The 72,089-nt window shown below is 37.2% G+C and overlaps 1 non-coding gene across 1 annotated transcript; it reads left to right on the forward strand.

The window, feature by feature from the left end:
- The first annotated feature begins 1,875 nt into the window (after positions 1–1,875).
- LOC131163182 (small nucleolar RNA R71) lies at positions 1,876–1,981 on the forward strand. The gene has a single exon (XR_009138959.1). It is a non-coding gene; the product is annotated as a small nucleolar RNA R71 (small nucleolar RNA).
- The last annotated feature ends 70,108 nt before the right edge of the window (positions 1,982–72,089 follow it).

Here is a 72,089-nt window from a genome sequence, read left to right on the forward strand (position 1 = left end):
TCAACCAAAGGCCTATCCTCAAGGGGATTTTTCAAAAGAGTCGAAGGGGCATCCTTCCCAACCCCCTCGTCAATAATGTTTATATCTTCATATGAGGCATCATATGATGGGTTCTGGGGGGCATGGAACACATTCAGTCGGAGCTGTATGTTGCTGAAGGATATATCCATAATACTGGTCCTACACTGGATGCATGCATTAGCTGTGGCTAAGAATGGGTGATATAGAAGGACCAGAATCTATTTCTTAGTTGGGTCAGTAGGCTTCATGTCTAAAACAATGAAATCAACAAGATAAAAGAACCTATCGACCTTTAATAGGACATCCTCGACAACACCTCGAGGTTTTCTTACCAATTGGTCAACTAACCTCAAGGTGACCAGGGTTGCTTTCAGATCTCCCAAATTAAATTGTTTGTAGACTGAGTAAGGAACCAGGTTCACACTCGCTCCCAAATCTAAAAGGGCCCTATCGATTGTATAATTTCCAATTACACATGATACGGTGGCAACGCCAGGGTCTGTAAGTTTGGGGAGAGTAGAACCTAAAAGAATTGATTTCACATTCTTGGTCAGTCCGACTCTTTTGTTCAAGTGCACCTTAGATTTGTGCTTTTGGGTGCACAGGTCTTTGAGGAACCTAGCATAAGCAGGCACTGCTTAATGATATCTAAGAGAGGAAGGTTGATATTTACTTGCCTTAATATGTCCATGATGGATTCAGTATTGGTTTGCTTCTTAGATTTAAAAGGTGCTTGAAGGACTACAGGGTATGACACTGGAGGGACATAATGGGGTAGTATTCCTTCAGAAGTGGGAGCGAAAATCTCAGGGTTGCTCATCGATCTAGAGGAGGAGGTGATACAGGGTTCAACATTGGATTCTGCCCTCATTTTCTCCTTACCCTTACCCGTGCTTAACTTCTCCTCAGCTCTATTGGGTACCCTTCTACCACTCTTAAGAGTGGTCACCACCTGGGGTCTACTCATGATGCGATGCAGGTCTAGTGTTCAGTGCATATTCTACCCCATACTAACCCTTAGGGTTCACGAGAGGCTGACTCGACAACTTACCCTTATCTCTCATACTCAAAGAAGTAGCTAGTTTCCCCATTGTGGCTTCTAACTTGGCAATAGATTTGGAATGAGAGTTGAGTAGTTTCCAGTTTGCATGGCAATTAGCCTCTATTCCCTTGAGGGTTTTCAAAACCCTCTCCTAGAAGGGATCATACATATGTTGAGGAGTAGATGGTTGCTTAAAAGATGATGGTCTTGGGGTAGTAATGAGAGGATTTTGACAGTTTCGATACGGGCGAGGGGGTGGAGCATTGGGTGATATTTGAGGTCTTTGGGCTTGGAAACCTGGAGCTTGTGGCCTTCAAGAGAAGTGGGGATGTTGCCACCACCTAGAATTGTACGTATTGGAGTAGGGGTTGTTTGACAGCCTATCATACCAATTATGGGTAGAATTAACTTCTTCCTACACAAGCTCAAGCTAGGAAGGTGCATGTGGGCAATTGTAGCATGTATATGAGGGCTCTGAGCAAATGACACACACCTTTGCACATGCCACAGGTTGCGGTTTTTGTCCTTAAGACAAGACCCGATTTAATTTTTGAACTATAGTGTGCAGGGTGGGTGCTAGGTCATGGCCTGTGACCGACTCATAAACTCCTATAGATTTGGAAGTGGACGGTTTGGAGGGTCTATGAGCAGCAACATTATGTTGCTGAGAATTCTCGACAAGGTTTTTAAAGAGAACCCAGGCCTCATCCTTGTGTTTGGCGAGGAGAGTACCTCCATATGATGCATTTACCATCGACCTATCATGTTTAGCTAACCCTTCATAGAAGGTCAGAACCAATTGCCACTTAGGGATCTGATGGTGTGGGCATTGACGTAGCAGGTCCCTAAAGCACTCCCAAGTCTCGAAAAATAGTTCCCCACCCATCTGTGAGAAACTGGCGATGGCTCTCCTAAGTTGGTTAGTCTTCCCAATTGGGAAGTACTTTTCCAAGAACTTGTGTTGTATGGTGGCCCAGTGGGCCACCGAGTTCAGCTTTAAGGACGTCAGCCAATATTTGGCCTTATCCTTCAAATAGAATAGGAAAAGCCTAAGGTGGAGAGCATCATCACCAAAATTGTGGATGCGGATGGGGGAACAAATCATGAGGAACTCAGCTAGATTCTTATAAGGATTTTCATTTGAATTCCCATAAAAAGTGGGAACCATTGAGATGAAAGAAGTTTTGATCTCAAATTGAGTTGCCCTAACATCTAGATATCGGATGCAAGATGGCGAGGTGTATGCACTAGGTACAAAGTAGTCCCCAAGAGGCCTAAGTGGTTGCTCCGCCACCACAAGTTGGCGGGGAGCTTGGGGTTTCAATATTTGAACAACGGGAACCGGTGGACGTTTCGCCATTACTTTAAGTTCAGACGACTTTGCAAACTCATGATTTGAAGTGGGTTTCTAAAGGGACCTACACCCCACGAGGATTAGAGTGCAGTTATCAACCTTTTTCTAGATTAGTTTATTAAGCTTTGTATAAAAAAAAGTGTAAAGGCGGGATTTTTTTGGTGTTTCTAACAACTAATGGAAAGTATGTAAAATATAAAGTACCCTACTCCTACAAAGCGATGCTTCAACTTGAATCAGACGCTAGACGCCTTGCCTCTGACTACACTCCACTACTATTTATAGAAGTACTAAGCTAAGAATCTTAGGCCAAGCGGAAGAGGGCCATTTGAGGGCACGAGGTAGCAAGAGTGCACCAACTGCCAACTACTTTTATCTGGTAGAGACTGTAGTAGCGCTTGTCCTTATTTGCAATCTTTCATTATAATCGAAGTAGTAAATCGAAAGCAGTAAATGAAAGCAATTAAAAGAAAGCATATAAATAAAAGTAGTAAATTGAAAGCATGTAAAAATGATCCCTTGGTATTCGAGTTATCTCTCACAAACAATTGTCCTTGCAACGGAATGACCATCTACTCTACTTGGAAAATACGAGAGCACCATCGGTTGTCACAGGCTGTCGAACACCTCTTGCACAATCCAAAATTGATATTGAAATCTAATTCAACTAATGTACATTGACTCTTAATGGTGTTCTAGGTTTGTCACTAACCTAAAATCAGCCAAAAAGAACCCTTAAAACATATTCATAGCTAATATTTATACACATTAGGGTTTACAAGGTTTGGAGTTAGAAATAGGAAAGTTTAGCACAAAATCTCACACAGAAGATCATTACTGGAGACCAGGTCGCACCCCTATTTTTTCTAGTCGAACTGTTGGTCGAGATGCTGGTTGAGATCTAGACTTGGTTGCCCCTAAAGGTCTTGCTGGTCGAGCACTCGGTCGAGACTCTTAGTATTTCAATCTTCAGTTCAGCTCAGGAACTTGACCTGGTCGCTCCTTAAGGTCTTCCTGGTCGAGCACTTGGTCGAGACTCTCAGTATTTCTGAGCTTAATAAGCTTCAGTATCTCAACTTGGTCACCCTTGAGGGTCACATGGTCGAACACTTGGTCGAACCTTGTAGCATTTCTTCTTCAGTCCGAACCTTGGAGTCTACAGCTTTTGCCCTGGTCACCCTTTGCGTTAGTTGGTCACGCCACATGATCGAACATAGTCTTTTTCTCTTTTATATGTGTTGAGGCATTAGGACTTTGGCTTGACAGTTGATTTGAGCTTTAAGTATTGCAAATACTCCCTTGGCTTCTCGTATTGCTTAACTCCTCAGTTTTAACCTGTTTTTTCTGAAACACGAACAAACCTTGCATAACTCCAAAATATGATGATGAAGGGCATATACATAATAAAAGACGACAAAACAAAGGTAAATAAGGGCCTAAAATCATGCATTTTAGGGTCTCATCAGAACACAACCATGCACAATGTATTAAAGCAATATAAACAACATAAGGAATTACGTGGTTCGGCAATGCCTACATCCATGGGAGCAATCGACAAAGAATTTTTACTATTTGGTGTCAAAGACACTTACAACACTTGCAACATTACAAATACGTTAAGAATAATGAATATATAAAGTTCTTATAGGGTTTCCCTCCAAACCCCAACCAACTTAATGTCCATTTTTCAAAATTCAAAAATCTGCGCTAGGCACCAAATCGTCGATGGTTTCAGACAGAATCTAAATTATTTGAATTCAGGTGCCAAACCATTGACGGTCAGAGCCAAACTATTGACAATTTCCCTGCTGCTCCTTAGCACTTTGATTTTCCACCATGTTCACTCCTTGTACATGCATCCAATTCACTATATGAGTCACATATCACAACAATATCCACCTTAGTGAGTATACGCCCCTTAAGAGAAACTGAAAACATAGCCCATTGCTCCACCTTGACCTTGGGGTGTTAGGTTGGGATCGTCTCCCTTCTAGCAATTGGAGACATGAAGTAAGTCCAAGCAATGCTTGAACTTTTTAGTGGTAACTGGATTTGTCAAGATATTTGTTGCATTCTTAGATGTGTGAACTTTCTTAAGTACAAGTTCACTTGAAGAAATCAAATCCTGGATCTTGTGGAACCTTACATCAATATGTTTGGTTCTAGCATGATACACTTGATTCTTCACCAAATAGATGGTACTTTGATTGTTATAATGTAGCACAACTCCACCTTACTGTATACCTAGCTCCTTGACTAAATCAATAAGCCATAACGCTTCCTTTGCAGTTTCGGTGACTGTCATATATTCATATTTAGTTGTAGATGATGCCACCATGGATTGTACCATGGACCTCCAACAAATAGGACCTCCTACAAGGGTGAATACATAAACCCGTTATAGACCTTTTGTCATCCATATCCCTTGTATAGTCAGCATGAACAAACCCCACAACTAATGGACTATCATGTTGCTTGCTGAACATGATACCCATAGTTAAAAGTACCTCATAAGTATCTAAAAATCCATTTTACGGCTTCCCAATGCTATTTACCTAGATTAGAAAGAAACTTACTCACCACACTAACTGGATGTGCTAAAATTGGTCTGCACACACCATGACATACATTAAACTCCCCACAACACTAGCATAGGGGACTTTTGACATGTCTCAAATTTCATCATCCGTCCTTGGGCATTCAGTGGTAGACAATTTAAAGTGATTCACTAGATTTGTACATATCAGTTTAGCATCAGCCATGTTGAATCTTTCTAACACCTTCTCCACATAACCACGCCGAGATAACCATAACCACCCTGTAGTTCTATCCCAATGAATCTCCATCTCAAGTATCTTCTTGGCTGCACGAAGATCCTTCATGTCAAACTCTTTATACAACATAATTTTCAATTGATTTACCTCAGTTATATCCTTAGCAGCTATTAGCATGTCATCAACACACAACAATAAGAAAACGAGAGAACCATCATTAAGATCTTTCACATACATGCAACAATTATACTCACATCTCCTATAGTCTATCCGGATCATATAGGAATCAAAATGATTGTACCATTGCCTCGGAGACTATTTCAGCCTATAAAAAGACTTCTTCAGCTTGCTAAACAAGTGCTTTTGCTCAAGTTGATTGAATCCCTTTAGCTGTACCATATAAATTTGCTCCTTCAAGTAACCATAGAGAAATGTTGTCTTCACATCTATTTGTTCCAAATGTAGGTCATAATGAGCTACTAATCCCAACACTACCCTGATGAAAGTGTGTCGGATTACAGGTGAGAAGATTTCATCATAGTCTACTCCCTTCTTCTTCAAGTACCCCTTTGTCACTAACCATGCCTTGAATTTCTCTCCTTCCTTTTATGAAATTGCTTCATTCTTCCTATATACCTATTTGTTGCCTATCTCTCTCTTTTCATCTAGAAGCTCCACTAAATCTCAAGTCTGACTCTTATGCAACGATTCCATTTTCTCAATCAAGTACCCATCCACCTACTTTTCTCCTGGCCATGCACTGCCTCTTGAAAAGTATCTTGATTCTTGCAATTGGTAATAAAAGCATACGATACCAGATTATCAAATCCAAACATGGGCGGTGGTCTAATAGTGCATCTGGATCTCCATAGAGGAACACTGTCAACTTGCGGGTTTCCCAAGTTAGACCTCTTTACAAACGGGAGACCAATATCATTGCCCTTAGTTTCTAAGTCCACCTGCACAACATGCTCATCCCTGCTCCCGTTTTTTGGCTCCTATTTCTCTTCATCATTTGCTTGAGTACGCTTCACCATAGCTTTCTCATAAAAAACTACATCTTTACTAATCACCACCTTATTTTCCATTGGATCCCACAACTTGAACCCCTTCTCATGTTTTTGATACCCTAGAAAATGCGACGTCTAGACTTTGCTTCAAGCTTCAATCTCTCCTCACTAGATATGTGTACATAGGCTGGACAACTGAATACCTTAATTCCGTAGTAGTTTATTGCATTTTTTGTCCATACCTCCTCTCCTACTTTCCCCTTTAGTGATGCCCTTGGAGATTAGTTTACCAAGAAACAAGTCATACTAACTTCCTCGGTCCATACATTCTTCGCTAGCCCTGCATTTAGCCTAAGATATTGAGCTCTCTCAACTAGAGTCCGTTTCATCCTTTCAGCCACGCCATTTTGTTGAGGTGTTCGATGAACAATGAAATTTCTCATAATGCCCTGCTGCTCACAAAAATCCATGAACCTCGAACTAGCATACTCGATCCCATTATCTAACCTAAGGCATTTAATTCTCCTCCTGATCTAGTTTTCCACTTTTGACTTGTGCCGCATGAAGTACCCCTAGACCTTTCGTGAGTAGTCATCAATAAACTCACAAAATACACATGTCCACCCTATGATGCTACTCTCGCCGGCCTCCAAACAGCAGAATATATGTAATCAAGAATACCTTTCATCTTGTATATAGTTGTTTTGAATTGCACCCTATATTGCTTCGCAAGAACACAAAATGTCATGTCCCAAACCCGTAGATGGGTCCTAGGTGTGAATATAGTAACCTAACCTATCTCTGTATCAATTAAACATACATGATACAACATTGAATGAGTGTCCAACCCCGAGGGGTACACGTAAACCCAATACACAGTCACATACATATCCAAACTAAACAAATACGTAGCGAAAAAGTTTTTTCTATACATACATCATACCATATCAAAGTCTATACAGAACTAGAATATACGTTCCCAAAATTATAGTACATACTCCGGGTGTCTACAAAACCCAACAATGACAACCCAGTTATAAAACTCGTACTTACACAGGTACTAAATGCAGCTAATCGACACCCCCACTTCTGGACGCTAGGATGCTAGTTTTGGCTACCCAAAGGACCTGAAAAACATTTGTATATTCAGGGTGAGACACCTCTCAGTAAGGAAGAAAGCATGTTATGTCAGTTTGTGGCATACGAGCGTTATTTCGGTGTAAAACATAACGCAATACAATACAGTTTAATATTGTTCAATACAATTTCAGTATTTTTCATAATCCAGTTCCAGTACATATGATACCCAAACATACGGTAAGTGTCGTCACACTAAGCACCTAATTACCCTGCGATAACCGAAGTCTCATAGCGATAACATTGCCAATACGAGCACTCGATAACTTGCGATAACTGAAGCCTTACAGGGATATCGTTGCCACTACGGTGTAGTTCACACCCGTCGGTGACCAGTCGGAAAGAACAGACGATATTTCACACCCTCGGATATAAAGTCGGACACTCTCGCACATGGTAATTAGCCAGGAGATGGCGTCAGTGTACGGTAATTAGCCGCCCTTAGCTGATTTAGCGTACGATAATTAGCCGCCCCTAGTTGATTTACAAAACCTGGAATAATTTTGGAACTCATATCCCTATACTCATCAGCGTACGGTAATTAGTCGCGCCTAACTATTTTTATAAAACCTGGAACATTTTACATACAACGATTCATTCCACACTTATTTGGTGTACAACAAATCCTATCGTTTTCAGTTCAAGAATACAGTTTAATACAAATATGGGTATGGTCATCTCAATACTACAGTTTTAATACAATATACGGTTTCTCCAACAAAATAGAGATGATACCCAAAACCTCCAAATTTTCTCAAAAATTGTAACCCAAAAATCCCGCATTTTCACTTGATAGATTTTCCTAAATAAGTAGTCAAAACATACATACGATCGTAAACTACAGGTTTATCGATCCCGATTTCAAAAATAAACTGATATAAATAGAATTCCTTTACCTTTTCCCGAAAACAAAAATACGAACTCTACGGTTCCGAAACTATGAATCGAGACACCAAAACCTAAACATCCAAGGACAATACTTCACTACAAACTAAAATCGAACCCTTACCTCGGTTTTGGGTCAAAACCTGAAAATCCCAAAAAACGAATATCTGATCCACTCTTCTCGAAGATATTCCTCCTTTGATCCACGCAGTAACGTTGGATCATCGAATCAGACGACAAATAGTGAAGAATCGAAGAGAGAGAGAGAGAGAGAGAGAGAGAGAGAACTGGCCAACCTCATCGACGAGATGGCGCCTTCGTCGATGAATCATCCATATATTTCATCGATGAACCGACTCCTTCGGCGATGAACCTTATTTTGATATTTTACGACACGTTCGGTATCTTTTCGTCAATGAGGCTCTGAATTTCATCAACGAAGATTATGAAGGCCTTCGTCGACGAGAACAATGGCTTCGTCGACGAAGCCTAAAAAATTTACCTTTTTACCCTTTTTCATTTATTCAATCTACATACCTCGGTCGGGTTCTTATAACCTCCCCTCCTTACAAAAATTTCGTGCTTGAAATTTGCAGTCTCTCATTTACCTAGTCATCTACATACCCATACGTATACCCCACTCTTAGGAAGAGTCGGCGGCCATCCACATAGCAGCCCCGTCCCAGATAAATACACACTGTCACTTATGGCGTAGGAATATCGTGGTTACATATATACGCTGTCTCGGGAGCTCACAATATTACAAAATTGTCCCAGAGACTAACCACTTAATACTACTACGATAACAGAGTATTACATACATACATACATACCCATACCGACCCTGCTATCAAAACTACTACTCAGAACAACTGCAGATATTTCTGGCATATTTCTGTCTCTAACTCCCAAGAAACTTCCTCAACTGCATGATTCCGCCACAGCACCTTCACTAACAGTATCTCCTTAGTACGAAACTTCTGAACTTTATGATCCAGAATCTAAATGGGTATCTCCTCATATGCCAAAGCATCCCCAATCTCTATGGACTTATAACTAATCACATGCGACGGATCCAGAACGTACCTCCTCAATATGGATACGTGAAACACATCATGGATCCTCGAGAGCGTTGGGGGTAGTGTAATCCTGTAGGCCACCAGACCCACTCGTTCTAGTACCTCAAATGGTCCAATATACCTCAGGCTCAACTTGCCCTTCTTCCCGATCTCATCACCCCTTTCATCGGAGCAATTCTCATATATATCTTACCCCCAACCTTGAAGTCTAACTCACGACGGCGAACATCAGTGTAACTCTTCTTCCGACTCTGAGTTGATTTAATCCTATCCCTGATCAATCTGACCTTCTCAGAAGCCTGCTATATGAGTTCGGGACCCAATACCTCTCGTTCACCAATCGCATCCCAATACAAAGGAGACTGACACCTTCGACCATACAATGCCTCGAATGGTGCCATCCAGATACTAGCCTGGAAGCTATTGTTATAGGCAAATTCCACTAACGGTAGAAACTGAATCCAACTACTGCCAAAATCTAATATACAAGCCCGTAACATATCCTTCAAGATCTGTATCATCCTTTTTGACTGTCCATCAGTCTGGGGGTGGAACGCTGTATTGAAAGTAAGCTTCAACCCCAGTGCTTCATGTAAACTCTTTAGAATAGAGAAGTGAACCTCGATTCTCATTCTGAAACAATGGACACTAGTACCTCGTGTATTCTAACTATCTTCTGCACGTAAAAACCGGCTAGCCTACTTAAAGAATAGCTAACCTTCATCGGTATAAGGTGCGCAGATTTTGTCAACCTGTCCACGATTACCCAGATGACATTCTGCCCATGTAGTGCTGGTGGCAATCTAGTGACAAAGTCCATGGAGATATGCTCCCATTTCCACTCTGGGATACTCAATGGCTGCAACGGCCCTACCGGCCTTTGATGTTTAGCCTTTACCTGCTGACACGTCATACATTGCTCCACAAACCAAGCAATCTCCCATTTCATGCCTCTCGACCAGAAAGATTCGGGCAAATCCTGATACATCTTCGTACTACCCAGATGTACCGTATATAAAGAATGATGCGCCTCCTCCAGAATAACCCTCTTTATCCCCTCGTCGTTTGGAACACACAGCCTAGTCCCAAACCTCAGCACACCTCCTTCGAAGATGTTAAAATATGCAACTAACCCTTGCCGCACTTTTTCCACAGTCTCAACTAACTCTGCATCATTAGCCTACGCAGCTGGATCACCAAGCTTGTAGTGACCCTAAGGATAATAGTATTTTAATAATAAAGAGGGAGGAAAATGGAAATAGGAACCGAATGAGGCAGTAGACTTAGCGTTTGTCGATGACATCGCACTTTGGAGGTAATAAAAATTTCAAGAAATTTCTAGGCCTCGTCGACGAATACAGGGGTTTGTCGACGAGGGTTCTTTAGGATCTCGTTGACGAGGTCCCGTTTTATAGACAAGAAAATACCGAGAGAAGAATTTGGGCTACTTTGAATTTTGTCGATGAAGGGTAAGGTTCGTTGACGAAATTATTTAAGGACTCATCGACAAGATGACATGGCTCATCGATGAATCCTGCAGTATAAATAGCCCTAAACTGATTTTTATCGCCGAAATTTGGCCGCAAACCCTCTCATCTCTCTCTCTCTCTCTCTCTCTCTCTCTCTCTCTCCTACGATCCTTCCCCCTTCTCTCTTCAATTTTGGCCCCGTCAGTCGCCGGATAGACGATCTGAGGCTACCACGACACTCCTGGTGGAGTTCTCTACAAGTCTGCCGGAGTAGATCGTCGGTGGGACTAAGTTGGAATTCATCCCAAATCCAGGGTAAGGTCTTTTATTCGGAATTTGACTTTTTAGCAGTTGTAAAAAATGTAATAGACGTAGAAATAGTAATGTTTTGTTATGGGATTTATGATTTTCAGGGTGTTGAGTGGAGAACCCTGCGGGTGTAGGACCCATTAGAGTAGGGGGATTGTAGCAGAAGTCAGATAAGGGAAATATGCTATGCTAGGCAATTTTACTATGTTTCAGTATAAACTATACATTTTTATCAAATGATTACTCACGAAGAAATTTATACAGTTTATCATTTATGTATAATATGTTTAAAATTTTTGTGTGGCTTGAGAATATGAGTATAGTAAAGAAACATGTTTTACAGTATTTTCAGGATATGATTTACAAAATATAGAGCCAGTGGTTATGTTTTATAGTAATTACAGAATGCCATGATTATACAGTTTTCAGTACCATGATTATACACTTTCTAGTACCATGACTTATAGATTATAGTTCAATTCAGAAATACAGTTGAAATAGTTACAGTTTATTTCATTGTCATGGTAAATACAGTTATTTTAGAATCATGGTAAATCAGATAGTTATATATAGAGATGTATTATATAGTATCAGACCTTATTGGACCATACAGTTACAGAGCATGGTACTGTAGCTACATACAGTTTTCAAAGTGCAACCACCTATTCAGATAATACGTGATAGTAGGTCGATCGTATAGTGTCCTGACATGGACAGAGTCCCCATTAGATATGGGTTGAGGAGGGCAGATCAGACCGAGGGAGTATAGTGGTTTACCCTGGTCGGCCAGCCAGGGTAGATCTCGCCTAAGGGCCACACAATCCTGTCATAAGGGGTTAAATCATGACACACAATTATCCATAAGGAAGTTTTGAGTTACTATTATGTATATACAGATTTATAGGGACAGAAAGTGTACTTATTTATATTAGAAGTATTTTGAGTAGAAACTTAAATTACAGATATGTCAAGCAACATGAAAATGGGGGTAGTTTTTATTACTTGTACTATATTTATAAGTTCAGTTATACATGATTTTTATAGCAATAGATTTTCATAGTATTGTAACTCATTTGCCACACACTAACAATAGCATATTTCGTCTTACTGAGCGTTGGCTCATCCCAATTACTTTAACATTTTTCAGGTGATCCACGTAGGCGAGCAGATCGGGCTCACAGATAGAGGGGCCTCGGTATTGCCCTGTCAATAGTGTGAGTATTTTTGGGAGTATTTATGTATAGCCCTAACCAGTTGAGGGTATTCTGGAAAACAGACATATATGTATATTTTTGGAAACACTTTTATACTCTAGTATTGTATATAATTATATATGGTTATGTTTATTTGATTTCTACTTCTCGCTGTTTAGGTTGATGATTAAGTTTAATCCAGTATGATATCAGAGCATGATAAATGTTACAGTATAAAAATAAAAATAAAACCCAGTTAAATAGCAGGTCGTGACAAAGCTAGCAATGAAAGTCTAATGATTACCATTCACCAACTCCACACTAAGACTTTCCAGATCCCATTTGATATGATGCTGACCTACTATTGCAGATACAGATGCATGTTCTGACTTTCGACTCAATGCATCGGCTACCATGTTAGCCTTCCTCGAGTGATAGATAATGGTGCAATCGTATTCCTTCTGTGTGAAAAAGTATTGAAGGCTTCTGTGGTTCGTGAAGATCTCACACTATTCACCGTACAAGTAGTGTCTCCAGATCTTCAACGCATATGCTATTGCCAACAACTCTAATTCGTGCATGGGATAATTGTTCTCATACTCCTTGAGTTTCCGAGAAGCATAAGAAATTACTTTACCCTATTGCATCAGCACACATCCCAACCCCTTCAGCGATGCGTCACTGTAAATCACAAAACCACGGTCCCTAGATGGGATGGTTAAAACCGAAGCAGTGACCAGTCTGTGTTTCAACTCCTGGAAACTCTGCTTGTACTTGTCATTCCAATAAAATCTCACACCCTTCCTTATCAACCGTGTCAGAGGGCTAGAAACTTAGAGAATCCCTCCACGTACCACCGGTAATACCCAGCCAGTCCTAAGAAACTTCAAACATCCTACACACCCTTTGATTTTACCCAGTCAACCATTGCTTCTATCTTACTAGGATCAACTAAGATACCATCCTTCGACACAACATGGCCTAGAAACGAGACCTGATTCAGCCAGAACTCACATTTCTTCAGCTTAGCATACATCTTCTTTTCTCGTAGTACCTGAAGTACCAACCTTAGATGGTTTTCATGCTTTTTCGAACTCCTATTGTATACCAAAATGTCGTCGATGAATAACCCTACAAGCTGATCCAGGTATTCATGGAAAACCTTATTCATTAGGTCCATAAATATCACCGGAGGGCTAGCCAACCCAAATGGCATGACCAGAAACTCGTAGTGATTGTATCTGGTTCGGAAAGCAATTTTCATAACGTCCTCCATCCTAACTCTCACCTAATGATACCTTGACCATAGATCGATCTTTGAAAAGACCTGCGTTCCCTGCAGCTGGTCAAACAGATCATCTATATGAGGCAACGGGTATTGGTTCTTTACTGTTACCTTTTTGATCTTGTGGTAATCAATGCAGATTCGCATTGACCCGTCCTTCTTCTTATAAATAATACTGGAGCTCCCTAGGGTGAAACACTGGGTCAGATAAAGCCCTTGTTAGTAGTTTTTGTAACTGCTCCTTCAACTCTCTAAGTTTCGCTGAAGCCATCCAGTATAGAGCTTTAGAAATCAGCGCCTTACCTGGTAGGAGATCAATAGTGAACTCCACCTCTCGATCAGGAGGTAAACCGGGTAAGTCTTTTGGGAATACATTTGAAAATTTGTTAACCACTTGGATATCTTCAAGTTTCAGATCATCCCGAGGTGGTTCCTTCACACAAGCTAGGTACCCCTGACAACCCTCAAAGAGTAATTTTCTCGCCTGTATAGCTGACGAAATCCGTGGCGTCGAACGCACACATGATCCCATGAACTCATACTCCTGCTTCCAAGGAGGTCTGAATACTACTACCTTCCTATGACAATCAATCACCGCATAACTAGAGAATAGCCAATCCATCCCCAATATGATGTCAAATCCATACATGTCGTACACTACTAAGTTTCCTGGTAGTTGTCTTCATTGAATAACCATTGGGTAGTTTCCCAACATCTTACTACAGATAGTTACACTTCCAGTCGATGTAGCCACAAACAACCATTCTTCCATCATTTGGGATTCAACCCCACATAATTTCACAAAACTAGAAAATATAAACGAATGGGTTGCTCTCGAATCAAATAAAACAATAGGTCTATTCTAAAGCAATAACATGGCACCTGTCACCATGTTCCCAGCATGTTCCGCATATGTTAGAGTAAAAGAGTACACCCTCTCTGAAGCTGTGTTTTCCCGATAGTTTCCTCGAGGCATCTAATTACTCCTACGGTTTTGGCTTTGTGCACATATCACTCCTCTGTGCCTGATAGTTTCGAGATATGTGGCCTGATTTTCCATAGTTGTAGCAGTTACCCCAAAATGGCTGGCATTCACCATCGTGCCATTTAGGCACTTGGCGTATGGTGTGGAGGATGGATCCCCTTGAGAACTCTGTCACTCGGTAATCTGCTGCTAACCCGAACTATAGTTCTTTTTCTTCTTCCACTGTTCCTGTCGAGGACCAGTCTAAGAACCACAAGATACTGGCCTCTTCCTATATTCCTGTACCACCTCATCTCCCTACAGGTCAGCCTCGACTATGGCGGCTTTATCCACCATAAAAGGAAACTCTCAGATCTACAACATCCCCACAAGTCTGCGAATGTCCTTCCTCAGACCCTTCTCGAACCTCCGAGCTTTCTCATACTCATTCAAGACCAAGTACGACGTGAAATGAGATAACTCGATATATCTAGTGGCATATCTCTATACCATCAGGGTTCCCTTCGTCAGGCTCGGAAACTCATCAACCTTTGCATCACAAGTGGAAGCCGGGAAGTATCTCTCAAAAAATACCTCCTTAAAGCGGCTCCACGTCATACCGGATGGACGAACTCTCTACTTCTCAAGCAGATTCACCGCCGTCCACCATCTTTCCGCTTCCACTTCCAGCTGGAAGGTAGAATAAAGAATCTTTTGTTGGTCAGTACAGTGCAAAACTTCCAATATCTTCTCGATCTTCTGCACCCAATTCTCTGCTATTATTGGATCGGGTCCTCCTATAAATGTCAGAGGGTGCAGGCAGGTGAACCTTTCTATAGTACAACCCATAGCCATAGGAGAGTGCTCACGTTTCCTAACACTCCGCCCGATCTCCCGTATAACCTACCTCGTCAAATCCTGAGGCACGGAATGAGACTCATCGCTCACAGTCCCCTCGGAACCACTATCTAAGCTTTTATCCTTGAGCTCCATTATGAAAGTAAGATAGGAATCAATTAGAATTCCTATATCGTACACAGTTAACACAATCATTGAAAACTAATCATGCCAACTACTACTCTCATGGGTCTAGGTCTATCTTATCACACCGACATGAATCCATTAGTGGTTTGCTATGATTTTACTAAAATTGTCATTTCAGAAAAAAACACAAAACACCGCCAATGAGTTCTCGTCTAGTAACAAAACAACCCTCGACCTACTCTACCCATTTCCTACATCCTATGCTCTGGTATGTACACATAAATATGCCTAACCAAGTCTACAAGACCTAACAATCTAGTTTAGCTCTAATACCAAGCTGTCACGTCCCAAACCCACAGATGGGTCCTAGGTGTGAATATAGTAACCTAACCTGTCATTGTATTAATTAAACATACATGATACAACACTAAATGAGAGTCCGACCCTGAGGGGTACACGTAAACCCTATACACATTCACATACATATCCATACTCATCAAATATGCAGCGGAAATGTTCTTTCTATACATACATCATACCATACCAGAGTCTATACAGAACTAGAATATACATTCCCAAAATTACAATACATACTCCGGGTGTCTACAAAACCCAACAATGACAACCCAGTTACAAAACTCGTACTTACACACGTACTAAATGCAGCTAACCGACACCCCCACTTCTGGACACTAAGATGCTAGTTTCAGCTACTCAAAGGACTTGGAAAATATTTGTATATTCGGGATGAGACACCTCTCAGTAAGGAAGAAAGTAGGTTATATCAGTGTGTGGCATATGAGCGTTATTTCGGTGTAAAACATAACACAATACAATATAGTACAATACAGTTCAATAAAATTCTAGTATTTTTCACAATCCAGTTCCAATACATTGAATACCCAAACATACTGTCAGTGTTGTCACACTAAGCACCTAATTACCCTACGATAATCGAAGCTTCACAGTGATAACGTTGCCAATTCGAGCACCCGATAAGCTGCTGTAATTGAAGCCTCACAGCGATATCGTTGCCACTACGGTCTAGTTCACACCCATTGGTGACCAGCCAGAAAGAACAGACGATATTTCACACTCTCGGATATAGAGTCGGACACTCTCGCCCACGGTAATTAGGCGAGACATGGCGTCAGCGTACGGTAATTAACCGCCTCTAGCTGATTTAGTGTACGATAATTAGATGTCCTTAGTTGATTTACAAAACATGGAATAATTTTGGAACTCATGTCCCTATACTCATCAGCGTACGGTGATTAGCCGCCCCTAGTTGTTTTTATAAAACCTGGAACATTTTACATACAACAATTCATTCCACACTTATTTGGTATGCAGAAAATCCTATCATTTTCAGTTCAAGAATACAGTTTAATACAAATATGGGTATGGTCATCTCAATACTTGAGTTTTAATACAACATACAGTTTCTCCAACAAAATAGAGATGATACCTGAAACCCCCAAATTTTTCCAAAAATTGTAACTCGAAAATCCCACATTTTCACCTAATAGATTTTCCCAAATAAGTAGTCAAAACATACATACGATCGTAAACTATAGGTTTACTGATCCCGATTTTATATATAAACTGATATAAATAGAATCTCCTTACCTTTTCCCGAATACCAAAATACGAACTCTACAGTTCCAAAACTACAAACCGAGACACCAAAACCTAAACATCCAAGAACTATACTTCACTACAATTCGTACTACTGCATATATTCCAAAACGAAACTAAAATCGGACCCTTACCTTGGTCTTGGGTCAAAACTCAAAAATCCCCGAAACGAAGATCTAATCCACTATTCGTGAAGAAATTCCTCCTCTGATCCACGCAGTAACGTCGAATCATCGAATCAGATGATGAATAGCGAAGAATTAAAGAGAGAAAGAGAGAGATCCTATTGGTTCTAGAGAGAGAGAGAGAGAGAGAGAGAGAGAGAGAGAGAGAGAGAGAGAGAGGGAGAGAGAGAGGGAGAGAGAGAGTTTTAGCTTACTTAGCCATGAAGCAATGAAATAGGATATTTATAGCCCCTTTGAGCTGGCCAACCTCGTCGACTAGATGGCGCCTTCATCGACGAATCATCCATACATTTCGTCGACGAACTGGCTACTTCGATGACAAATCCTATTCCAATATTTAACAATAAGTTCGATATCTCTTCGTTGACGAGACTCTAAATTTTGGTGACGAAGATTATGAAGACCTTTGTCGATGAGAACAATGGTTTCGTTGACGAAGCCTGCAAAATTTACCTTTTTTTCCTTTTTCATTTATTCAATCTATATACCTCAGGTTGGGTTCTTACACAAAACTTGTAGAAGTTCAACTTATATGTTTTCATACAATTCAAGAATTTTCTATTGTGAAGTTCTTTCATGTCATATTCACCCATATGCCTTAGATGCATACGCCACAATCATCAGCTCCGTCTACAACTGTAGTGCCCATCAATGCATAAATATTTTAATCTAACTTTTTCCCTTTCATCACCATTAGAGCGCCTTTACATACCTTCATAACTCCACTTTCAGACTTGTAACCGAATCCATTACAGTCCAAAGTGCCTAATAAAATTAGACTCTCTAGTAGGTCCGAAATATATCTTACATCAGATAGGGTTCTTATAACACCATCAAACATCTTAATTTGTACATTTCCTATTCCGATGATTTTACATGAAACATCATTACCCATAAGGAATGAACCTGAATTAACCAACTTGTAAGTGCTGAACCACTCCAAGAGTTCGTGAGACGATCCGACCTCAATGAAACTGAAAGAATGTTGCCATCACTGTATTTTGAATTTCTTTCTTCAACTACATTTGCTGATTTTGAAGTGCCTTCTTGATTTTCAGCATCCCCTTTCTCCCATTCCAGACACTCCAATTTTATGTGCCCATTTTTATTGTACTTAAAACACATCGGATATCCGTTTTCTTCTTGGACTGAGATCATAACTTATTTTGACTCTATTCATTTCTGAATTTTCATCTCCCACGTTCATGGTTACCCTTAATCACAAGCCCTTCACAATGTGAAATTTCATCGGTGACTTTCTTTCTTTGATGAAAAGCCCAACAACGCACCTGTTACCTCTTCCAAATTTAGGGTCTCTTTACCCCAAGTAAGAGTTGTAACCAATTTCTCATAAGTGTGAGATGCTAGCAGGGAATTTAGTAGCATCACCACCTTGTCATCTTCCTCAAATTTCACATCAACCCACATTAAATCACTTATGATCTATTTGAATGTGTTGATGTGTTGGTTCAAATCCGAACCTTCCACCATCTTAAGACAATATAACTTTTGCTTAAGAAAGAGTTTATTCGTAAAAGACTTATACATATACTAGCTTTCAAGTTTTTTCCAAACAGGCGCAGGGGAATCCACTTCCATGACGTGATACAACACGTTATCAGCCAGACACAATATGATAGTTGCCACAGTCTTTGCCTCCAATTCCTTCCAATTTGCCTCATCCATGCCTTTCGGTTGAACACCATACAAGGTCTTCACCATCCAATACTGCACAAAAAAATCCTTCACCCTTCTCTACTACAAACCAAAGTTCCCGATTCCATCAAGCTTGACTACGTCAAATTTTACAGAAGAAGTGCCTGAAGCTATTACAACAATGCTTTGATACCAATTTTTTGTATAAATAAAATTTGCGCAATGGAATATTGAATCAATAAACTCATAAATCAATGATAAACTAAGAAAAGAACACAACCACACAACATGTATGAAAGCAATATAAAAGACACAAGGAATTACGCAGTTCGACAAAGAATTTTTACTATCTGGTGTCAAAGACACTTACAACACTTGCAACATTACAAATAAATCAAGAAAAATGTTTTTATAAAGTTCCTAGAGGGTTTCCATCCAATCCCCAACCAACTTAATGTCCCTCTTTCAAAATTAAAAAAATTGCATTGGGTTGCTGAGCCAAACCGTCGATAGATTGAGCCAAACCATTGTCGGTTTCAGACATAATGTAAATTTTTTGAATTAAGGTGCCAAACCATCGATGGTTTCCCTGCTACTCCTCAGCACTTTGATTTTCCACCATATTCTCTCCTTGTACATGCATCCCATTCCGTATATGAGCCACATATCACAACAAAATGAGCAATGAAACACTTCCATCCCCTTAATAAAGACTAAGATTAAATGCTTATAAGTTCACAATAAACCCTAGAATAAAGGCTCATAACTCCTCCTTAGTGAGAGAATTGATGAGAGGAAGTCCTAGAAAACTACAAAAGAGTTCACCTAGGAAGAGGTCAGACATATGAAAACACCCTATTCTTATATTATTGTCATTCCATACATAACCTACCATTTTTATAACTTAGGCATTGAAATGATACCTCAAAGTACACCCCTAGTATCTCTAGCCTTTCCTGTTATCTTTTCTGAGTGGTTGAGGTCGTGATCAAGCAACAAACCTTGATCCAAATTTTAACGACAATTTGACTATCTGTGGAAAAATAAGAAGGGTTTGAATTGATAATGATAAGTTTTACCTCTCATAATTCTAGTTGCGATCATTCTTCTGAAGATCATTCACCTTATCAATTAAATCACCACAACTCTGCTAATCTCATCACAAGAACAAATGGGACCAATATATCAATTTTTTGCCTTCTAGAGAAGGATGAAAGAAATGTTTTGGGGTGTTTTTACAAAAAAAAAGAAAAAAATAAAAAGAAATGATAATCTATAATAGAATCCAAGGATGCTCCCACTAAATATGTTACCAAAAGGAAAAGCACTAATGCATTAAGAACCAACCTTGAAGACTTTAAAGTCGGTAGATAAGAACCATGGTCTCAAGTATGCCAATAACATTGGGATTTGTGAACAATGCTTATTGGTGTTTAAGAAAAAAGTCAAGAAACTTCTATCATCAACTTGAAAAAATGATGAAAGAAGTTCGTGATCAATTGACATAAGACGAACAATCAATTAAAAGTTTAGAACCCTTATTTACAAAAGAAGTAATGGAGGTACCTTCACCTTCAAAGTTCAAGATGCCCAATTTGGATAAGTATAGTGGTTTTATGGATCCAATGGATCATTTAAACACCATCAAGGTGTTAATACAATTGCAAGGAGCACTAGATGCAATTATGTCGTGCATTTGCAACAACCTTGAAAGGGAATACCATATCTTTTTACTAGACATTGAAGCCAATATTGATTGGATCTTTTTTTGACATTGAGCAAAGATTTGTGTGATGTTTCATTAGTAGTTGAAAGAAAGCTAAGACCTCAACTCATCTCTTGAGCTTGGTCTAAGGTGCGAGGGAGTTGTTGAAGAAATTTATGTGCCGATTCAATATTGCAATTGACATCAGGTGAACAATCAATTAAATTTTCAGATCCCCCTTTACAAAAGAAGTAATGGAGGTACCTTCACTTTTAAATTCAAGATTCACAATCTGGATAAGTATGATGATACTATAGTTCTAATGGATCATTTAGACCCCTTCAAGGTGTTGATGCTATTGTAAGGAGCACCAAATGCAATCATGTGTTATCCTTGAAAGGGAATGTTTGATCATTTTACTAGACTCTGAAGCCAAGATTGATTTGATCCTTGCTAACATGGAGCAAAGATTTATGCGGCATTTCAATTAGTAGTCAAAAGAGATTTAAGAACTCAATTCATCTCTTAAGCTTATTCCAAGGTGAGAGGGAATTGTTGAAGAAATTCATGTGCCAATTTAACAATGCAATGACAATGCTAACATCGACACTTCATCCTAAGGAATTTCTAATGTCGTCAGGGAAGAAACGCTTAACTGATATGAATGAATTAATGGCTTGAGCGCATAATATATTTGTTTTGATGGGATAATGACAATTAAAAGGAATAGAGGAGAAAAAAAAAGAAACTAAATAAAATAAATCTAAGCTTCTTAAGAGGAAATATGGGGAAACTTAATTAACTCAAAATTAGGAGTAACTGAACTCCAAAGAAGTCAAGTAATCAAAGACCTTGACATTCGATGATTTCTTTCCAAAATTTTAGACGTAAAATTGATATTTTATATTCAAACATGACTAACAAATTGAATAGTCATGGTAACATATTAAGACTTAAGGGATACAAAAACCCATTGACGGATTTATTACAAGTAACTTGATTATAATATGATGAGATATTCTAATTTTATAGTATTTGAATGTAGGGAAATGTATTTCAAAAAATAACTACAAAAGTTTTGAAACTAATTCAATAGGCCAAATAAACCCACTTGCTGGAGTGGCAAAATATAAATGGGTAATGCCCATATAACCCTCTAATAGATGAACTCTTCTCATTAAAAAAACCCAAAAGACAAACTCTACTCATGAGCCATGAACAAATGTGCTTTACTCGTAAAAAAAACTAAAGATGAGCTCTATTTATGAAGCACAAAATATTAGCCTTACTTATAAAAACCCAAAAGATGAGCTATATTGATAAGACATGAACAGATGATCTACATTCATAAAAACCTCTTAAGATGAGCTTCGCTCATAAGGCACAAACATATGAGCTCTACTTATAAAAAGCCAAAAGATAAACTATGCTCATAGGGCACAAACAAATGAGTTATGTTAACAAAAAGGCAAAAGATGAGCTCTATGCACAACACATAAATAAAGCCAATCTACTCGGAAAAAAGAAAGAGGGGTAGCTTGCAACTACTCCTAAGCCAAGAAAAGTAATTTCTAGGCACATAAGTGGGGGGAGTTGATAAAGCGTAAAATGTTGGTCCAAAACTAGGAGGATAATAATCCTATTACATAAGGTTAATGAGCATTAAGGATAGACTTAAAGGCAATTAAAGGGGCAACAAAACACTTGTAACCCCAAATAAAGACTAAGATTTAAAAGCCCATAAATCCAATATAACCCTTAGAATAAAGGCCCATAAATCCTTAATAACTCCTCCTTAATGGGGAATTAATGAGAGGAAGGCCTAGATAACTACTAAAGGTTCACTTGGGAAGAGGTAAGACATTTGTAAAACACCTTATCCTTATACTATTGTTGTTCCATACATAGTCTTTCATTTTTTTTCTTCTAACTTAGATATTGGAGTGATTCCCTAGAGTATACCTGGGTCCTCCAAGCCTTTCATATTATCTTTTTCAAGTGGTCGAGATCTTGATTGAGTCAACAAATCTTGATCCAAATTTTAGCGGCAACTGATCTTATGGATGATGCCTAACAAATGCGACCCACATCCCTTGTTTATAATAATTTCCTCAAAGTTCTAACTCATTTAGAATTCTACTTCCACTGAAAAGAGGATTTACTAAGATATAAATAAAAAGAAAATAAAAATAGATGAAGATAATACCAATCTCAAAAAAAATAGCAATACTTGTATAAATGTAATCTCTATCTAAAGTACTCCCAACAAAAAGCAATCCTTATCTTGAATGATAAGCTCTTTCATTTGTTGGGTGCACTTGAATTTGTTCTCTTTGCAAACATTGATTGAGACAAATGACTATACAAAAAATACAATCAATTGATGGATGTTAATTACTTTAAAGTTGAATAGTAGAGTAATACTATTAAGTGTTTTTTGAATATAGTCAATTACCAATCAATTAGATGGGCTGACTTATTATTCAAATATGTGTGCGCGTGTGCACGGTGATCAATAGAAGTTTGGTTCATGACTGAACCAAACCAGGCCATAGGTTATTGATTTGTGTCAGACATTCGCTTGCCTAGTCCACAATAAAATCCTACAATAAATAGTTAAATATGAAGTGAGCATAACTGTAAAGAAAAATATATATCTAAACCATTCCCAACAAATAACAACCCTTACCTTGAATTATAAGCTCTTCCATTTGTTGGGTGCACTCAAACTTGTTCTTTTTTGCCAAACATTGATCGAGACAAATGACATTATAAAAAAAAAAAAAAAAGATACGATCAATTGACGAATGTTAATAACTCAAAGTTGAATGGCCAAGTCATATTATTAAGTGTTGGTTGAATATAGTCAATTACCAATCAAATATATATATATATGCAAAGTGATCAGTAGAAGTTTGGTTCATGGTTAAACCAAACTAGACAATAGGTTATTGATTTGTGTCCGACTTTCATATGTCTAGTCCACAATAAAATACTACAATAAACGACTAAATACGAAGTGAGTATAATTGTATAAGAAAAGTATAAAGCATGTCTAAAATTATGCATTTGCTTGGCCATGTTGGAGATTAGAATGTGCATTTACACGAAGCATCCGAAAGCACATTCTAATTTCTCCACCGTGACATACTAAACACAAAATTTAACACCCACTATATATTCAATTGTGCATTATTGTATTTGATAATGAATTATTAGGAGTTTGATCATATCATGGTCATATTCTGCTATGACATACTAAAACATGTTTAAATGATTTTTCTTTTTTGTATCACTTCTCTATAAAATATGTATTTAATTTTATTATAATTCTAGGTGAAACGATCTCTTAATCAAGTCAAATTATGATACATGCAAATACATGCAAAAGGAATTAAGTGAAACGACCAATCTCTAAAAAATGAAAATTTGTTGTATCAAGCTCATGAATCGTTTTAAATTACTCTAATTTTTAAAAAATTTTTATCTGTAAATTTTGAATAATACAAAAAATGGGTTTTGAGATTCTTCTTTTCTTGATTATTATTATTATTATTATTATTATTATTATTAGTTCTTCTTAAATATGAAAAATACTAATGTCATTTCAAGATATCCTTTTTCGGGTTCCACTCCTTACCCCAAAAAATAAAAATTGGTCTAGATTTGCTTTTCTTTTTTTCTTTCGCGAGGGTACTTGACTAATTCAAAAATAACGGGTTTTGAAGAGGAGGGGGGGGGGGGGGGGGGGGGGGGGGGGGGGGTGGGGGGTTGGTGTTGTTATACTACTTAGTGGGCATTTGGCAATTTCCTTTTTTTTAAAGTAATGGATTGAAATTAATGTGTTGAACTCTTTCATTCAAGGCAATAAAAGCTAACATTTAATTCATTCACTTCTAATGTTCTTCTATAAATATTTAAAAAAAAAAAGTAGTTTTTCTTTTTCCTCTTTTGCTTTTACTCAAGAATAGTTTTTTAGAAAAAAAAAATAGACTTATATGAGATTTAACAAAAACTCTGAACCATTTTTACGTATTAAAAAAATCAGTGGCCAGACTTTCCTTCTCATTTAATACTTGAAATACTTATATCTCTTTTATCAATAATAAAGTAAAAATTTAAAAAATTATTAACGAGCGAGTTTGCACTTTTTTTAAGGGGAAGGTGGGAGAGGGAGATTATATAGTTTTTTTTTAGCTTTTTTTTTTATTTTTTTTAATTCCTCTTATGAAATTTCAAACATCCTCGAAACTTCCTTGACCTTTGATTTTTAGCATTCTTATACCTTATTTATTTATTTATTTGCTGTTAAGTAATCAAATGTGTTGGTCTAACAAGACTTACAAATCTTATTTTGATGATAACAAAACAAGGAAATTTAACATGTGTTGTTAAAGTGATGATATTTTAGGAATACTTAAGACAAAGTTCAAAAGAAAGAATAACAATGAAAGTTCAAGATCACTAAGGACTCAAAAGCCACCTTTATATTTAAAGTGATCCAAAGAAAGTTCAAGCAACACCAAAATGAGTAAAGTATGTGGAAATTTAAAGCTGACTTAAAGCTCAAGTCAAAGGGGATTCAAAGCAAAAATACCATGGAGACTTCAAGCTTAGAGTGTTTTAAGGCTTTAAGACAAATGATGTAAGTACTTCATATTGAAATATCACATGAAAATATGTTGAAGCTCTTTAGGGGTCATTGTGGACTTAGAGACTTTATTTTACAAAACCCCGGATAAAGTTTTTATAAATCAAAGCAAGAGAACAAAGAGTTTTTGAAAACTAAAACTGAAAAATCAAAATTTTAACATCCAAGACGACTGAAGTTTATCCTCAGAAGACTGAAGATTAAGTTCAGTCTATTGAAGAATTTCTTGACGAAATCTTGAAGAGGCAGTATAGCCTCAAAAGACTGAACCATGTCAGCCCAGTAGACTGACCCTGTTTCTAGTTAGTTTTTCAGTGTTTTAAAGAACTTCAGAAGACTGAACCCGGTACCTCAGTCTATTGAACACTATTAACGGCTAAAATTTTTAAATGTTTTAAAATTCAAACTTAAGTTTCTTGTGCTTCAAATTTCATAAAAAATTGGGAAATACTCCGAGTAATCTTGTGCAATACTAAAATATCTTTATGAGCCTATAATTTTGTATTTTGTGGTATTGAGTTGATGAGTTACATTTATCGCTGCCTAGGTTTCGCTGTGTATGATAGGTGTCCCCGCTACCCACGAGTTTAGGTTAACTATTTTACTTATTATGTTTTATTATATGATTAGTTAAGTAAGACATTACAGAGTAATCTTGGGCAACATGAAAATACCTTTATGAGCCTATAAATACATGTTTTAGCAAATTAAACTATACCAAGTAATTGAAAATCTGTTCAAAAGCTAAAACCTTTCTTACTCTCTCAAAGATTTCTCTTGCTCACTCTTGCAACTCTGAATTGTTGAAGAATTCTGAAGTGCGGAAACATCCTTCTCTGAGTTCTAAACTACTAAATTGCTAACTCTCATTTAGAGAAGAAATTTGGTGAAATCACTCTTAAGCTTCAATCTATTTCTTTTGATATTTGATATTGAAGTATATAGTGCTTTCAGTTGTACTAATTTACTCTTTTGAGAGTGTCATTGTACATAGAAATTGTTTCTTGTCTCTTGTAGTTGTTGACGATTCAAGGATTGTTTGGATTGTTGGACCAAGCGTGGGGTATCGCTTGGAGAGGGGGCTCTACCCTTAAAGAGGGATTTGTAAAGATTTGCTCCACCCAGAAAGAAGTGCTATAGTGGAATCATTAGGTGGTATTAGGTTGGGGATAAGTCGAACCTCTCAAAAATCTTGGTCTCACTCTTACCCTTCTCTTTATTTTCAACATATAAATATATATTGTGTAGTGTGTATGCAAAGTGCAGGTTGCTAAAAATCAAAAACCGAGATTAAGAAGACTCTTAACTTAAAAAAGTATGTTTGATTAAACTTTTGCGGAAACCCAAAAGGGAGTACGTTATTTAATCGTTTGTGAAAATCTTAGTTGAGAGAGTGCAAATAATTTCATTCACTACAAGGCTTGAAACAAACATATATTCATAGGGTTACAAACAAACTCTACCTTGATTTCTTGCAAAAGCTGAAAATTTCCAAAGAGTTACATATCATATCTTGATTTGGTATTCTGTGGTTGATTGGTTTAGTTGTTGATTGGTTATTTGATTGATTGACTATTGGTTTGTGGATTGATTAAATAACTTAACTTTTACTGTGTATTTGATTAATAAACAAGAGGTTAAAGATTTTTGAAAAGAATTAAAATAAAATTTTAATAACCCAATTCACCCCTCCTCTTGGGGCTACACATTGACTTTCAAAATGAAATTTTAAAAAAATAATTATTTTGTCCATTTGTTTTTGACATAGCCTACACTTTTTGGGAGGAAGAAAGATTGTGTTTTTATTTTTTTATTTGCCTCATATATTTAAAAAAAATTGATCTCTAAACAGTTGAGTTTGCACTTTTTAAGGGGTGTATAAATGTTTGGTTACTTGATCGTAAATCAATGGAGGGTTGTATTAATGTTTCAAAAATTAAATATACATTCTATTATAACGAATAGAATAGTTATTTTAAAAAATTTTATTTGATTACTCAATGATAAATTGATTGAGAAAGTATACGTATTCTACAAAATGAATGTCAAGAAAGGAGAGCATCTTAATTTTTTTTTTCCCTTTCTTTCACCTATTTTTTTTTACTGAAAGAAAAATAATATTTTCCTCCATAAAATTACGAAAATAGGACATATTGTCATTGTCATAAAAATTTAAGAAATTGTAGTGTCATACATTAAAAGAAAATAGGCGATGTCAGCGAATTTGATCCTTTATTAATTACATGTATTTCTGATGGGTCAACTATACATCAATGAATGTAGTACTATAGTCATATTCAACAAGTAAACGATAGGTTTTGACCATTGTCAGTGCATGCAAATATGTCACAAAACTAAAAAAATAATCAATGTAAATAAATATCTCCACAAAACATAAATATGATATTATCCATTCATGCTAAATAAGTCTGCGATCTACACATATATAAGTATATTAAAAGTTAGGGTTTCTGCATGCATGGTCTGGAGGGCAGTGTGGATAACGCAGGGAGGAAGAAGATTGGTGCATTTAGGGTTTGCATTATCCAGTGTGGGCTTCCGCACCCCGAAGCCTGTGCCTGCAAGTTAAGCGTCAGAGATATATTCATTCACTCTCTCTCTCTCTCTCATCTGCATGCATCTCACAGGCTAAGCGCCAGTAGCTGCTCGTGACACAACAACGTCCACTTGTGGGCTGTTGGATCATCCTATATCCTCCCCTAGCGACTCCTTTGGAAAATGTGCTTCTTAGCCTTTCTGTCTTTACATGCATTTGCGTATTCATCTTTTGCTTTTATGCCCTTGCTAGCTAGGCCCCTTTAATTAATATTTCTCATCTTAGGCATGAGAGAGTTAAAGGAAGGTGGAAAGACATACGCGTGTTAAGATCTGTCCTTAGTTGGGTTGGATCATATTCACACTAGCTAGGCTACTATACTTCCAATGCCTACTAATTACCCTAACCCTTTCCCCATTTGGGTGAGAATGCAAGCTAGAACGTTCCTTTAGCTTTAGGAAAATTTGTGGGTTTGCCAGCAAGTTTAGGGTTTCTTCTCATTTTGTAAGTTGAGTAAAGTTTTTGAAAATATTTTTTTATTTTTATTTTTTAGTCCTTTATATGTGCGTGTGATTGTGTGACAGAGATATTAGTTAATTTTTAAAGAATCAAGTTGATGTCATGTATTTATATATACAAGTCTTTTATCTTTACATAATTTATTTCACTTATTCTGTTTAAATTATGGGACAAATTGTTAATTTAGACATATTAACTTTGATTGCACATAAATTCTCCTATCATATAGTCCAAATCTAGTATGAACTTTCAATTGACTAAAAAAAGAATACATACTTGTGAAAAAGAATTATTACACTAAATATCTCTAAATAATTGATTTATTGACGACTGGGGCATAACCTTTCTATGCCCCTTCATAGAAAACTAATTAATCAAGTAAAACTAATTAGCCCCTTTTCTCAAAATATTCCTTTCACAACTTTATCCATTTCATAGTTCATATTTTCTTAAAATTTAAACTATTTTTAAAAATTATCTAAAGTTCTACCGTATAGTAATGGAAATAATAAAGTTAATTAGCATATGCATTTACACATCCAATTAAATCCATTGTTGAATATCAAACATATATATATGAATCTAGATGCATGATGTGACGTCCTGATTTTTATATCAAACATATATCCTAACAGTGGAAGTCAATATTTATAACTATTCAGAATACAAATAGCTAGAGTCCTATACATCCACATATATATGTCTAACACATTCTCAAAATCAACCATAAACTCTAGGGGAATCATCCACCCCTAGCTTAAAACATACACCCTGTCTATTAGGGTATCAGCTCCCCTCTATCTCAGAGCTCTATCCCCTGGTCTGTCATGGTTATCTAAAATATTTAGATAATTGGGTGAGACACATCTCAGTAAGATGGAATAAATTATTTACAGTGTGTGACAGTATGAGTTTCATTATATCATAACATATATTCATTTCAGCGATAATATCATCTAAGCAAAACATACCATTTAAACTTATAATCATATAGATATAAAACACAAGCTTTTAAAAGCTGTAAATCCATTTTTCAACCCATTAACATGCAACCCTAGTTTATCAGCAATAGTTCCCGAGGATAGGGGAGATTACACGCCCATACATGTAGCTCCCTTATGCTCTGATATTGTTTGTAACCTTACCCGATTAACTCGAGTATGACTACAACTGATACTTATTAGGACACTCACCTTACTCAATAAACCCTCAGATAGAGAGTTTTACTTTGCCTTATTTATCTATATTATTAAACTCACGCTCTTTCTTTTCACTTTTAATTTCGTTTCATCATCTAGCACATGAGTTTCCTCGGTAACCAATACATCCGCGTCTGTAACTCATGGTTGCCCTGAGGATATTCTTTCCACACCATACTTCACCCCATGGTTGAGGTTGTGCTTCCTTGAAGATATTCTCCATGCCATGCTTCTCCCCAGGGTCGAGATTGTGCGGCCCGAAGGCTAGATCTAACTGCAGTTGGCCTACTCGGTTCGATCAAAATAGGAAATCCATCCATGCTTTAGTAGTACGATTGTCCTGCCATAACCTTGGTCCGAACCCAAGGGGCAAAACTACCCTTCTCATTGGTTTGATCGACTACCCACACCACACTCATCATGAGACCATTTGGTTCTACTAATACCTCACTAGCAACGGTACCGTGATCTATATCAACAATCATCCATCAGGGTTCTCATTTCCACATTTCATCATTCACATTTCACATTCACATTTCAGTACTCATATTGTAGCATTCACATTGCAATATTCACATTTTCATATTCTCATTTTCATATTCTCATTTCAATATTCACATTGCAATATTCTCATTGCAATTTTCACATTTCTTGTATTCACATTCTAGTATTCACATTGCAGAATTCTCATTGCAATTTTCACATTTCCAGTATTCACATTTCAGTATTCATATCTCATCTCATAATGGTAAATATCACATTTCAATATTTTCCTCATTTTCTGTTTCTTCCCATCTTTTCAATACACATTTCATTCTCATAATATATATATATATATATATATATATATATATTATATATATCTCATTTTGCGAATTTTCACATTTCATCATAAAACATATCATATTCTTATATTTTCCCATTTATCATAAAAACATTTCTATAATCATGTTTCATATTTCAAAATATCACAATTTAGTATCACTCATATGCCACACAATTTCTATTTGATATTCATATCATAATAATTTGAGGAAAAATAGTATGTTCTCATTTTCACGTATTAACTTAACCAGTAGTACTCAAAATCTTGTTATAACTTATTCCCCTTACCTGACTTACTGAGAGGCTCGTAATGACCCAAATCCTACACCCGCGGCGTCCAAAACTCAAAACCCTAAAAGTCACATTTTTCCCAAGGTAAACAACTCATTTCCTAGAACAATTTTCGTTTAACACTTCTTAGGTTTCAAATACTCCAAGTAGCCCATTAAACCCTAAAATATCTTACTTGGATGGTGCCCCAGAATTACAAATTGAAAATCTACTCCGACTAAGTTGTAGAGAATCTCCCTACAAACCTCGTGGCAATTCCCGATGGTCAATTCGGGCTATAACGAAACCAAAATCGAAGAGAGAGAGAGAGGAGAGAGAGAGAGAGAGAGAAAACCATAGGTTAAGAGAAAGAGAGCGAGAGAAGAGAGAAATAACGTTGAAAAATGAGGGTTTCGCCATTTATAGGTCGGTGTTCGTCGACGAATTCAAGTGATTCATCAACGAGCCCACAAAGGCACTTTGTTGACGAGGAGGCTGATTCATTGACAAACCTGAAATTTTCTGAAATTCCCAGACTCTTGGTATTTTCTTGTCGATGAGACACATGTACTTCGTCGATGAGTCCTATACGGACTGAAATTTGAGGTGTAGTCCCAAGAGGGGGGTGCATTAGGTTATTACAATTTTAATTCCTTTTATGGAATCCTAACCTCTTGTTGATTCAATAATCACACAACAAATACTTAATTACTTATTCAATCCACAAACCAAAACACAACACAACTAATCAAAACTTGATCAACCAAATAACCAATCAACAAATTAAAGTAAACAATCAAAGATACCAAACCAAGATAAAATATGCAACCTTTTGGCAATTTCAGCTTTTGATTGTAGCCTTGTATTGAATGAAACTGTTTGCACTCTCATAACAAAGATTTCCGCAAATGATTAAATAACGTACTCCCTTTTTAGGTTTTTGCAAACGTTTAATCAAAATGTACTTTCTTTTATTAAGAGTCTTCTTATTAATCTTAGTTCTTAACTTCAGCTACATGCACTTTGCACTCACACACAACAAAGTATATGGATGCTGAAAATAAAGAGTAAGGAAAAAGAGACACTAAGATTTTTACGAGGTTCGGCTGGAACAAACCGTTACAAGTGATTCCCCACACTCAGCCACTTATTCACTAGGCTGGAGCAACGCCTCTCCAAGTGATACCCCACACTCGGTCAATGATCCAACAACCTGGAATTGTCCAAGAACTACAAGAAACAATAAGTAATTTCTACTTACAAGAATACTCTCATAAAGAGCATATTAGTACAATTTCAAACACCAGATACTTCAATATTCAAACATCAAATTGAAATAAGTTTGAAGCCCAAGTAAGAATTCATCAAGTTCCTTCTCCAGATGAGAAATCAGCAATGAGAACTTAGAGAATGGTGATCATCAATTCAAAGATTCAGCAATTCAGTTGAGCAAAGATTTGAGCAAAAGAGAGCTTTGATAGCAAGATGACTTTTAGCAGATTTTTCAATTCTTAATGTGATTTGATTTGCAAAACCATGTATTTATAGACTTAGAAAAGTAATTTCGTGTTGCCCAAGATTACTTGGAGTAGCTTCCAAGTTTTTAGAAAATTTGGGGCACAAGAAACCTTTATTTGAAATTTAAAACATTTAAAATTTCTAACTGTTAACAGTGTTCATATGACTGAAGTATCGGGTTTAGTCTTCTGATGTTCCTTAATAAACTAAAAAACTTGAACTCGACACAAGGTCAGACGACGGAATTAAGGGTTAAGTCTTCTAAAGTCTCATATCAAACGACTGAACTGAGGGTTCAGTCTTCTGAGGGTGTACTGTTCTTCTGTATTCCTTCAAAAAAATCTTCAGTAGACTAAACTAACTCTTCAGTCTTCTGAAAAAATTCTTTAGTAGATTGAATGAAATCTTCAGTCTTCTGAGGGTACACCTCAGTCGTCTGGGTAGACCAAATTCAGATTTTGCATTTTAGTTTTCAAAAATACTTTTTGCTCTTTTGCTTTGATTTCTTATAAAACATTTTCTGAGATTTTAAATAAGGTCTCTAAGTCAATGAATAACCCTAGAAGAGCTATAAAATATTTCATAAGATATTCAAACAAAAAGTACTTAAAATATTGCCCTTAAAGCCTAATACTCTACTCTTCAAGCCATTCATTGTATTTTGCTTTAAGTCGCCTTTTGACTTGAACTTTGAGTCAGCTTTAAGTGTCCACATATTTTTGGTTATGTTGGTGTTGCTTTGAGCTATCTTTTGGATCACTCTACATATAAATATGGCTTTATGAATACGTGAACTTTCCATTGCTTTTCTTTTGAACTTTGTCTTTCTTGAAACATCACCACTTAACCAACACATATTAAATTATCCTTTATTTTTTCTCTTCAAAACAAGACTAAAAAGTCATGTTTAGGCTAACAATCTCCCCCTTTTTGATGATGACAAACAAGGAGCAAAAATGATTGTTCCTTAGAAAAGGCTTCCCTATACTATAAGCATTCCTTCTAATGATTTTGTAAAGTGATAATATCAAATATAAAAAGTTCAAAATAGATCATAAGTAACAAAATGAACACCAAACAATCAAGTATATGTTGCACACTTTCCAATATATTGTAACAACTTCAAATCAAGCATATGTTGCCCAATATATATGTTAGCTCAAAAGACTTAAAGTCATATTTGTCATTCAAAATTCATGTTCTTACAGTCCATCTTTTTCTTTACTTACAATTCATCTTTGCTAACAATTTCTCTCCCCTTTTGTCAGTATTAAAAAAGAAACAAGGGGTAATAGCAAAAAAGTTATCATACTAGCAAGGAGGCATTACAAGAATACATAAATAACAGTCAAGCAACTTACAAACTAAGTGTTTGAATGCATCCAAAAAGAACTAAAATTCGGTTTCTTAATACATCAAAGATACTGAATACAATATAAAAAAAAAATCTAACTATTAGCTCCATCATCTTCTTCTTCATCTTCCTCATCTTTCTCTTCTTCCTTAGAACCATCCTCTTATTCATTTCTTTCCTCTTCTTCTTCATCATCCACCTCCCTCTTCAGAATCGTCATTATCATTGTGAGGGGCTGAGCTGGTGTCCATGGGATCCCCACCTCAAGAGGAACTAGCCTGATGTTTCTCAATTCTAGTGAGGCACTGGTCAAGTGAAGTTACCTTCTCCTGAAGGCTCTAGAGTCCAGTCCTTATATCATGCTTAAAAGAGGATAAGTCACTCTGAAAATCTATAAACCATAAAGGTGTATCCGCCGAAGGGCCCTGATCATGAGTTGAAGGAGGAGGAGGAGCTGCTGCTGGTACACGTTGTGGTCTACCTCAGCTCGCTTGAGTTACCAACCTTGATCACCTTTATCATATCGCATTTGCTTCAAGGTGGTGGAATTGAAAAGGTCATATCGTGTGCGTTTGATGAATAGTTCAGATGGATTGGCGAGATTGAGCTAGGCAAAGATTAAGGCATTGCCATAGGGAAGAGTGACCCTAGCCGATTCTAGTTTGGCCCACATCCATTTTATGATTAGACTTGCCAAATCTAGTTTCTTGCCTTTAAGAAGACACCAAAGGACAAAACACTCAATGTAGGATAAATGATAAAAAAAAAAAAACCAGTTTTTAGTATGATGTTGTAGGAAATGATTTTATGGAGGGTTTGGGATTTGAGAGTGAATTGTTTATACAATGGAGGATGCCCAAAATATTTCGGTTCATTTTCCATAACCAAGGGAAAAAAGGCTTTGGGGGTGAAGTCTTGTTCCAAAATCCATGATTGAGAGAAAGTAGGACACTCAAATTCTCCAGGTGTTATTTTTAAAATAGGAGCCAAAATTTTAGGGTTCAAGACAATTTTCTTACCTTGAACCTTTGTAGACAAAACCCCGTCACCATAAACCATGTTAGCATACAAAATTTTGATGACGTTTGGAAACATGCCTTTGGATTGATGAATTTTAAAATTGAACCAACTGATTTCCCTAAACAGTGGAAGGATTTCAGGAAAATCTTCATCGAAGAATGAGGTGTCTAATACCTTACCAAGAATGGGATCGGTGGAACGAAGAGAAGCACAATAGTGAAGCTTTGCTTGAGGTGCAATGAGCCACCTCTCTATGTTTTGCTTATCTCTTCCTGAAGAAGTTCCACGGTTCACTGTTGTTTTGGTGCATGGCATGTTTGGAGATCAAAACAAATAAAACTCAGTTCCTAGAAGCCCTAGAATCTGTAGGAATGATTTAATCTTGAGTTTTGGAGCCTTGGATTCAAGAGTTTTAGGGTGAGAATGGAAGGAGACAGAGAAAGAGAAAGAGAGAGCTTCGGAGGAGTGATGGAATATGGTTTAGAAGGCTGAAGTTAGGGTTTTAAAGTTTTTAAATATATATACCCTGTGACTTCAGAAGACTGAAGATCTAGGTCAGTCGTTTGAAGATTTTCAGAACAGGAATTTGAAACAGGTAGTAGCACTTCAGAAGACTGAAGTCCAGGTTTAGTCATCTTAACCTTCAGTGATACAGTGTTCAGTTGTCTGAGCTTTCGAGCTCAGTCATTTGAATTCTGAAAAATTTTCAAAATTCCTTCTTTTCTTATTCTGAATTCTTCCTAAATCACTTCTCTACTATATAGTAATTCAAGTTCTCTTCTAATAGTTATAAATCTTTCTTCATTGAGAGGTTTTGTAAAGACGTCCACCCATTGATCATTTGTATTAATAAATTCAAGTGATATATCCTATTTTTGAACATGATCTCTTAAAAAGTAGTGTCTTATATCTATATGTTTTGTTCTTGAATGTGATATTGGACTTTTGGATATATTTATCGCACTTATTATCACATTTGATTGGAATAGTTGAATATTCTAAATTATAGCATTTTAGTTGTTGTTTCATGTATAGAGTTTGTGCACAACAACTCACAGCTGCTACATATTCAACTTCAGTTGTGGATAAAGCTATGGAGTTTTGCTTTTTAGAAAACCAAGAGACTAGTGATCATCCTAGAAAGTGACAAGTGCCACTAGTACTTTTTCTATCTATTTTACACCCTGCATAGTTGGCATTTGAATAGCCAATCATTTTGAATCCAGTGTACTTAGGATACCAAAGACCTAAGTCCATGGTGCCTATCAAATATCTCAAAATTCTCTTAACAACTATTTGGTGTGATTCTTTGGGAGCTGATTAAAAACGTGTACATATACACACACTAAGCATTATGTTGGGCTTACTTGCTTTTAGATATAACAAACTTACGATCATTCCTCTACAATACTTCATGTCTATCAGTTTTCCTTTCTTATCTTTATCAAGGCTAATGGAAGTGCTCATGGGGGTTCCTATGGGTTTACTACAATCCATAACGAATTTTTTAATCATACCTTTTATGTATTTTGATTGACTTACAAAATTCCTATTCTTTGCTTGTTTAATTTGTAGTCCAAGGAAATAGTTTAATTCCCCCATCATACTCATTTTAAATTTTTCTTGCACACTTTTTGCAAATTCCTTACATAGTTTATCATTAGTAGCACCAAATATTATATCATCTACATAAATTTGAATTAACTGCATATCATCTTTCTTAGTTTTGATGAACAACGTACTATCAACTTTTCCTCTTGAACCCCCCCCCCCCCGTTTTTTTTTATTTATTAAAAACCCACTAAATCTTTCATATCAAGCCCTAGGAGCTTGTTTTAACCCATATAAAGCCTTAGTTAATCTAAACACATAATCAGGATTTTTTATGTCTTTGAATCACGGGGGTTGTTCTACATATACTTCTTCTTTAATATAACCATTTAAGAAGGAACTTTTTTACATCCATTTGGTATAATTTTAAATCTTTAAGGGATGCATAAGCTAAAAGCATTCTTATAACTTCCGTTCCAGCTACGAGGGAAAAAGTGTAGCGACCTGCTTATTTTGCCATTTTTTTCCTCATGATAATAAAAACCGATATAATAAACCTAGAAGATCATAACCAACCTGAACTCGTGGATACCAGGCATACGTCAGAATTACAACACGAAAGCCTAAGCAGTAGGAAACATAAGATCATATACATCTCATATTACTATTCAACACAATACCAAAGTTTACCACATCCATCGTATACATCATAAAATAATCAAAACCAGTCCTAGGGTCATCACCCAAAAATCTATCTAACCCTAGCAAAAGACTTACCCTTCAGATAGGGTAGGACTAATGAACTTTAGCGCTGCAGAACTTTATTTGCTCTCTTATCAGGGGCTCCTGAAATGTTCATATAATTTGGAGTAAAACACCTCTCAATAAGGGAAATAAACTAATACCAGTGTGTGACAACATGAGTATTTTCATGTTATACATAAAACTATACATAAACAAATTTAGTGAAACTATCTGTATCGTATCTAGGAAAACATATATAATCATATCATGATAGAACATACTGGATTTCCATAAATATAATTCATCTCATATGATAATAATACAAAAACAACCCTAGAAGGCTAGCTAGCTGGTGTCATGTATTACCCCCACATGACTGGGTTGTGTGGCCCGAAGGCGGGACCTAACAATGGCTGACTAACCACTGCCAAGTCAAAGCAAAAGTCTATAAGTACGATGGGTCTGCCAGATCTGGTCCGTACACTAGGGGAGCCAACACTTCAATAAACCACCTCGACTATCCATCCTCACTCTGCCTCGTACGACAGTGATAACACTAACATCATAATGATCATGATCATATAGATACGGTACCATGCTCGTATAAGCCTAAACCAAGCCAACCAGGTTTTGATAACATATAACATATTTCAAATTTTGATACATTGCTATTCCATAATAATAATTGTCAAATCAATATCATATTATCACATTTCATAGCATAATATGAAAATCTTCGACCCTTATGCCAACATTTCGTATTTTATTAATCATGGCCCGTACACCATATCACATATCAAATAAAAGGCTCGGCCTGTACGCCAGCATATCATATAAAAGGCTTGGCTTGTAATCTAGCATATCATGTGAGAACATCTTCGACCCATACGCCGGTATATCATATAAAACTCTCGGCCCGTACGCCGGTATATCATATAAAAACTCTCGACCCGTACACCGGTATATCATAGTAAAACTTCTTATCATTTAACATTTTCCCAGAAATAGTAATTCATAATAAATTCTACTTGTGCTACACCAAAATGGGTATTACTCATATTTAAAACATATCATCATTTACAACAGTATTTCCCCAAACATAATGCTAATATATATTTAATTTCTTGAAATTAAATGCTGTAAGATTATACATATATATTTTCATAAAAACAACTAGCTTAGTTTATCCCCTTACTCGACTTTTGAAAAGCCCCTAAAGTATGTTAGTCCTGCACCCGCAGGGTCCCCCGTTCAACACCCTGGAAACAACATCTCCCACAACAAAACTTCGATATTTTCTTGACTACTACAATTTCTACAATTGTAGGAAAGTCAAATACTGAATAGAAAACCTTACCCCAAATCTGGGAGGGAATTCAAGCTAGCCACACCAACGATCCAATCCAACATATTTGAAGAGAACTCTTCCAGGAGTGTCGTGGTGGTCTCAGATCATTGAACCAGCAAGAATCCGATCCAGAAACTTAGAGAGAAGGAGTGGAAACCGTAGTGGAGAGAGAGAGAGAGAGAGAGAGAGAGAGAGAGAGAGAGAGAATTTGTTTTGGGTTAAAAATTTGCGCTGAAATCCGAATTAGGGCTATTTATACATTGGCCTTTGTCGACGAGCCATGTCACCTCGTCGACGAGGTCATAAAGGAAGTTCGTTGACGAACATTTGTTTCTCATCGACGAAATTTAGAGATGGGAAAATAGCCTCTTGGTATTTTCTCGTCAATGAGACACATCCCCATCGAGCTCCCAAGAAGCTTATTTTATTGCATGATTTCTCCAAAAGACTTTCACCAGAGCAATCTTCTTATTAGGCAATTCTTGTTCTTTCCTATCCAGAATCTGTACTGGCACCTCCTCCTAAACTAGTGAATCACCAAGTTCTAATTTATCATAACTGATCACGTGAGAAGGGTCTAGGACGTATTTTTTTAACATGGAAACATGAAATACATAGTGAATCCTATAAAACATAGGTGGCAATGCTAGCCTGTAGGCAACTGGCCCCACTCTCTAGAATCACGAACGAGCCTATGAACCTAGGGCTAAGTGTACCTTTCTTCCCAAATTGCAAAACACCTTTTAACAGAGCTATTTTCAAAAATACATGATTACCGACATCAAACTCCAATTTTCCTGCTGCAGGTATCAGCGTAACTCTTCTATCGGCTCTGAGTTGCACTGACTTTATCTCTGATAAGCTGAACCTTATTATACGCTTGCTGAACAAGCTCTAGTCCCAAAATTCACCACTTACCCATTTCATCCCAAAATAAAGGAGAATGACATCTCCTACAGTAAAGTGCCTCAAACGGTGTCATGCTAATGCAGGCTTGATAACTGTCATAGTACGCAAATTCCACCAACGGTATAAACTGAGTCCAACTACCCCCAAAGTCTAGCATGCACGCTCAAAGCATATCTTCTAATATCTGAATCATCCTCTTAGTCTACCCATCTGACTGAGGATGGAATGCCGTGCTAAAAGATAACTAAGACCCTAGAGCCTCCTACAAGCTCCTCCAAAATCGTGATGTGAAACGTGGATCTCTGTCTTACACTATAGACACTGGCACCCCATGGAAACGAACTATCTCATGAATATAAATCTCTGCTAGGCGGTTAAGGGAGTAGTTGATCTTGATAGGAAGGAAATTGGCGGTCTTAGTCAAACGGTCTACAATCACCTAAATCGCATTCTGGCCATGCAACGCCAATGGCAGCTTGAAGTAAAGTTCATAGATATGTGATCCCATTTCCACTTTGGGATAAAAAGTGGCTGTAACTTGCTTGCCGGTCTCTGGTGCTCAGCTTTTATCTACTGACACGTCAGACACTGGGCTACATACTTAGTAATTTCTTTCTTCATACCACTCCACCAATAAGACTCTCCTAGATCTTTATACATTTTCATACAGCCGGGATGAACTGTGTACAAAGATCTGTGAGCCTCCTCTAAGATGGTTTTCCTGATGTCAACATCGGCAGGAACATATAATCTGGAATAGAATCGCAACGCTCTGTCATATGCAATACATAATTCCTCCCCCTAACCATTCTGCACTCTGACTAATACCTCTACTAATTCTAGGTCATCTTTCTAAGCAGCTTTAATCCTTTCCTATAGAGTAGGCTACACCACTAAACTAGTAATACAAGCCTGAGAACCACTCTCGACCAACTCTATACCGAATCTTTCCAGATCCATCACGGTTGGATACTGAATTTCCACAACTGCTAGTGTTGGTCCCACAAACTTCCTACTTAAAGCATCAACTACCATGTTCGTCTTCCCTAGGTGGTAACTGATAGTGCAGTCAAAATATTTAATAAACTTCAACCACCTTCTCTACCTTATATTCAATTCCTTCTGAGTTAAAAAGTACTTTAAACTCTTGTGATTGGAGAAGATTTCGCACCGTTCACCATACAGGTAATGCTTCCAAATTTTCAACGCGTGTACTACTACAGGCAATTCAAGATCATTGGTAGGGTAGTTCTTTTCATACTCTTTCAATTACTAGGAAGCATATGCGACCACCTTGCCATGCTGCATCAGTACATAGTTAAGTCCCTTCAAGGATGCATCACTGTAGATAACATAAGCCTCATCCCCTGACGGGATGATCAATACTGGTGCTGTGACAAGTCTTTGCTTCAATTTCTAAAAAACTCTGCTTACAATTGTCGTCCCACTAAAACCTGACATTCTTCCTAGTCAATCGTGTCAGAGGCCTTAATAATGCTGAGAACCCCACAACAAAACGACGATAATATCCAGCTAGCCCCAATAAACTCTTAATCTCCTGGACGTTCTTCGGTCTAGCCCAATTCACTACCACCTCAATTTTACAAGGATCCATAGAAATACCATCTCCTAAAATGACATGCCCTAAAAATACAACCCTCTCAAGCCAGAGTTCACATTTACCGAACTTAGCATACAACTTCTTTTCTTTAAGCGTCTGTAGAACCTACCTCAAATGCATCTCATGCTCCTCGAATAAACCAGTACATCATTAATAAAAATAACAACAAACTTGTCTAAATATTGGTGAAAAACTCTATTCATCAAAACCATAAATACCATAGGAGCATTTGTCAGACTAAACAGCATAACAAGGAATTCATAATGCCTATATCTAGTGCTGAAGGTTGTCTTTGATACATCCTCTTCTTTCACTTTCACCTGATGCTAGCCTGATCTGAGATCAATCTTAGAATACACTTGTGTACCCTAGAGCTGGTCAAACAAATCATCTATACAAGATAAAGGATACTTTTTCTTGATCGTCACTTTGTTAATCTCCCTATAATCTATACACATTCTTATAGTCCTGTTTTTCTTCTTCACAAATAGAACTAAAGCTCCCCACAGAGATACACTAGGTCATATAAAGCCCTTATCAAGTAAATCTTGCAACTGATTCTTTAATTTTGCCAACTCTACTGGCGTCATTCAATAAGGTACTTTAGAAATCGGCGCTGTACCTGAAAGTAGATCAATAGGAAAATCTACCTCACGATCATGTGGCAAGCCTGGTAACTCATTTGGAAAAACATCTGTAAACTCATTTACTACTGGCATACTAGCGAGTTTTAATTCATTCCCTAACATTTCCTTCACAAAGGCCATGAATCCCAAACAACCACTCAACAGTAGTCTCCTCGTCTGAATAGCTGAAACTAACTGAGGCGGGGATTGTACTCGTAACCCTACAAACCTGAATTCTGCTCTTTTAGGGGGTCTGAATATCACTCCCTTTACATGACAATCTATGTTGGCGTAATTGGCTGCCAACTAGTCCATACTGAATATTACATCGAACCCATGCAGATCTAGTACTGTCAGATCGGCAGACAAAATTTTCCCCTGAACATCATTTGAACAACCCCAAAGCACCCTACTACACCTCACTGCTGACCCGGTCGGTGTTGATACCAACAGTTCAATGTCTAACAATTGTGTTTCTGCCCCACATTGTTTAGTGCATTCTTGAGACACAAACAAGTGTGTGGCTCCTAAATCAAATAATACAATAACTTTAAAGGAAAACATGCTAACCATATCTATCACCACGTCGTTGGCTGTCTCAACATCACCTGACGTAAAAGCAAAAACTATGGCTGGAGCCATATTTCTCTGCTGGCCTCCACGTGGCGCCTAATAGCCTCCTCGGTACAGTCTAGTAGCAAGAGCGATATCTGGTTGTAAAGGGTAGTCTCGCACCATATGTCCCTGTCTACCACAGCGATAGCAGACAACTTATCCCACTCGACACTCTCCCTAGTGTCTCCTCCCATAAGTCTGACAGAAAGGAGGATTCTGCACTGTCTGAACCTCACGATCCCCAGTTTCCTATCTCTACCCTCTGCCATAGTTTCTAATCCTCCACTAAACTTTCCTATGACCCTGCTGGTAGCCTGAAGATGCAGATCTCTTCTTCTATCCTTGTTCCTCTACATCCATACGCTCACCAACCTCTGCCAAGGCTGCTCTGTTGACTAAGCCCGCAAAATCCTAAATCTTTATTACCACCACCTGCTTGTATATGCCTCTTCTCAATCCTCTTTCATACTGTCTCACCTTCTTTATCTCATTAGGAACAATATATAGAGCAAAGCAAGAAAGCTCTATAAACCGTGCTGTATACTACTGGACCGACAACTGTCTCTACTTCAGACTCAAGAACTCTTCCACTTTAGCCTCCTTAACAAAAGTTGGAAAATATCCATCAAAGAATAATTCTTTAAATTTGTCCCACGTCATGACTATTGTTGTCATCCTCCACTGCTCTAGAAGTCTCACAGTAGTCCACCACCTCTCGGCCTCCCCTGTCAGTTTATAGGTGGTGAAGAGGACCCTCTATTCCTTCGTACGCTATAGTACAAACAAGACTTTCTCGATCTCTTACATCCAATTCTCAAGAGCTGTAGGATCAACTCCTCTTGAAAATTCTGTAGGATTCAACTTGGTAAACTTCTCTATAGTGCACCCATGGCATGCAAACAGACCTCCCTGCTCTCTGGAGCTCCTAGCGATCTCAGTCATAACCTTATGAGTCACACTGCGTAGTACTGCATCAGAATCAGTCCCGCCTGCTCGAGGACCTTGCTCCATCACTGCCACTTGCATGGGCATTACCTCCTCTTGGATCCATCTTGAAAAAAAATAAACGTAGCTAAGGAACCCTACACTTATAATTTACACACCTAACATAATTCCTTATCCGAACTTCCTCAACTCAATCCTAACTCCAGTCCTACATTCTAGGAACACAACCTGACAATAGTTTACTATGGTTTTCCTGAAATCGTCACCCCAGGAAAAACATAGAAACCACCCGAAAGTCCTGCCTCTAGACTGTAGAACAAAACCTTAAATCATTTTCCTATACTCTAATATCATTTCCGCTGCACTTTAAAGTCTATAGAACCTAGCAAACTAGGCTCTAATACCAAACTGTAGCGACCTGCTTATTTTATAAATTTTTTTCCTCATGATAATAAAAACCGATATAATAAACCTAGAAGGTCATAATCAACCTAAACCTGTGGGTACCAAGGATACATTCGAATTACAACACGGAAGCCTAAGCAGCAAGAAACATAATATATACATCTCATATTACTATTCAACACAATACCAGAGTTTACCACATCCATCGTATACATCCCAAAATAATCAAAACCAGTCCTAGGGTCGTCACCCAAAAATCCATCTGACCCTAGCAAAAGACTTACCCTTTAGATAAGGTAGGACTAACGAACTCTAGTGCTGTGGAGTTTTATCCGCTCTCCTATATGGGGCTCCTGAAATGTTCATGTAATTTGGGGTGAGACACCTCTCAGTAAGGGAAATAAACTAATACCAGTGTGTGGCAACATGAGTATTTCCGTGTTATACATAAAACTATACATAAACATATTTAGTGAAACTATCTGTATCATATGTAGGAAACATATATAATCATATCATGATAAAACATACTGGATTTCGATAAACATAATTCATCTCATATGATAATAATACAAAAACAACCCTGGAAGGTTAGCTAGCTAGTGTCATGTCTTACCCCCACACGACTAGGTTGTGTGGCCCGAAGGTGGGACTTGACAATGGTTAGCCGACCACTACCAAGTCAAAGCAAAAGTCTATAAGTACGATGGGTCTGCCAGATCTGGTCCGTACACCAGGGGAGCCAACACTTCAATAAACCACATCGACTATCCATCCTCACGCTGCCCCGTACGACCGCTTAACATCATAATGATCATGATCACATAGCTACAGTATCGTGCTCATGTAAGCCTAAACTAAGCCAACCAGGTTCTAATAACATATAACATATTTCAAATTGTGATACATTGCTATTCCATAATAATAATTTTCAAATCAATATCATTGTATCACATTTCATAGCATAATATGAAAATCTTTGGCCCTTACGCTGACATTTTGTATTTTATTAATCACGACCCATACGCCGTATCACATATCAAATAAAAGGCTCGGACTATACGCCGGCATATCATATAACAGGCCTGACCTGTATGCCAGCATATCATGTGAGAACATCCTCGACTCATACGCCGATATATCATATAAAACTCTCGGCCCGTACGCTAGTATATCATATAAAAACTCTCGGCCCATACGCCGGTATATCATAGTCAAACTTTATATCATTTAACGTTTTCCCATAAATAGTAATTCATAATAAATTCTACTCGTGCCACACAAAAATGGGTATTACATATATTTAAAACATATCATCATTTACAAAAGTATTTCCCCAAACATAATGCTAATATATATTTAATTTCCTGAAATTAAATGCTATAAGATTATACGTATATATTTTCATAAAAACAACTAGCTTAGTTTATCCCCTTACCTAACTTTTAAAAAGCCCCTAAAGTATGTCAGTCCTTCACCCCTAGGGTCCCCCCTTTAACAACCTGGAAACAACATCTCTCAGAACAAAATTTCAGTATTTTCTTGACTACTACAATTTCTACAACTGCAGGAAAGTCAAATACGGAATAGAAAGCCTCACTCCGAATCTGGGAGGGAATTCAAGCTAGCCCCACCAATGATCCACTCCAGTAGATTTGAAGAGAACTCTTCCAAGAGTGTTGTAGTGGTCTCAGATAGTCGAATTGACAAGAATCCAGCCCAAAAACTTAGAGAAAAGGAGTGAAAACTGAAGTGGAGAGAGAGAGAGAATTTGTTTTGGGTTAAAAATCTGCGCTGAAATTCAGATTAGGGCTATTTATACACTGGTCTTCGTCGACGAGTCACGTCACCTCATTGACGAGGTCATGAAGGAAGTTCGTTGACGAACGTTTGTTTCTCATTGACAAAATTTAGAGATGGTAAAATAGGCTCTCGGTATTTTCTCATCGACAAGACATGCACGTCCCCATTGACAAGCCCCTCATGTGTACTCGTCGACAAACTCCCTGTGTTCATCAACGAGACCCTGTTTGTGGCTTATTCCATGATCATCACAAAATTTTTCAACATCTTTATTTTTTAACTCTCTTCCTCATTTTTCAACATCAACGAGACCCTCATTTTGAAGTTTCTTGCATAAATTTATTAACATATCACAAGCTTCATCTTTGTTTGCTAAAAACAATACCCATGTGTATCTAGAGTAGTCATCAACTATCACGCAGGCATATTGTTTTCCTCCTAAACTTTGAGTTCTAGTAGGACCAAATAAATCTAAATGTATAAGTTCTAGAGGTCTACTAGTTGATATATGTTTCTTCTTTTTAAAACTTGTCTTGATTTGTTTTCCAAGTTGGCAAGCATCACAAATTTTATCTTTAATAAACTTTGTATTAGGTAAACCTTTTACTAAATTCTTCTTAGATAGTTTAGATAGAAGGTCCATGCTTGCATGTCCTAATCTTCTATGCCAAAACCAACTATTTTCACTTATGTCGGCCTAGCAAGTTACATCTTTAGAAATTAGACTATGAAGATTTATGCAATACACATTGTTCATTCTATATGTAGTGAATAAAATTTCATGATTCTTAGGGTTTTGTATTATGCATTTGTCCATCTTAAAGATTATTTCAAACCCTTTGTCACTAAGTTGACTAATACGTAAGAGATTGTGCTTTAGACCATCAACTAGCAAAACATCATCAATGGTGAGTGAAGATTCTTTACCTATCTTACCAATTCCGACAATTTTGCCTTTTGCATTGTCACCGAAGGTTACATATCCTCCATATTTTTAAGTGAGGGTAATGAACTTCAATCTATCTCCTCTCATATGTCTTGAACATCTGCTATTCAAGTACCATTTTTCTTTTGATGGAGTAGTCCTAAAGCCAACCTACAAGAAAGGATTTATGTTGTTACTTTTGGAATCCAAACTTTCTTAATTCTTTTTAAATCTTGTCTAGTTTTAGCGTTGATCTTCCATTCATTCTTTAACTTGATATATTTCTTCTTAAGTGGACAATTAAACATTAAATGTCCCTTAAGTAGTATGTTTTTGGAGGATGTACTTGCATAGTGTTTAGCTTGTTTTACAAAGTATCCCATGAATAGATTCTTCTTTCTTTTATTTGTAATTCCATTGTAACCTATTCCCTCTTTATTGTTAGTCAATCTTTGTCGTCCAACCATTTTCTCAAATTTTTCTTTACCTCTAGTAAAGTTATAAATAATCTTTTCTTTATCTTCAATTTGACTTTTGAGGTCATTTATTTCTAGCTCTTTCCTGCTTTGATTATTTTTTTGTAACTTGTTCAGCTCTTGAGACATAGTGTATATTTTCTCCATTAGTTTGTCAATATGAGATTCTTTTTCTTTTTTAGCAGATTTTGAGGATTCTAGTCAATTTTTAAGATTCTCATTTTGTTCTTTTAAAGCTATGATTCTCTTTGATACCTTAATAAACCTCTTATGAAGAGCAAATAATTTAGTTTAGAGTTCTTTGTAGGATGGCATACTCTCACATGAATCATTACACGATTCATCACTAGAATTTTCCAAGGAGAAGTAGTAAGAGTTTACCTCTTCATTGTGTACCATGAAGCACATGTTTGCCATCTCTTATTTGCTGGATTCGTTCTTCAATTCGCTTGAGCTTGTGTCGTCCCATGTTGCTTTCATTGCTGGCTTTTTCTTCTTCTTTTCTTTCTTGAGCTGAGGGCAGCCCGACTTGATGTGTCCGACCTTTTTACAATGGTAACAAGTAGGTGGATCATTCTTATTTTTTTTGTCCTTTTTACTAGTATCACCTTTTTCAGTTTTTTAACATCTGAATTTTCTAGTGAATTTCTTGTTTCTTTTGAAGAATTTTCCAAGTATTTTAGTTATAAATGCTAATTCTTCATCATCTAATTCACCGATTTCATTCTCTTCCTCACTTGAACTTTCTTTAGAAGCTTTAAAAGCTATGGATTTTTTATTTTTATTTTCAGTGTTCCTTTATTTCATAGCCATTTCATAGGTGAGAAGAGATCCAATTAGTTCATCTAGAGATGTAATTTTCGAGATTTCTTCCATCCGTAATTGTTGTAGCTTTAGGTTCCCATATTGGAGGAAGTCCTCTAAGGATTTTCTGGATCAGTTCATAAGTCGAGTATTTTTTCCCTAAGGCATTGAAGGAGTTTATTATGTGAGTAAACCTAGTGTACATATTAGTGATGGTTTCATCCGGGTTCATCTTGAAAGCCTCATACTCGCTTGTGAGCATGTCGATTTTACTATCTCTAACATCTATAGTTCCTTCATAGGTTACTTCTACTTTGTCCCAAATTTCTTTGGTTGATTCACATGCCATGAACCTATTAAATTCATTAACATCTAAAGCATAATATAGTGCATTCATGGCACTAGAGTTTACTTGCATCATTTTGTAATCATTGTCGGTCAAGTCTTTTTCTTCTTTAGGGACTTCTTTGCCATCTACAGTTTTAGTAGGAATGTAGTCACCATGTGGGACAACCTTCCATGCTTTCCAATCCATGGTTTGAATATATATCCCCATTCTTTGTTTCCAAAATGTATAATTTAAACTGCAAAAGATAGGCAGTCTAGTAGATGATTGGCCCTCTCCAAAGGGAGCTACTTCTAGGTGTGCCATATAGATCATTATGTAGCTTCTAGTTAGGATTTTCTACAACCTATCTCTGATACCAATTGAAAGTTGAGGTGTAATCCAAAGAGGGGGCACAAATTGGGTTATTAAAATTTTAATGCCTTTTATGGAATCTTAACCTCTTGTTGATTCAATAATCACACAACAAAGACTTAATTACTTATTCAATCCACAAACCAAAACACAACACAAGTAATCAAAACTTGATCAACCAAATAATTAATCAACAACTTAAAGTAAACAATCAAAGATACCAAACCAAGATAAAATATGCAGCCTTTTGGCAATTTCAGCTTTTGATTGTAGCCTTATATTGAATGAAATTGTTTGCACTCTCTTAACAAAGATTTCCATAAACGATTAAACAACGTACTCCCTTTTTAGGTTTCCAAAAACGTTTAACCAAAACATAATTTCTTTTATTAAGAGTCTTCTTATTAATCTCAATTCTTAACTCCAGCTACCTGCACTTTGCACTCACACACAACAAAATATATAGATGTTGAAAATAAAGATTAGGAAAAGAGAGACACTAAGATTTTTACGAGGTTCGACTTATCCCTAGCCTACATCATCGCCTTTGGCCACTACCACCAAAGGATTCCACTATTGCACTCCTTTTCGGGTGGAGCAAACCGTTACAAGTGATTCCCCACACTTAGCCACTCCTTCACTAGGCTGGAACAACACCTCTCCAAGTGATACCCCATACTCAGTCAATGATCCAATAACCTGGAATCGTCCAAGAACAACAAGAAACAAGAAGTAATTTTTGCGTACATGAATACTCTCACAAAGAGCAGATTAGTACAATTTCAAACACTAGATACTACAATATTCAAATATCAAGTTGAAATAAGTTTGAAGCTCAAGTAAGAATTCACCAAGTTCCTTCTCTAGATGAGAAATCAGCAATGGGAACTCAGAGAATGGTGATAAGCAATTCAGAGATTCAACAATTCAGTTGAGCAAAGATTTGAGCAAGAGAGAGCTTTGATAGCAAGATGGCTTTTAGCAGATTTTTCAATTCTTGATGTGATTTGTTTTGCAAAACCATGTATTTATAGGCTTAGAAAAGTAATTTCTTGTTGCCCAAGATTACTTGGAGTATCTTCCAAGTTTTTACAAAATTTGGGGCATAAGAAACCTTTATTTGAAATTTAAAATATTTAAAATTTATAACCGTTAACAGTGTTTAGACCACTGAAGTATCGGATTTAGTCTTCCGATGTTCCTTAACACACTAAAAAACTTGAATTGGACACAGGGTCAGACGATTAAACTGAGAGTTCAGTCTTCTGAAATCCCAGATCAGATGACTGAACTGAGGGTTTAGTCTTTTGAGGGTGTACTTCCTCTTCTGTATTCTTTCAAAAAAGTCTTCAGTAGACTGAACTAATTCTTCAGTCTTCTGAAGAAATTCTTCAGTAGACTGAACGAAATCTCCAGTCTTCAAAAGTACATCTTCAGCCTTTTCAAGGTACACCTCAGTCGTATGGGCAAACCAAATTACGATTTTTCATTTTAGTTTTCAAAAATCCTTTTTGCTCTCTTACTTTGATTTCTTATAAAACATTTTCTGGGTTTTAAATAAGGTCTCTAAGTCGATGAATAACCCTAGAAGAGCTTCAAAATATTTCTTAAGATATTCAAACAAGAAGTACTTACAATATTGCCCTTAAAGCCTAATACTCTACTCTTCAAGCCTTTCATTGTATTTTGCTTTAAGTTTCCTTTTGACTTGAACTTTGAGTCAGCTTTAAGTGTCCACTTATTTTGGTCATGTTAGTGTTGCTTTGAGCTATCTTTTGGATCACTCAACATATAAATGTGGCTTTATGAATACGTGAGCTTTCCATTGCTTTTCTTTTGAACTTTGTCTTTCCTGAAACATCACCTCTTAACCAACACATATTAAATTATCTTTTATTTTTTATCATCAAAATAAGATTGAAAAGCCATGTTTAGGCCAATAGGGACAGTCGTCGATGAAGCCTTGCTTATTACCTTCATTTTGAATTAAATAATTTATCATAACTCATTTTATGAAAAACATATGTACGTGTATGTTAAAATATGTTCTAGTAATATTTTCGTAGCAAGGAAAGAAATTAAAAGGTATAAAAAATTAATTAATTTGATGAAATTTTGAGATAAGAGAACCTAGCCGAGGAGAAAAGGGGTCACTAACGTAGGCGACATGACCTAATTGACCAACCAAAGGCTAGCCAAGATGATATACCTAACCACCCTAACTAAGAAACAATAGTTGGATGTAGTTGTTATGCTTTAATTTGTAATAGTAAGTTGTGATTACGACTGTAAGCCTAAATTTAGCTAAAATGTTAAGGTAACTCCACATCAACTATAATGAGGAACCCCCATACCTTAAGATTAAGTCTAAGACTACAAAAGTTTCCTTGTTCTTTGGTACATAGAAATTAAACAACTCTCTCTCATTCTGGCCCAATTATCTTAGATCCCACGCTAATATAGGCATTGATTATAATATTTTCACTTGAACACTCTTTAGCTAGTTTTCTATTTTATAGGGCACACTTGGAGCACACAAGAAGTTCAAGCCAACTTTCTTTTTGTTGACTCTATGAGTCTAATCCTATTTTGGTAATGATAAATCACATAGTATCTTACCTATGCATTGAGATTGTGAATAGGATCATTACTTAGCATGCACGGAAGGTAAAGAAGTCTTGTAAGCCATGAGGAACTTAAAGCGTATACAACTTGACACACTCTATGGAATTAGAAGAGCGAAAGGATGAAGAAGCTTTGAGTTTTCAATTGTAATGGGTAATTAGTATTGTCTGTAATCTCATATGTTGTAGTTGGAAGCTTAAAAAGACCTAGACTGACCTTAGGACAAATGCATTTTATGAAAAATCTATTTACATTAGTTCTAGGTTGGATAAACATTGTAGAGGCACAATAACTCTGAAAAAAAAAAAGAGGCCTTGTCGATGAACATCCTAGCCTCGTTAATGAATTCCTAAGGCCACTCGGCGGCGAATGATCTGCTCTTGTCGACAAGAAAATACCGGGAGCTCAAAAATCTCAGATAGGACATTCGGTGATGAACTCATATTCTCATCGACGAACGAGTGTTGAACACTCATCGACGAATGTGTGCACTCGTCAATGAGTACGTTGGGCTAAACAATACTCCAGCGCCGACACGGACGGAAACCTTTTATTTTAAATGATGCAATGGCCAGAAATATTTTAGATGGTGAGAACACTTATAAACATAACCTCTAAACCCTAGGACATCACTTTTTGCATACTTCTTAAGAGTTTTGAATGTATTACAAACTTCTTGCCTGCACTGCAAAGCATTCACATCAAGTTTAGGCATTTCATGCGTTGAGTTTCAAGATCAAAGGGCGTTCACTCATATCTTTTGCAAACAACTTGGGTATTAAGGTTTGCTAAAAGTATCATTTGTGATATATTGATCTTTATTCTCAATGTTTTGTACTCTCACAATCGTATTGTTAAATATTTCTTGAGAGCAAGAACTTGAGTTCTTCATATATATTTTTATGTGAAGAAATTTTTAAAGGGTTTATCAAAGTTTAAATATTTGAAAGTATTCACTTTTATTCAAAGTTTTCATCTCAGCTCAATTATTGCAAAACATATTTGATTAGATCTTTGAAGCAAAATTGTCCTTCAAATAATTCTAGAAAGCTCATATAGTGAATTAGATCTTTGGAGCATATTTATCATACATATTTTATTCAACGATCATTCATCATTTATTGCAAAAGGCTTCATTGAACATAGTACATACACTCAACTGAGCTTCCTGTTATATCATCTGAGTTTGTATTAGGATTTCAGTTGTACTCATTGGCTTGTTAAGGATCGTTTGAGTTTTACATAAAATTGTAATTATATTGTTGTATTGATGATTTGGGTTGTGAACCGGGTTGAGGAAAAAGCTACGCCTCTTGTAAGCAGCGGATTGTAACGGGAAGCTCCATCCCAATTAAAGGAGTAGGATTAGTGGATTCCTTAAGTGGGTTCCTCAAGGTAAGGACGTAGGCTGAGTTTGCTGAACCTTGTAAAAACTGTGTTTGTATCTTTCTTTCCCTTAACTCTTTTAATTTCTGCTTGCATTTAATTTTGTGGTTGTTGTGTATGTGTTAACTGGTTAGTACGCCAGTATAGTGTTTGGGTAAGATTGATTGATTAATAAATTCACACATTAAAATTGATAAGTTGAGAAATATTGAACTGCTTATCATCTAAGTTGTACGTGTATGGTTGTAAGTTGTTCAAAATTAGAACTTGAGTGACACAAATTTTAAAATACCCAATTCATCCCCCTTATTGGGATTACACCTAAATTAACATTTGGTATCAGAGCCTTGTTACATAAACTTAATCGTTTCTTTGTAAAAGATCACAATGGCACACATCGGTGTAACCCCATTCGGTGAGGGACACTCATCCACATGGCCACCCATCTTTTGTGGTGTAAATTATACTCATTGGAAATAAAAATTGTGCATCTTCTTTAAAAATGCTGATTGAAAACTATGGAAGATTGTCTCCAGAGGAGACCATGTCCCTGTGAAAATTATTGATAAAGAAAGTGTACCTAAGAATGAAGAGGAATACACAGATGATGATTGGAAATCAATTCAAGTTAATGCCACTATTATAAATCTTTCGTACTATGCTTTAGATGTAATTGAGTTTAACAGAGTCATGACTTGTAAGACTGCTAAAGAAATTTGGGAAAAAATTAGAAGTCACCTACGAAGGTACCAAAGATGTAAAGGATAGTAGGATAGATATGCTCACTTGTGAATACAAAGCTTTCAAAATGACTGCTGGTGAATCTATTCAATCTATGTACACGAGATTCACCCACATCACAAATTCTTTACTTACTCTTGGTAAAACTTACCCCACTTATGAGATGATCAGGAAAATTCTTAGAGGACTACCACCAGTCTGGGAAGTAAAAGCCACTGCTATAGTTGAAGGAAGGAATCTAAAAGCGATGATAGTAGATGAGTTGATCAGGTCACTCATAGCATATGAGCTAACAATAAATGAAAGACAAAGTGAGCAGAACAAAACTAAGAAAGTGACATCCCTCAAAACATCATCCAACAATTCTAGTGAAGAAAGAAATTCATAATCAAAAGATAATATGGCACTTCTAACTAAGAAGTTTGGAAAGTTTCTGAAAAAGAATAGGAAGTACACCAGAAAATTCCAAAACATCATCCAACAATTCTAGTGAAGAAAGCAATTCATAATCAAAAGATAATATGACTCTTCTAACTAAAAAGTTTGGAAAGTTTCTGAAAAAGAACAGGAAGTACACTAGAAAATTCCAGGACTCAAAAACAGAAAAGGGAGAGTCAAGCAGAAGGAAGCAAAAGGATGATCCTCCTATGTGTTATAACTACAGAGAAGTTGGGCACACCAAGTCAGATTGTCCCCAGCTAAAGAAAGTTTCCTAAAATAAGAAGAAGACACTAAAGGTTAGTTGGGATACACACATTACCAGTAGTTCAGACTCTGAATCTAGTGATGACCAGATTGCAAATCTGTGTCTAATGGCTCACGAAGACCATGAGGTACAATATTTTTGCTCTACCTTATCTTATTATTCCATGGATTTGGAAAATGAAAATAGCATGCTTTCTTATGATGAACTGCAATAGTAATATTTGTATACCCTGAAAATACTTGAGAAAATGACAAAGAGGAATTCTGATTTGAAAACTAAACTAAAGGAATTTTCAAAACTTTTGGAAAAACAAGATGAATCCCATACTTCTATATTAAAAGAAAATAATCTGAAAATTATGGAGTTAGAAAGAGAGTTAGAAGATAAGTTAAAAGTTCTTCATAAATTTACAGAAGGCCAAAATGTTCTTGATAAAATTCTTAATGCTCAAAGAAACTCACTTGTTAAAGAAGGACTTGGTTTTAATGGAAAGGAAAACCTAAAACAGAAACAACTTCACATGGGCTATTTTATAAGAGAATCAAAATCCTATGCTCCATCTAAAGACAATTATAGATATACTACATGCTTCAAATGTAAGAAGCTAGGACATATGCAATTTGATTGCCTGTTTAAGAACAAGGATGTAAGAATTAAGAAAATTTCGAATGTGAAAGGAGAATCTGATACTAACCCTAAAGGACCCAAAAAAATATGGGTACCAAAAGTAGTTATCTGAGTATGTTTTGAAGATGTGCTTGAGATCATCCTCTTCAAAGGACAAGTGGTATATGGATAGTGGATGCTCGCGACATATGACAGGAGATAAAGCTAAATTTGCATCCATTACATCCAAAGATGGAGGATTCGTTACATTTGGGGATAACTCAAAAGGAAAAATTATTAGAGTAGGTAAAGTTGGTAAGAATCCATCCTTGGTTATTGATAATGTCTTACTAGTAGATAGATTAAAACATAACCTATTAAGTATCAGTCAATTGTGTGATAAAGGTTATAGAGTTTCATTTGAAAATGACAAATGCACTCTAAAGAATAAAACTAAAAACAAAATATCGTTTACTACTAATCGTCATGAAAATGTCTGCACCACTAGCTTTGATAATCTTGCTTCTCAACATGTAACTTGTTTTTTTGCTATAAATGAAGCTAGTTGGATTTGGCATAAGAGATTAGGACATGCAAACATGGACTTATTATCCAAACTTGTTAAAGGACAATTAGTTAAGGGATTACCTAAGACAAAATTTGCTAAAGATAAAATATGTGATGCATGTCAACTAGGAAAACAAATAAAATCTAGCTTGAAGAAGAAGAAAGTTATCTCCACTACTAGACCACTTCAAATGTTGCACTTATATCTATTTGATCCTAATCCAAATCAAAGTCTAGGTGGTAAATTATATGTCTTCTTCATTGTTGACGACTATTCTAGATTCACATGGGTACTCTTTCTTGTATATAAAGAAGAAGCATGTGAAAAAATTATTAAATTGTGTAGAATAATTCCAAATGAAAAGGGCTATACAATCACACACATACGAAGTAATAGGGGTAGGGAATTTCAAAACAAAGGTATGGAAGAACACTGTGACTCACTAGGAATCTCTTATAATTTTTCGGCACCTAGGACACCTAAGAAAAATGGGGTAGTTAAGCGAAAGAATAAATCTTTACAGCAAATGGCCAGAACCATGCTTAATGAACATAAGCTACCTAAGTACTTCTAGGCTGAGGTGGTGAACACCGCCTACTATGTATTGAAAAGAGTTCTGATTAGACCCACTCTAAATAAAACTCCCTATGAATTATAGAATGACCATAGACCAAACATTTCCTATTTTCATGTCTTTGGCTACAAATGTTTTATGCTTTAGAGATAATGAACAGCTAAGAAAATTTGATGCCAAATCAGATGAAGGTATCTTTCTAGGTTATTCCTTAGATAGTAAAGCCTACAGGGTGTATAACAAAAGAACGTTGACTGTAATTGAATCCATCCATGTAGTGTTTGATGAGTCCAATCTCCAAAAAGACTGATGAGGATGAGATTGAGATAGGTAAGGGATTAGAAAAACTATCTATTGAAAATAACTCAAATAAGAACATTGAAATTAACGAAATGTCTTCGAAGGATATTCAAGTAGAAAAAGAGATTAATGAACTACTTAGAGAATGGAAGTATGTAAGGAATCATCCCATAGATCAAATTATAGGTGAACCATCACGAGGAGTAGTTACACGATCATCACATAGAAATATGGTTAGTCACTTTGCATTCATTTTATAAGAAGAACCTAAGAATATGAGTGAAGCAATTGAGGATGAATCATGGGTGATATCTATGCAAGAAGAATTGAATCAATTTGGGAGAAATAAAGTCTGTACATTAGTTCCTAGACCTGGTGATGATACAAAATGGATAATATAAGAACGAGAAAGAGGAAAATGGAGTAGTAGTTAGAAACAAAACCAGACTAGTAGCTCAAGGATACAACTAGGAAGAAGGCATAGATTTTGAGCAAACATTTGCTCTTGTAGCTAGAATGGAAGCCATTAGGATGTTATTGGCATATGCTGCTTTTAAGAATTTTAAATTATATCAAATGGATGTGAAAAACACATTTCTAAATGGCTATATTAATGAGGAAGTGTATGTTGAACAACCCCCTGGGTTGAAAATCACAAATTTCCAAATCAAGTCTATAAATTGACTAAAACCATATATGGATTGAAGTAAGCTCCTAGAGCTTGGTATGAAAGGCTCAGTGGTTTTCTTCTAGATAATGGGTTTACTAGGGGTAGTATTGACACAGCACTCTTCATAAAGGCTAAAAATGAAAATTTACTCCTAGTACAAATATACCTAGATGATATCATTTTTGGAGCAACCAACGAAGAATTTTGTAATGCGTTTTCTAGTTGCGTGCAAAGTGAATTTGAAATGAGCATGATGGGTGAACTCAACTTCTTTCTAGGACTCCATATCAAATAGGAAAAACATGAAATTTTCATAAACCAATTAAAATATATTAGAGACTAGCTCAAAAAGTTTAACATGGAAGATGGTAAAATTTTAGGAACACCTATGAGTTCTTCCACAAAATTAGATAAGGATGAGTAAGGTATACTAGTGGATGTCAAGCTCTACAGTTGAATGATTGGTAGCATGTTATATCTGATTGCTAATAGGCCTGATATTATGTTTAGCATATGTTTGTGTGCATGATTTTAGGCTGCACCTAAAGAGTCACATCTATTAGCTGTTAAAAGGATACGTAGATACTTTATTGGAACTATTGATGTAGGAACCCTAAAACGCCCCATAAAATTAAATGTATAGAAGTGTTAAAAAAATTTTTAAAAATTAATTTAAGATTAATTATTAATTAATTATTTATTTAAACATCATTAAATTGAATTAATTAAATTAAGCAATATGATGGTTATTGTAGTGACCTGAAGAATAATGGTATTTAAATAATAAAGAAGGATAGAAATGGAAAAAGAAGCAGAAGGAGATGGCAGACATCATCGACGAACGCATGTTCGTCAATGACATTGCACTTTGGGGGTAATAATCAAAAATTTTTCCTTGGTCCTCGTCGACGAATACCGGGGACTCATCGACGAGGGTATAGCAGGACCTCGTCAACGAGGGCGAGCTTCGTTGACGAGAAAATACTGAGAGGATGTTTGGGCGACTCTAAATTTTGTCGACGAAGGTCAGGATTCGACGACGAATTGTCTCTTGACCTCATCGACAAGATGACGTGCCTCGTCGACGAAGGCCGCAATATAAATAGCCTAAACTTGGTTTATACGCATAATTTCCAGCATAAATCTCTCCTCTCTCTCTCTCTCTCTCTCTCCTAGATGGTTCTTCCTCCATCTCTCTTTGATTTTTGGCCCCGTCAGTCACCGGATCGACAATCTGAGGCCACCATGACACTCCTGGCGGAGTTCTCTTCAGGTCTGCTCCGGTGGATCGTTAGTGGGATTGAGTAGAATTTCTCCCTAGAATCAGGGTAAGGTCTTTTATTCAGTTTTTGGCCTTCTGGCAATAGTAGGAAATGATGTAGGCCAAGAAATATTGATATTCTGTTCTAGAAAATGTGGTTTTTAGAGTGGGAAATAGGAAGCCCTATGGGTATAGGACTAGTATACGATAGGGGCTTTTCGACAGTTAGGTAAGGGAAGCATGCTATGTTAGGAAAACCTAGTATGATTTTAGTATGAAGTTTATGTTTTTACCATATTATTATTCAGAGCAAAAATTCATGCAATTTATTATTGAGATTAAAATGTTTTAAATTATTGTGTGGCATGAGAGTATGAATACAGTATAGAAACATGTTTATATAGTGCTTTCAGGAATATGTTTTATAGAATATACAGAAAATGAAATGTGTTTACAATATTTTTCAGAATACCATGATTTTACAGTTTTACAGCACCATAACAGGTTGATTTACAATTATCTCAGAAAAATATAGTTGATATAGTTATAGATTATTATAGTGTTATGGTTTATACAGTTATTACAGAATCATGGTAAAACAGTTAGTTGTATATAGAAACGAATTATATAGTATCAAACCCTGATGGATCAGATAGCAGAGCCCGGTACCGTAACTATAGAAATACAGATATTTAGTTCAGAGTACAACCACTTAACTCATATAGTAAGTGGTATAAGGTCGATCGTGCCTAGTTATGGATAGGCTCCCCATCAGATATGGGTTGAGGAGGGCCGATCTGATTGAGGAGTAGAGTGGTTTTCCTTGGTCGGCCAGCCAGGATAGATCCAGCCTTAGGGCCGCACAACCCTGTCATGACAGGTTAAATCATGACATATAGCCATCCAGGGAAATATTCTCAAATATTACAGTATTATCAGACTTTCCAAAATAGTAATATTATTATGAATGGTAATTTCATACAGTTTGACATGTTAAATTATGTAGTTAAAGATTTTATAATATGTTATGTAGTATGAGCATTTTTCAGATTTAGTAATTCGTACTACTCTTAACTCAGATTAATATTTACTGACCCATATCTCAGTAGCCACACACTAGTGATAACATGTTTCGTCTTACTGAGCTTTGGCTCACTCCAGTGTTGAATTGTTTTTTAGGTGAGCCAATTGGGCGAGTAGAGCTGGCTCGCAGATAGAGGAATTGTTAGTCTGTCCTTTTTGAGGTGAGTGCTTTTGGGATACAATTTTTTTAGCCCTAGTATTAGTAAGAACAGTTCTTGAGAGTACAGTGTAATATGTAATAGTTGTGGAATATTTAGACACTCTAGTATTGTATATATATATATATATATATATATATATATAAGATTGCGTTTCATGTTATTTGCTTCCCGCTGTGTAGGAAATTGTGTTAATTTAAAATAGTAGAGAATTTATCTTTATAAGGAGGTTGTTACAGTTATATATATATAAGGATAGGTGATATATATATATATATATATATATATATATATATATATATATACAAACTTAAGATTTAGGAATGTTCAGATTTCAATTTCAGGTCGTGGCTAACTCATCTCTCTCTCTCTCTCTCTCTCTCTCTCTCTCTCTCTCTCTCTCTCTCTCTCCTTAAACTCTCTCTTTCTCTCTCTCTCTCTCTCTCTCTCTCTCTCTCTCCTTGATTTTCTCGGCCAAACATGCCCTGATCGAAGAACAGAAAATACCACTGGGTTCCATTCTCTGCCACCGACATTTTAACCGGAGTGGATTTGTCATAGGAGCGTCGTAGGCACCACTCCTGGGATAAGGTAAACCCACTCACTCTCTTCAATGTCTCCCTAATATTTAGCCAAACTGACGATCAGAAACCACCATGATGATCTAGGAGCATTTCTCTACAAGTCTAGCGGAGTAAATATTTGAACTGGGCTTTCTAGGCACCACTCCAAGGCTAGGGTAAGATTTGGGGAATTTAGCACATTTGCTATTCTTGGGAATTTAATTATTTATTTGGATTTTATAGGCTTAGGAAATGTTAAATAGTTATTTGGAATTTTGTGAGCTTAGGAATATTAAGGAAATTATAATTTTGGGGTTGAGTTGATTTTATTGGGGATAATGTGATTTTAGGGTTTGGAGTTTTGAACACTCTGGGCGTGGGTTGAAATTTTTACCAGACTTTTTAGGATTCAGGTAAGGGGATTAAGTTAAGTCAAGATTTTTATAAATTAATTAAACTATTATATAAATATATATATATATATATATATATTTATGAGTTCAAAGATTATTTTGAAAACCAACCGTTTAACAGGGATTTTTCAAACCTAGGATATATGGTATATTATTTTGAATATTATGAACGGTGTAAAATCTGAGTTATTTTACAAACTAAAAATACTATGTATCTTTGGTTGTCTCCTGGACTGTTTTCAAATATTGAAATTGTGTGGTAGGTGAATGGTTTTATGGTTTATCGTGAAACCAAATTTGAGAATGGTTGTGAAACATACTGGAACTATTTGTGAAACATACTGGAACTACTTATGAATAATGCAGGGATGTGATATGATAGCCGAGGGACGAGTTTTATATGATGGTCGGGGGTCAGGTTTTATTTGACGGCTGTAAGATGAATGTAAGTGACAGCTGGGGCCGGGTGTTTATTAAATGGCAGTTGAAATGAAGTGATTTATACTACTGTTTTATTTACTTAAATTTCATGATATGTTTTAGGAACCCTGGGGACTAGTGTATTGTGAGCACAATACCGTTGCTAGTGATTAGTAGACTATGTGCACCCACACAGTTCTGGATAGAAGTGTAGGGGGTCTCAGCCAACTGCCTGCGTGAGGTTGAAGTAAAGGCGTCGGACCTGCAACTTGGCTATGGATGCCTGCAGACGTACTTGTAAAGGATGATGTTTTCACTTTGTTTTGGGCTGATCACCCAGGCTTAGTCTAGCCTATGGGCCGCACAACCTATGCCATGGGGGAAGTAAATGGTGTTAGTCACAGAGAGTTGTCTTATATGCATATCTGTGGATTTATGTAAATGCTGTTAAATATTTACCGAATCGATTTATACTGTGGAAAGGAAAAAGGATACTTTCAACTGTATGGAATGACTATATGTTTTTTAATGTTATGTCTAGTTAAATGAAGAATTAGTTATTTTCTATATACACTAAAATTCATATTGGCCACACGCTAATTTTAACTTAGTCTTCCTTACTAAGCAATGTCTCGCTCCAATATACAAATTATCTTTTCAGGAAACACCAGGGATCGTGTTTAACAGACTAGAGGGGCTGAGATAGCTATTTAGTTTATGTATGTAGTGGGTATAGACTGAGTTTTCTTTTTGTACAGTGTTATGGGTTGTAATATGGATTTTCTTGGAGACCCTTGTGTATAAAAGTAGTTTGGCACTCTGGTAATGTATGTTGGAGAATTTTTCATTATTTTCGCTGCATTTATGTATTGACTATGGTATCAGGTACACAGACGTCACTAAAGTAGCACTCGGGCTCCATGTGGCGAGTCAAGGTGTTACAAACCTGAACCCAAAAAATAAATAAATAAATAAAGGAAAGGAGAAAGGGGAAATTTCAAGGCAAGCAGCAATTCGTCAACAAATCCCCTGATTTCGCCGACAAATGCCTTTCTGTGGTTCGTCAACGAAGTTCAGGAATCGTCGACGAAGAGATACCGAGAGGAATTTCAAGCTTAGGGTTCATCGACGAACCCTTTCTTTCATCGACAAACCCCTTTTTTCGTCGACGAATGCCCGTCTACAATTCGTCAACGAAGACTCCATTTCGCCGACCAATCCGGCCGAGTCAGCAGCAGCCTATAAATACATTTTTAGTTACTTCTTGATTAAGAAAGTTAAAAATCTCTCTCTCTCTCTCTCTCTAAAAATCGCGCCCTTCACTCTCTCTCTACGACTCTTCGTCGTTTGTTGCCTGAATTGACGATTGGAAGTTACCACAAGGATCTAAGGGAGTTTCTCTACAAGTTCAACAGAGCATATTTTTGAACAAGGTCTTTCCACGCATCACCTCAAAGTTGAGGTAAGGGTAGAAATGAGCTATCTATCTAGCATATAACTAGTTAAATGGGGTGTATGGACCTGGGCTTGTTTATTGGTTGCTAATCTGGGATTTGAGTTGATTAAACTGGGGAAATGTGTTTTCCGGGTTTTGGGCTTCGTATCGCTGTAGGGTGAGCTTTAGGAGCATAGTAGGAACTCTCTCAGTAAACACGTAAGGGGATTAATTTAAGTCGGGATTTTTATTAAATATTAACTAATTAAACTATTATATATTTATTTATTTATGAGTTCAAATATTATTTTGAAAACCAACCGTTCAAGAGGGATTTTACAAACCTAGGATATATGGTACGGTATTTTGAATAATATAAACGGTGGAAAATTAGATTTATCTCTCAAACTAAAAATATAGTGTTTTCTTGGTTGTCTCTTGGATCGTGTTTGAATATTGAAATTGTGTAGTAGGTGAATAAATTTATATGGTTTATTATGTAACCGAATTTGGGAATAATTGTGAAATATATTGGAATTGTTGGTGAAACATACTGGGATTGCTTGTGAATAATACAGGGATTTGATATGACGACTGTGAGTCAGTTTTTATATGATGGTGACGGGCTAGGTTTTATTTAACTGCTGTGAGCTGGGTTTATTTCATGGTCGGGGGCTGGGTTTTTATTTAATGGCAGTTTGAAACGAAATGATTAAAACTACAATTTTTAATTACTTAAATTGCATGATATGATTTAAGAACCCTGGGGACCAGTTGTTTTGTAAGCACGTTACCGTTCTAGTGATTGATTATTAAACCATGTGTGCCCACACTGTTCTGGATAGAAGTGTAGGGTGGTCTCAACTGATAGCCTGCGTGAGGATGAGGTAAGGGCATCAGGCTTGCAACTTGGCTGTGGATGCCAACAAATGGAGTTGTAGAGGGATATTTTGACTTTGTTTTGGGATGATCACCTAGGCTTAGTCCAGCCTTTGGGCCGCACAACCCGTACCATAGGGGAAGTAAATGTTGTTAGTCACAGGGAGTGTCTTTTATGCATATCTTTTGATTTATGTAAATGATGTTACTATTTAATGAACTGTTTATACTATGGAAACGAGACGAGTATTTTCAACTATATAAAGTGAGTACAATGTAAAATAGCTATTTTCGCTTAAATGAATGATGGATGTTTTCTGTAAACACTAAATTCATGTTGGTCACACACTGATTTTAACTTAGTCTTCTTTACTGAGAAGTGTCTCATCCCAATATACAAATTATCTTTTCAGGAAACACTAGGGATTGCTTTTAAAACCAGTGTGTGACCAACATGAATTTAGTGTTTACAGAAAACATCTAGTCTTCTTTACTGAGAAGTGTCTCATCCCAATATACAAATTATCTTTTCAGGAAACACTAGGGATTGTTTTTAGCAGGGCTAGAGGGGTCGAGCTAGTCGTAAAGTCTATGTATGTAGTGTGTATGGAATGAGTTTTCTTTTTGTACAATATTATGGGTTGTAATATGAATATTTGGAGACATTTACGTATAATAGTAATTAGAACTCATGTAATGTGTGTGGAGAATGTATCACTTATTTTTGCTGCATTTATATTGAATATGGTATCAGGAACACATACATCACTTAAGTAGCACCCCGGGCCCTATGTGGTAGGTCGGGGCGTTACAGTTGGTATCAGAGCCTAGGTTTAGTAGTTCTGTAGAATTTGATGGTTGATAATTACCAGAGTATAGGTTGAGATAGGATAAGGATGAGAGTGGGTAGATTAGGTTGGGTTTTGGGTATGGAAGCTTAGAGGCGGAGTTTCTTTGACAGTTTTCAATGTTTTTCTTGGAATGATGATTTCAAGAAAACCATGGTAAGTTCATCGATGGTTTCATTTATAGGTTGAGAGATTAGAGCTCGAAAATATAGATTGGGACGTTAAGGTAGTCGAGTACGTGTGTGGAGTTAGTGTTATGTTGGAAACTGGTATCTTGTCAGTTTTTTGAGAGAACAAGGGGAATGAATCTTTAAATTGAAAATTCATACGTATTAGTAGTTTTTTCATCTCATACTTGCTTCAATTATGATAAATAAGAAGTTTCTAAGTCTGTTTATAACCTATCTTTAGGATAGATCCCACGGGAAAGGATGTCATGGCTAGAGGGGATAATCATGTGGATACCTTTTGTAGGGACGATGCTGATGCCTTGTAAGTGCTGTGAAGTATAGAAGGACAGGCTAGGAAGGAAAATCGGAGGGATTCCCAAAAGTAGAGACAACTACCAGCTGATAGTGGCTGCACGTTCCAGTAGTTTACTTGGGTGAGTTCGCCAGTGTTTTTAAGAGGATCGAACCCGATTGCAGTTGAAGATTGGGTTTAGGAGATAAAGGAGCTACTGGGTGTGCTGGAGTGCACAGAGGAACAGAAGGTGCGATTTTCCACCTTTAAACTAGTAGGGGAAGTGAAGAGGTGGTGGAGGTTAGCAAAGATGGTAGAGGAACAACATCAAGGACATGCATCTATTGCCTAGAGCCATTTTAGAGGGTTTTCTTCAATAGGTACTTCCCTGTTGCCACCCGAGAGGTGAAGGTAAAGAAAGTCCTACATCTGACCCAGGGGCCCATGACTATGCAGCAATATGTAGCTAAGTTTGTGGGGCTATCCGGTTTCACTCCACACATGGTCCCGGATGAGCCGAAGAAGGCTCATATGTTTGAGAGAGGTCTGAGGCAGGGAATACGCACTCAGGTGGTGGTGTTGTTGACTTAGAGTTTCTCTGAGCTAGTGGACAATGTCATGGCAGTTGAGGCCAGTATTCAAGAGGGGGAGAGAACAGCAAACCAGAAGAAGAGGCCCTTGCCTTAGGGGTTTCAAGCTAGCACTAGCTAGGGCTCACGGAAGCGACCTAGTAATTTCTCAGGCCTGTGATAGGAGATGGGGTACCAAGGCCATCAAGGGGGTTTGTAGCGTCCTATCTGTTCCAGATGCCATTAGAGGCATTGGGGCAAGTGTAGGGGACGACCAGCTGTCAGCTACCGGTGCGGTGGGGCAAGACATTTGGCTCGAGATTGCCGCGTGGCATTGAACTACGTACCTCCACAACCTCAGTATCAGGGAGGTAACCAGGCACCACATGGGAACTACTAGAGAGGCACAGCCCAAGCGTGGGTGTATTTTATGACTCTGGGTGATGCGGAGCATGCAGGACATATGGTACCAGGTAACATTTATGTGCTTTCAAATAAAGCTATTGTGCTATTTGATTCAAGTGTGACGCACTCTTTTGGGTCTTAAGGATTTATTTAATTGTGCAAGGCAGAAACTCACTTGTTAGAAGTCGAGTTAAAGGTGGTCACACCAACGGGGTCAATTGCTGTATGTAGTAAGGTGATCAAAGGCTACCCAAAGGAGATTCAGAGGAGGATGCTGCCTGCTAACTTGATTGTTTTTTACATGCATGGGTTTGACATCATTTTTGGAATGGATTGGCTAGCATCCAGTTATGTGAACATTTTCACAAGAAGGAGGTAGTGTTCAGACCTCCAGGGCAACAAGAGTTCAAATTCGTGGGGCTGTGTGTGCGCTCTGCATCACAGATCCTTTCAGTGATTCAAGCAAAGAGGTTGCTTCGAGATGGCTGTCGGGGGTATCTTGTATTTGTGAAAGAAACACCGAAGGAGGAACTTAAGCTAGAGGATATTCCAATGATAAGGGAGTTCTCAAACGTCTTTCTAGAGGACTTATCGGGACCGCCTCCTCATCGTGAGGTGGAGATTGCCATCGAGTTGAATCCAGGTACTGCATTGATTTCTAAGCCTCCATACAGAATGACTTTAGTTGAACTAAAGTAGTTAAAGGAGCAACTACAGGAACTTTTGGATAAGGGTTTTATCAGGCTGAGCGTATCACCCTGGGGAGTGCCGGTGTTGTTTGTAAATAAGAAGGATGGGTTGATGAGGAAGTGCATCGACTACAGGGAAATTAATAAGGTGACAGTGAAGAACAAGTACTCGTTACCCTATATGGATGATATGTTTGCTAAAGGGCACACATATTTTCTCTAAGATCGATCTATGATCTGGATATCATCAGTTGAAGGTGAAATTAGAGGATGTACCAAAGATGGATTTCCATACTAGATATGGCCATTACAATTTCTTGGTTATGTTGTTCAGTTTGATAAATGCTCCGACGGCATTCATGGATGTGATGAACAGGGTGTTCCATGAGTACTTGGATCAGTTCGTGGTGGTGTTCATTGATGACATCCTGATTTATTTGAGGAGTCCTACAGAGCATGAAACTCATTTGATACTGGTGCTTCAGGTACTCAGAGAGAAAAAGTTATTCGCTAAATTTAAGAAATGCGAGTTCTGGCTAGAACAAGTTGCATTTCTGGTACATGTAATGTCCAGGGAGGGAATTTCAGTGGACTACGGCAAAGTGGAGGCGGTAGTTGATTGGGCAAGATTAAGGAACGTGCATAAGGTTAGAAGTTTCTTAGATCTGGCAGGGTATTATCGCCGGTTCATCGAGGGTTTTTCTAAACTGTTGGGTCCTATAATGCAACTTACGAGGAAGAATTGTAGGTTTGAGTGGAGTGGGGAAAGCGAATAGAGTTTTCAAGAATTGAAGTAGCGGTCAATCACGGCCCTAGTGTTGACTATTCCATTAGGGGATGGTGGTTTCGTGATTTACAATGACGCATCTCAGAAAGGACTCAGGTGTGTTTTGATGCAACATGGGAAAGTTATTGCATACGCTTCTCACCAACTCAAGGAGTACAAGAAGAACTACCCTACACATGACTTAGAGCTGGCAGCAGTGGTTTTTGCACTAAAGATCTAGCGGCACTACCTATACGGTGAAAGGTGCGAGATCTTTATTGATCATAGGAGCCTTAAATACTTTTTCACTCAGAAGGAGTTGAACATGATCCAGAGAAGATGACTTGAGTTGATAAAAGACTATAATTTTACCATTAGTTACAACCTAGGAAAGGCTAATGTGGTAGCTAATGTGTTGAATCGAAAAGCAGAGCACCAGAGGCCAGCGGGACCACTTCAACCTATTGATATCCTTAAATGGAAGTGGGAGCATATCTCGATGGATTTCATATCAGGGTTTCCTGCAGGGATGCATGGACAAAATGTCATTTGGGTAATAGTGGATCAGATAATGAATATTGCGCACTTCATTCCGATTAGAGTCAGTTATTCTATGAATAGACTGGTAGAGATTTATATGCAGGAGGTTTTATGGCTTCATGGCATTCCGGTTTCCATTATTTTAGATCGATATCCATGGTTCACCTCTCAGTTCTGGAGGAGTTTGCAGAATGCCTTGGGATCTCAACTCACCCTTAGTACCGCGTTTCACCCGCAGACGGATGGGCAGTCTGAGAGTACCATTCAGATTTTGGAGGATATGCTGCGGGCATGTGTATTGGATTTTGGGGATAATTGGATTCGATATCTACCACTTGTAGAGTTTGCATATAATAACAATTATTAGGCCAGTATCGAGATGGCACCAAATGAGGCTTTGTATGGTCGTCGATGCTGATCTCCATTGTACCGGGATAAGGTAGGCGAACAGTAGATTTTGGGGCCAGAACTAGTTCAGCGGACCTTCGCAAAAGTTGAGCTTATCAAGGAAAGGATTAAAGCAGCATAGAGTCGGCAGAAGAGTTACGCGGAAACTCGCCCACGAGAGCTAGAGTTCGAGAGTGGTGATATGATATTTTTTAGGATTGCTCCAATGAAAGGGATGATGAGTTTGGGAAGAAAGGCAAGTTGAGTCCTAGGTACATTGGGCCATTTGAGATCCTGGAAAGGATTGGTCCAATTGTCGTTCGAGGGGTGTTACCCTCAGCATTATCTAGAATTCATAATATTTTCTACGTATCAGTGCTAAGGAAGTACATGTCAAATCCTTCGCACGTGATAAATTATGAGCCTTTGGAGATCCGGGACGTTTTGGCATACGAGGAGGTACTAGTTTAGATTCTGGATCGAAAAATACAGGAACTGCGTACTAAGGACATACCATTGGTGAAAGTGTTCTGGCAAAATCACACAGTAGAGGAGGCTTCTTGGGAGTTAGAAACAGAAATACGCCAGAAATACCCACAACTTTTTAGAGAGGTTTAACCCCATATAGATTAGTTGGCAACACAGGTAAGTGTTAGTTTTATTTGCAGGTCAGGTAAGGTAGGTTTGTTCATTTAGTTAGTTGTTTATGATTTCGTTTATGAATGGTCTTGGGAGATTTTGGTATGATATTGTAATCTCCCAAGATATGGTGTGTAACCATAGTATTCCTCCGCCATAAGTGAGGGTATTTAATAAATTTGGGACGGGGCTGCTATGTGGGTGGCTACCGACTCTTCGATAGAGATGGATTATGAGATAATGATATGATCAGTATCAGTTAAAAATTTCAAGGATAAAATTTTTATAAGGGGGGAGATTGTAGGAAACCGAACCCAAAAAATAAGGAAATAAATAAAGAAAAGCAAAAAGGAAAAATATTTAAGGCAAGCAATAGTTCGTCGATGAATCCCCTGATTTCTTCAACGAATGCCCTTCTGTGGTTCATCAACGAAGTTCAGGCGTCGTCGACGAAGAGATACCGAGAGAAATTTCAGGCTTAGGGTTCATCAACGAACCCCTTCTTTTGTCAACAAACGCCTGATTGCAATTTGTCAATGAAGACTTCATTTCTTCGATGAATCTGGTCAAGTCAATGGCCTATAAATATATTTTTAGTTACTTCTTAATTAAGAAAGTTAAAAATCTCTCTCTCTCTCTCTCTCTCTCTCTCTCTCTCTCCCCTCCTCTCTCTCTCTTTCTAAAAATCGTGCCCTCACTCTCTCTCTCTCTATGATTCTTTGTCGTTCGTCGCCCGAATCAACAATTAGAAGTTACCACAAGGATCTAGGGGAGTTTCTTTACAAGTCTAGTGGAGCAGATTTTTGAACGAGGTCTTTCCAAGCATCACCCCAAAGTTGAGGTAAGCGTTGAAATCTGTCTAGCATATAACTAGTTAAATGGGGTGTATGGGCCTAGGGATGTTTAATGGTTGCTAATCTAGGTTTTGAGTTGATTAAACTAGGGAAATGTGTTTTCAGGGTTTTGGGCTCTGTATCACCATAGGGTGGGCTTTAGGAGTGTCTTAGGAACTCTCTCAGTAAGCAGGCAAAATGATTAAGTTAAGTTAGGATTTTTATTAAATATTAACTAATTAAATTGTTATATATTTATTTATTTATAAGTTCAAAGATTATTTTGAAAACCAATTGTTCAACAAGGATTTTACAAACCTATGATATATGGTATGGTATTTTGAATAATTTGAACGGTGGAAAATTTGATTTATCTCACGAACTAAAAGTACAGTATTTTATTGGTTGTCTCCTGGATCGTGTTTGAATATTGAAATTGTCTGGTAGGTGAATAAATTTATATAGTTTATCGTGTAACCGAATTTGGGAATGATGTGTTGGAGAAATATACTGGAATTGCTTGTGAATAATACAGGGATTTGATATGATGGTTGTGAGCTGGGTTTTATATGATGGCCGGGGGCCAAGTTTTATTTGACAGTTGTTAGCCGAGTTTATTTAAAGGTTGGGGGCTGGGTTTTTATTTAATGGCATTTTGAAATGAAATGATATAAAATACAGTTTTTAATTACTTAAATTGCTTGATATGTTTTAGGAACCCTGGGGGCTAGTTGTTTTGTGAGCATGGTACCGCTGCAAGTGATTGATTATTAGACCATGTGCGCCCACACTGTTCTGAATATAAGTGTAGGGTGGTATCAGCCGATAGCCTGTGTGAGGATGAAGTAAGGGCATCGGGCCTGCCGCTTGGTTGTGGATGCCTGCAGACGGACTTGCAGAGAAGTAAATGGTGTTAGTCACTGTGAGTGTCTTTTATGCATATCCGTTGATTTATGTAAACGATGTTACTATTTAATGAATTGTTTATACTATAGAAATGAGATGAGTATTTTCAACTGTATAAAGTGAGTACAATGTAAAATAGCTATTTTCAGTTAAATGAAGGATGGATGTTTTCTATAAACACTAAATTCATGCTTCCGACACATTGATTTTAACTTAGTCTTCCTTACTGAGAAGTGTCTCACCCGAATATACAAATTATCTTTTCAGGAAATACCAGAGATTGTGTTTAGCAGGGCTAGAGGGGCCAATCTAGTTGTAAAGTCTATGTCCGTTGTGTGTAAGAATAAGTTTTCTTTTTGTACAGTATTATGGGTTGTAATATGGATATTTGGAGACATTTATGAATAATAGTGATTAGAACTCTCGTAATGTGTTTGGATAATATATCACTTATTTCTGCTGCATTTGTAACGACCTGAAGAATAATGGTATTTAAATAATAAAAGAAAGGGAAATGGAAACCGGAAACAAAAGGAGGCAGTCGACGACATTGCATTTTGGAAAGAATAACCATAGGAAATTATCAAGGCCGCGTCGATGAACACAGGGGATTCATCGATGAGGGTATAAGAGGACCTCGTTGAAGAAGGCATGATTCGTCGATGAGGAAATACCGAGAGAGGTTTTGGGCAGTCTGAATTTCATCGATGAGGAGTGGGTTTCGTCGACAAAATTATTAAAGGACTCATTGACGAATCCAGCCCTATAAATAGTGAAGAACTCATATTTTTTATGGAAATTAAGCGCAGAAACCCTCTCTCTCTCTCATCCTACGACCCTTCCCCCTTCTCTCTTTGATTTCGGGCCGAATTTCTGCCGGTTTGATGATTTGAAGCCACCACGACGCTCCTGGGAAAATTCTTTGCAAGTCTGCCGGAGTAGATCGTTAGTGGGGCTGAGTTGGAAACCATCCCAAATCCAGGGTAAGGCTTTCTACTCAATATTTGGATTTTTGGTAGTTGTAGAAAGTGTTATACGCTTGGAAATACTGAACTTTAGTTCTAAGGAATTCCGTTTTCAGGGTGTTGAACGAGGAACCCTGCGGGTGCGGGGCAGATTTTCTTAAGGGCTTTTCAAGAATCAGGTAAGAGGATAAACTAAGCTAGTTATTTTAAGAAAATGTATGTATATATAGCATTTGATTTCAGGAAAATAACTATGTTCATATATATGATTTATATTTGAGAAAACACTGTTGAAAATGATGGTAGGTTGAATATACGAAAAATCTGTTCAGTGCGGCATGAGTAGAAATTATTATGAAATACTGTTTTCTGAAAATGTGATTATGATATGGATTTTTATAATGGAAAATCAGCGTACGGGCTGAGATTTTTATATGTTTTACAGGCGTATAAGTTGTGTTATGTGTATGATTTGCCGGCGTACGGGTCGTGCTATGGATATATTTTACCGGCGTACGGGCCATGCTATGGATGTGATTTGTCAGCGTATGGGCTATACTGTGATATGATATGCCGACGTACAGGCCGAGTTATGGATGTGATTTGCTAGTGTACGAGCTGTGCCATGATTTGCCGGCGTACGAGCCGAGCTATGATAAAATGTGAAATATCGGCGTACGGGCCGATGATTTTTCATGATATACGTATATATGCAAAATGATATGATTGATTTGATAATTAATGATATGAAATATCCATGTATCACAGTTTTAGTATATGTTATATGATATCAGAACCTTATTGGTTTGGTCTAGGCTAGCACTTGCACGGTTCCATTGCTATGTGTCCATGGTCTTCATGATCATGATATTTGTGCTAACGTTGCTGTACGGAGTGGTGTGAGATTGGGTGGTCGATGTGGTTTTTAAGAAGTGTGTGATCGCCCCTAGTGCATGGACCAGGTATGGCAGACTCATTAGACTTACAGACTGTACTTTTGACTTGGTAGTGGTCGGCCAACCATTGTCAGGTCTTGCCTTCGGGTCACACAACCCAGTTATGTGGGGGTAATACATGACAACAGCCAGCTAACCTACCAGGAATGTTTTTGTACTATTATTATATGAGATGAAATATGTTTATGAAAATGCAGTATGTTCTGCCATGTTTTGATGATATATATGTTTTCCTAGATTTGACGAAACAGTTACTAAATATGTTCTGTATGGTATATGTATAACACAGAATACTCATGTTGCCACACACTGGAATTAGTTTATCTCCCTTACTGAGAGGTGTTTCACCCCAAAATTTTATAAACTTTTCAGGAGCCCCAAATAGGAGAGCGGGAAAAGCCTCACTGATCTAGTGTTGTTTGTTTGCCCTCTTTGAAGGGTAAGTTTTAGTAGGGATAGTTGGATTTTTTGGGGGAATGTCCCTAGATCTTGTTTTTGGGATGTATATACTAAAATACACTGGATATAGTGACTCTGGTATTTATGGTAATGTGATGGACATTTTTCGTATTTATAATATTGTGATTGTATGTTTCCTACTGCTTAGGTTTTCGTTATATGTTCTGATGTATCCCTGGTACCCACGGGTCCAGGTGGATTG

Source organism: Malania oleifera, chromosome 8, assembly GCF_029873635.1.
Source record: "Malania oleifera isolate guangnan ecotype guangnan chromosome 8, ASM2987363v1, whole genome shotgun sequence".
Lineage (NCBI taxonomy): Eukaryota > Viridiplantae > Streptophyta > Magnoliopsida > Santalales > Ximeniaceae > Malania > Malania oleifera.